This window comes from Typha angustifolia, chromosome 8, assembly GCF_048772165.1.
Source record: "Typha angustifolia cultivar Huaian chromosome 8, ASM4877216v1, whole genome shotgun sequence".
NCBI classification, from domain to species: domain Eukaryota; kingdom Viridiplantae; phylum Streptophyta; class Magnoliopsida; order Poales; family Typhaceae; genus Typha; species Typha angustifolia.
The window spans coordinates 7,614,405-7,686,493 of NC_133246.1; the positions used below are offsets into that span (position 1 = coordinate 7,614,405).

Consider the following 72,089-nt stretch of genomic DNA (forward strand, 5'->3'; position numbering starts at 1 on the left):
GATCTAGGGGTGTCAAAATAAACGAGCAGCTCGGGCTCAACTTGGCTGAAGCTCAAGTTCAGCTCGATTTGGTTTGAGTTGAGCCAAACCTGAGCTTTCACTTTGGATTCAATTTAAATTATAAGATGAGCCTAAGACTGGCTCAAATTTTGAATCAAGCTTTCACAAATGTGCTTTCCTGTCTGATTCTTCATAGCAAGTCTTCATGGGCTAGATTTCTACAACATCTACCAGACTACACAATGCTACACACCTTTGGTTGTGCCTGCTATCCTTGTCTCCACCCTTATGCAACTCATAAGCTATAGTTTCGATCATCTTTATGCATCTTTCTGCGACTCAAAACCATAACACACAGGTTATGTTTGCATGGATTGGAAAACTAGGTGTATGTTTCTCTCGTGCCATGTTATCTTCGATGAATCTTACTTCCCTTTCTCCATAGTTACAATCATCTCACCAACTACATCACAACTAGGCACACCACATGTTTCATTACTACCTCTACCTCCCTCACTATCCATTTCACCATTAACCTCATGCATTCAAACAGTATCCAATTCCATTACTACTTTACCTCTACCTTCACTTGAATCTTCTTCCACTTTAGCTAAACCAACCACTATTATCACCTCTTCATGCCAAGAGTATAGCTTGTCACTACTACAACAAACTTTTCTATCATCCTCTCCACCTAAATAACATGAGACAGTCATGTTAGTAAACCTATAAGTATTCGACTTGTGCTATCTCTTGTTGTCTATCGAAACTGGCAAATTCGCCAACTCAATATGCAAAATGCTTTTTTACATGGCTATCTAAAGAAGGAAGTTTACATGCTCTAACCTCAAGGTTTCTAGTATCCTCACTTCCCCTACAATTTGTCGACTCCATTGTGCTCCCTATAGTGTAAAAAAACCCTTAGAACCTGTTTTGAATGCCTTTGTGGTCTTCTACTTTATGTTGGCTTCACTGCCCCCAAGTTTGACTCATCTCTATTCATCCAGCAACATCACAAATCTATTATCTATATTCTAATACATGTCAATGACATCATTGCCACTGGGAGCAACCTAGAGTCCATTCACAGACTTCTCCTCTACTTAGGTCACCATATTTCACTCAGAACTTGGGAGAATGCCATCTTTTTCTTGGTGTCGAAGAATACTTCACTAACTCTAGTCTTCATCTTTCACAAACGAAGTACATAATGGAGCTACTATAGTGATTTGGACTTGAAGGCACTAAATTGATCTCAACTCTTACTCCAACATCAAAAAAACTAGTCCATAACAATGGTGATCTGCTTTCCAACCCAACAACCTATAGGAGTCTAGTTGGCGCTCTTCAATATGTTACACGTACTCGCCTAGAAATTTTCTCCATCGTCAATCAATCTTATCAGTTTATGCATGCCCCATACACATCGTATTGGGTAGTTGCAAAGCATATCTTGCTATATCAAAGGAACTCTACACCATGGTTTACACATTTATTGTGACCCTTCTCTTCATTTACAAGCTTATTTCAATGTGGATTGAGCCAATCTCTAAATGATCGGCGCTTTACCACTAGCTTTTGTGTCTTTCTTGGCCACAATCTCATTGCTTGAACAAAAAAGAAACAATCAACTATCTCGATCAAGCACAAAATTGGAATATTGTGCACTCGCTGTAATTACATCCTAACTATATCCTTACTCTAATATTTTCTCCACAAATTGTGCATCTTCATTTCTACTACTCCAACCTTGCAATATTGGCGCAACATATCTTCTTGCTAATCCCATCTTTCATGCTCGAATGAAGCATATAGAAGTTGAGTATCAGTTTGTTCGTGAAAGAGTTGCACAAAAATGCCTTAGAGATCAAATATATTCCCGTTGCTGATTAGCTCGTTAACATCTTTACTGAGAACTTCTCACACATACGCTTTGACTTTTTAAGATCCAAACTCAACCTCTACCTTCATTGGATGTTGAGTTTGCTGGATGGTATGACATGAAGCCAGCACCATCATGCCAGCCACGTCAACTTGATTGAGATTCATATCACCTAATACAAAGCACCTACTGTTACTATAAACAATCTTTACTGTTACTATAAACATTTTATATTATCATGGTAAATAACCATAACAAATATTCCTGATATCGTGTGTTGTATAACATGAATAGACGATATTGAGGACCTAACTTGTAACTTCTCTATGCTTTTCATAGATTAAAACCACAATTATAAATACTAAAGCATAGCAAAGGTTACAATTGCCTTTGCTAATCCTTATTTGAATTCTCTTAGGAATTGTGCTTCTTCTTGATCGTCTCCAAAAATAGCCTGTATTATGTTTTTGGTGTTTATGCTTTTGTGATCTATTACTTAGTGAAAGACATCTGTGTTGTACTTATTACTTAGCGCTAATCCATAATGCTAGATCTTGTGTCTATTTTATTATCAGATTCATAATGCTAAAAATTTTTATGGAAGGTGGTGAAGTATTTTGTGAGCTTCAAAAGAGATGTTTGGCATATTTTGCTTAATATGTGATAAAATATACTGATTGATAGCATTACATAGATAAAATATGTTTAATTCCTTATGCCATCAATTTTTTTTTGTATCTAGTTAAGATATGGTTCCTATTCATATCTATTTTAAATCTAACCCGTATCTTATATGTATTGTTTAAGATCCGGTTCCGTTTTAGATCCAATCCGTATCCAATTTGTATTCTTATCTATTTAAGATCTAATCTGTATGTAAAACTATTTGTATCTATTTAGCAAGGATATGATTTTAAATTTTGCTATATGTCTAATATTTTTATCTAAATCTATATTTGAATAAAAAATATGAATCCGAATATAAATTATACAATATGTAATCCTATACATGGCACAGTGATAGAGGCAGAGTGATAGAGAGATAAAAACTAATATTTAATGCCTGTAATCTTAGATAGGAGAGTATAGCAGAGAGAAAATATATTTTACTTTAACTTTTGAAGAATAAGATAGGGTTATTTTGCAAGAAAAAGTCACTTGGTTTTCATTTTGATAAGTCACTTGTTTTTTGTTTTCATTAGAGATAAAGCTTTATTTTTCTTTACTTCTTTCATGTTATTTAGTGCTTATTAAATACTAATGAGATAATATAAGAGAGAAATGATTTGTACCCTAATTTTCTTTTCATCTTCATTTTCTTTTCCTTTTTTTTGCTGTTGCCGGTTCTTCTTCTTTGTTGTCATGTCTTCTCTTTTTGCTATATTTCTTCTATATCTTAATTTTCAATTTTTTTATACAAGTCTCTTTTATCACTTTTTAATTAATATAGTAAAAGAGTAATTAGAGATACTTTAAATAAATAAAAACTCATTAATCAATATTTTAAAAAGAGAACGTAATCTATATTACAAATAAATTACAGTATCTACTAAAAATCTATGAATTATTGTTAGAATTTTATACATGAACTATGAATTTCATATTTAAACTATGAATTCTTCGTTCTGCTGCAAATTGATTTCGAATCTAAAGAAACTCATAATACAAAAGTTTAAGATCATAATATTACAAATTTTATTTAATTAATTTCACAATTTTTATACATCTTTTAAAATTTTTTTGAAACTGTGCAAAACTAAAATTTCATAGTTTAAGTACGAAACTTGTACTTAAACTATGAATTTTATACTTAAATTATAAAATTCTAATTCTACGTAATTTTAATAAATTATTCAAAAAATATTTATCTGACTTCAAAATAATATAAAACTAATTGGATAAAAATTGGTGACATCATTTTTAATATTTAAAATTTCAAACGTAATCATTGAATCTCCTCTTTGGGTATGCCTTCCAAGCCGCCAACTACACTCACATATGATGTGTCACTAAGAAGACTGATTTCCTCGAGTTTAGATTAAGAATCTATTAGAAAGGTTTTTATTGGACCAAAAAGACATAAGAAGAAGAAGAAAAGTATACAGGTCACATAGTTTTCGTATTGTAAAAATTATTTTGAAGATAATTATTTAATGTTTAAATATTATGAAATTAATTGGATAAAATTGATGATATCATGATTAAAAACTTTTGTATTCGAAGTTTCTTTAGATTAGGAATCCATCTACGATGGAATAAATAATTCTTAGTTTAAGTATAAAATTCTAACTATAATTCATAATTTTCTAAGTAGATATCTACAACATAGATTAAGTTGTGAAGAACTCTGGATATAAAAGTTATAAATTATATTATAGATGTTATCCAATTAATTTTATAATATTTGGACGTTAGATGATTATCTTTTAAATATTTTTATAAAATTGCACTAAATTAAAATTTTATAGTTTAAGTACGAAAAACTACGTGTTTCATACTCTTTTTTCTTCTTCTTTATTGCTACTTCTTTTTATTCTCCTTATATCTTTTAATCATTTTTTTTCTTTTTTTTATATATAAGTCTCTCTAATTATTTTTCTAATACAATAAAAGAGTAATCTGAGATAGTGATAAGATAATTAGGATAAATTAAATAAATAAATATAATATTTCGAAAAGAGAACTTAACTTTGCTAGATGATTATCTCTTTGTCTAGCATTAGATGATTATTTTCAAAATATTTTTTCAAAATTAAGCAAAACTGAAATTTTATAGTTTAAGTCCGAAAACTGTGACCAATACTTTTCTTCTTCTTCTTCTTTGTGACCAATACTTTTCTTCTTCTTCTTCTTCTTTTTGTTCTAAAAAACCCTTCAGATAGATTCTTAATCCGAAGAAACTCTAAATATTAAAATTTTAAATCATGATGTTACCGATTTTATCCAATTAATTTTATATTATTTGGATGTCAAATAGATATCTTCTAAGTACTTTTCTAAAACTAAGCAAAATTATAATTCTGTAATTTAAGTATAAACTTCATAATTTAAGTACAAATCTCATGCTTAAACTACAAAATTTCAATTTTGCATAATTTTGGAAAAATATTAAAAAGATAATCTTCTATCATCGAAAAATTAAATCAATTGAATAAAATCGTGATATCATGATCTAAAATTTTTATATTCAGAGTCTCTTTAGATTTTAAATCTATTTATAGCGAAACAAAGGATTTATAATTTAAGTACGAAATTCATAATTTAAGTATGAAATTTTTACAGTAATTTAAAGTTTTTTAAGTAGATGTTGTAATTTGTTTACAATATAGATTAAATTCTCTTTTTAAAATAAAGATTAATATTTTTATTCATTTAAATTATTTCTAATTAGTCTCTTAAAGAATGATTAAAGATACTTATATGAAAAAAAAGATGAAGATTAAGTAATAGAAGACAAATAGTAGGAATAGAAGAAACAACACCAAGAGACAAGACGAAGAAGAAGAAGAACCAGCAATATCATTAGACGAAAAAAAAAGATAAAAAAAGAGAATAGAGTATGAATTATTTCTTTGGTATACTGTCTCATCAACATTTAATGAGCACCAAATGGTAGAAAGAAAAATTTAGAAGAAACAAAGAATAAAAGCCTTATCTGCAATGAAAACCAAAAACAGTCGTGCTCACCAAAACGATAAAAAAGTAACTTTTTAGTACGAAAGACCCAATAAGATATTATGCCTATATTTAAAAAATTAATAAAGGATAACTATGATAGATTGATATCTATTTTAGTGAGAAATATCCCTCCAAGATTTTATTTTTAAATATTTTATGTATATTTTCAGTCAATTTGAATTGAAACTATAATAGTTTCACATTAATCAAGACCATGAGCAAAATAATACGATTGAAAATTTATACGTTAGGATATTAAGCATAACCCTCGTAGTAGTAAATTGTAATTTAAATAATGAAAGTAAAATATTTCGTATAAAAATGAATGTAGTCCTTTCCTTCTCTCTCTATTTATATATTATATATATTATATACTGTCACGTGCTAGGGCTTCTATCAACAATAAGCGTCAACTCGAGTGCCAAGTCAGAACGACAAACTATAATAATTCTTGTATAAATTGGTCAACACATCCTAACTTCCATACCTAGTGACTTAATGAATTAAAAAATAAAAGAAAACTTATAAAAGTCTCAGTACGAATAATTGATAAGTTGGGAAACTCAATCTATTTGGTCTACGATAACATTCTTTATACTTCATAGTAGAAATCTTACCGACTCCAAAATTGGTCTTCCGACTAGTACGGCTCTCCTCTCAGACGTCACGGACAATAAAATTCAAGTAGCCATCCATCATCACAGCGGTGCATGGCATCATATCCTTAATCCTACCATCTAGAAACAAAAATCTTCAGATCACAACCATCCATCAGTAGAGACAGCACGCATTACGAGATACACGCGTAAATATCCGACGCTAGATGTGTGCCTTAATTGCTATGACAGCTGGACCAAAGCAAAACAAAAGCGAGCCAACAGTATGGACTTAAACAGGAGAGCATATACATGCGGAGCATTTGGTTTTAATTGGTTATAAAGATTATTATTTTTTTTTCATTTTAGATCCTATGTTATATGCTTATTTCAGTTTGCACCATATGGTTTATAAATTTTTTGTCACATCATATACAATATCCCTTGGGATGTTAAATTAAAAGAAAATTTCAATAAGGAATATAAAGGTGGTTCAGGTGTCTTTATAATATGTGCAGTATGGAACTAGAAATAAGCAAACAGATAAAGTGTAAATGACAATAAACACATAATAATGGATAGAATCTTTCATTAGACACACGGACTCTATAAAACCCATCTTGCAGGAAATTACTACAATCAATATTAAATGGTTTGAAATATAGAACAACAGCTTTAACAGATTTGGTGGGTACCTATGACCTGAGCTGTACAGAATCTCTACTTTTTTTTTTTATCTTGCTCGTCCCCTCCCTCCTTCCACCGTCGCTTGGTGCATTAAAAATTACGGATGTAAACCCCACACGGATAAGTGCACCTTTAAAATTCGTGCATCTAACATTCAAGGAACAGGAACAGGCACAGGCACAGGCACAGGCACAGGCACAGGCAGGGACCCCTAACTACCCAAAAAAAACAGCGCAGCGGCGTTGACCGCTCCAAACTCCTCCACAGCCGCCATCCTTCCGTGGAACGAAATCCTCAACCAAAGAATTGACCCAATTTGCTTTGTATTTGATCGAAGGAGGAATTTAATGTTTTCGAGGACTACAACGGCATGAATTAGAAGATACAAGCAAAGAGAAGAAGTGACAAATTTAACCACCTAATAGCTCTTCATGGAAAGAGAAAAGAGTGAGAAGACTCCACGCGAAGAGAAGGAGACGAGGAATTGAAGGTTTACTTACGGTTTCTTTCTTCTGAAGCAAAACAATGGGTTTCTGGCTTCAGCGTTCACAAAACCGGAATGGTGAGGTTACCGTCACTCCGGAACCCTGTAAGATTCCAGCGTGATCTCGGAGAGCCAGGAGCCAGGAAACAACGCCTGATGGAAGAAAGACGCGGATTTTTTTATTTACAAATGAGGAATCAGGAGGAGAAATTTGAAGAAGAAGAGGGGAGAAGAAATCCTACGTCGAGCTGCTTCTGGACAACGCGAGGGCGTTTCCGAGGGCGTCTTCGGGCGCGGGATCCAGTCACCGCGTAGATGTCCTCCTCGATCTCGTCCACCGAGAGCGAGATCGAAAACCTCGGCCGGCATTTCCGCTCCGCATCCTCCGACCTCAACCTCACCGTCCTCCTCTCCACCGCTACCGCCGCCCTCGCCGGCGAGCGGCTCGGCCCCTGCTCCGCCGCCGTCCCCCTCCTCGCCCGAAGATTCCACGGCCGAGAAGCCGCCGCCGCCGCCGCCGAGGACGACGGCTCTTGCTCCCTCTCCGGCTCCAGATCCGGATCCGGTTCTTGATCCGGGTCCTGCCGAACCGCGAGGTTGATCCGGTCCGCCGCCTCCCGGAGGTGGACGAGGAGCTTCTTCCTCACCTCCTCGAGCTCGATCCCCTCCGACGGAACCCTAACCCTCGTTACCGCCGCCGATCTCCTCCCACCTCCGCCCCCGATCGCCTCGCCGTTGCGGTTGACGTTAGCGCAGCGGAGGAGCCGCTGGTTCCCCCACGTCTTCAAGATCGGGAAAGAGAAGTTGTGCAAGAGATTCTGCCCTCCTCCTGCGCTCCCAGAAGCCTCCTCTCTCGCCCTCGCCGCCTCGGGCGGCGCCATCGCTGCAGGCTCCGCCGGCCTCTCCGCCGAGATCACCATGGATCCGGCACCACGGAGATCCAACGAGGTCCCCAGACCCGCTTACAGGAGGGAACGAAGGAGAAGGAAGGGGGTGGAGACACCGGCGGTGAGAAGAGAGGGAGTAATGGATATTTAGGGGAAAAAAGGGTTTGCAACGTTCAGTTGTGGGAAGGAAGGGAGGCGGGTGGGAGATAACTTATAGCATATATCTTATAAACCAGGAATAAAATAATAATAATAGTTTTGATGTAATATTTTAATGTGGGGTAGTCGCGCGTAGCGTGGGAGGTGGGAATGGCACACGCAAGGGAATCCGTATACGGGGGCGCTTGGCGACTATTGGGCTTTTATCTCTCGCTTTCCCTCTCCTCCGTTTGAATGTTACTGTTACGCACGCTCGCAGTCACGTGTGACCATCCGGTTGTACAGGGAAGGGAACGAATGCTCTGCCACAACGAGTGTGTGGGTATGGTGGAATGATATGCTAACTGCCGACCGCTTCAACGTCGTCTGGGTGGTTGTGGACCAACACGTGGTCCGTATTTGAACCGCTGAAATTCCAACCCGGCTCGGCTGGGCCAGTATTTTGGCGATGGATGCTCGCAAATTCTAAACATTTCTTTAAGATACCGTACGGATACCCGCGGATTAAATTATATTACTATATATATATATATATATATACATATATATATATTTTTAAAAGCTATGTGAAGAATACTGTAGAATTCAAATCTAGAGCATAATTAGTAAATATAGAAGCATCCTTTATACTATTGTTATATCATTATTTTTATAATATTTTAAACTAGATGGATGTTTGGATATATATGTTCTTCAACTTATATCTATATCCATGGATGAAGACTTAGTCGTTGTATTATTATTCACTTCTCTTTTTTCAAATATGAATTAAGATACCAAGATATACGTAGCAAATTGAATAGAACAATGTTTGTTTTGTCCTATAAATTCAAATACTTTTGATACAGCAGTTTTTCTTCGTTTGGTAATGTTAAAATCATCTAATTTCACTATTTTCTAACTAAATTATTCTTATTTTATGCTGGTTTACCTTCTTCAAAAAAATAAATAGTACTTTTTCTCAAAGAAAACAGTACAATTTAAACTCAAAGAATTATATATTCTATTTTTACTGGCATTCTATCTAAACGAACTTTCTATTATTTTCTCCGCAAATCATATATGAGCTATAAGCCTACTGATCAAAACTTTTTATAAATAACTCAATTTGGTACCTAAGTATTTACTTAAAGTTATTATTGAACATATATATGGTTTTTATAACAATAGATTATAATTGTGATATATGAATTTCTATTTAAATAGAATTTTTATTATTTTGAATTTGTTGAAAAACTTATTCAGTCGTCTATAATGTTCTCTTATGAGTATATTCAAATTCGACTATTTTGAAGACTTAAAACTTATTGTAATATAACAGGTTACAACAAAAATGTAATCCATTAATAACAGATGTAATCATTTACTAAATAATAAAATAAACTTTTATTTACTGATTTGCTCTGCTCGTAACATTCACATATGAACTCCAAATGTCTTTTTCAAGTAAATTTTTATAAGTATTATTTCATATATATATTGAAAAACTTATTCAATCCCCTTTTATTTCATATGAGTTTTGATAAATTCAACCATTCAATGGGTTAAAATTTTATTGGATTCCGATAGCTTAAAAAAAGGGATTTATACAGATCACACCCTATATTTTGCCTATTTTATGATTCGCACCCCGTCTTTGGGGATTTTATAACGCGACCCCTCATTTTTCCTGTAATATTCATTTAACACCCTAACGTTACTTTAGCTAACTGACATTAACCATCTTATATGGTTTATGTAACTCTAGTTTAAAAATTACTAAAATATCCTTAAGAAATCATCTTTAAACCCTAAAATCCCCAAATGGGGTTGAATTGTCTTTAAACCCTAAAACCCCAAAATGGCATTCAACCAAAAATGATTATATAAACTAACCCCAAAATCCCAACTTAGGAGGAGTGATGTAGGCTTGGAGAAGCTCTTGTCGTTTGGGCAACTTCGGAAGGCAACCTCCTTCAACCTTCAACTGCTTGGTGTTTTGGTGATGTAGACTTTGGGAAGCTCTAATTCCAAGCTGCAACCTTCCGACTACAAGCTCCTTCAACTCCGATGGCTTGGTGTTTGGGGAGCTACTGCTTGGGGTTTGGAAGCTTTGAGGTCAGCTTGGCATTTAGGGATGTTCTTCATAGTTTGGGGAGCTATGAGATAATAAATTATAGAGGTTTAAGTTATGAATAAAATTAGAGATGAGTATAAGGGTAATTTAGGAATATTATAAATTATATAATAGATTATAACAGAATATTCTCTTTCTGGTATCGTTCTGTTTGATTATAGTTAGGTTAAGTTAACTCAAGGTGTTAAATGAACATTACTATAAAAAGGAAGGGTCGCGTTATAAAATCCCCAAAGACGGGGTGCGAATCACAAAATAGGTAAAATGTAAGGTGTGATTTATAAAAATCCCCAAAAAAAATTACATAATCCATTGAGAAATAGCAAAATCTAATGATGGTTGACCTAATTTATTAATATTTAATAAAATCTACTACTCTTTAGTGCCTTACTCATAACGTTCTCATAAATATGATCTGCACTTAGTATTATTTTGGATGTGTTACAAGAATCTTATCTAAAAATTCATGTTTGGCATTGATCTTCAAATTCAACTTAATACGTAGCTAAATAATGTGATCCATTAATGACTAATGATTTCTACTAATAAATAATGTACATGCCACTTGTGAGTGTATTTTGTCATATCTATCTCATAAGAACTCCATTTAATATTATTTTAGATATGTTAAGGAAAAATTTCAAGCCTTACAATTTAATTTCTCATAAGTATCTCATAATTCGATAGAATAGGCTGCTAAAAGATGTAACTCATTGATAGTTCACGTAAATCTCTAATAAGTAGCAAAATCTACTATTTTTTAGTGTTTGGTGACAACTTTCTCATATTAACTTTATTATTATCATTTTGGTAGAATTAACTTGATTTGCTATCAACTTTCAGTGAATTGTTAGCCCTATAAATGGTCAAATTTAAAAATACTCATGAGATAAAATTGTAAGGGATTAAATAAGTTTTTTAATATATATGAAATTATACTGATAAGAGTTTATATGAGAAAGACATGAAAAAACTAGTAAAAAGTAATTCTATTATTTCATAACATATTGTTTCAATTATCAATAGATTACATTATTTTTTTAAGCTGTCAATTTTTCAGTGAATTTTTAGGTCTTAAAATAATTGAATTTAAAAATACTAATGATAGATGAGGTTGTAAGGGAACCAAATAAACTTTCCAATGCATATAAAATAATACCGATAAAAGTTCATAAGAGAAAAATAGGAGCAAAACAGTGAACGAAAATTTATTAGGTTATTTAGTAATAGATTATGTAGTTATCGATGGATTACATTATTGCTTAATGGATTATGGTTTTCAAGTTATCATCTTCTTACAAATCTTTAGTCTTCTAAATTATTAAATTTGAAGATACTCATGAGAGATGAAGTTGTAAAGCACTGAATAAGTTTCCAATTCATAAAATATAATACCAATCAGAGTTCATATAAAATAAAACACAAATGTTGATGTGTTTGATGTTGATGAATCTTTCAATTACTTTCGATGCTATTGAATTATCCTCGGTTATAGGTCAAGCAATTAGAAAAGTATCTCCTCACTTAAATATAAATACATATTCCATAAAAATTTTAAGAACTACTTCAAGATGAGAGTAAAAAGTCCTAGAGTTCATCCAACCTTTGGCTCTAAGCTCCTTAAATAGAGGTTAGGAACATTCTTTGTTCATGCTAGGGCAAGCCACCAAAGGATTAATCTTCAAATATGTTTTTGATTCAGAACTTCTCTTCGTTATCATTATAAGAAATTTAGGCTATACCGGTATTCAAAAAATGCTACTAAAAGTGGTTAAAATGCCACTACAGATCAACATTGACATTTTACAGAATGTCGCTTAAAATCATGTTGGTTGTTATGATCTGCCAACGTAGGTTGAGTTAGTCAAAGTCAAGTATAGTTAATTTAATTTTTTTTAATTAATACGAATAGTCTATATGTAGATTTGATCTGCTAAGACTCTACTTTTATGAATAAGAGTTATTATGGTTCATTTGGAAAGGATTGGATGTTGAGAAAATTACTAAGTCATTTATTATTTTCTTTCAAACCCTAGCCACCAACACCCTCCATGAGCCACCCACACCTACGGTCGACTATCATCCCCTTCTGGCCGACCACCACCCTTTGATAACCGTCACAACATCAGATATTTCTATTTTCATCCCGCTCTAGCCTTCCTTCACTATTTTGATTATATTTTTTAACCTCGGCCTCATAATCACATGAAATAAAACCAAAAGATCTCCAACTCATGAGGCTACCACCCATCAAAGTTAACCCATGGGAGATCACGGTCATAGGGAACCAAATTATTCTAGATCTGATTCATAACGATGATATCAGAGTTGGCATTCCTTAAATAATAGTGAACACGCAATCCAAAGCTAACCCATGGGAGATCACGGTCATAGGGAACCAAGATCTTGTCTCCATCCCTGTGGAGCTTTCTTCGGCACCACCACCACCACAGCCACCATTAATGAGCCGTTGGCATAGGCAAAGTTGATATTTAAAGAATTTTTGGTCAATTTAAAATAGACCGTCAAAGACTCGATCCAGACCTTAGTAGGGGCCCTACTAGCCGCCTACCACCATCCTGCATTGCTACTGCTGCTAACGCTGTCGACCATGGCAAAACTAGCCCAGCCAAGGCTAGAAGGTTCTAACAATGAAGGAGATGGAGGAGAGCCCCAAACCATAGTAACCACCCGTCCTCCAACCATGGTGGAGCTCCCTCCAACCTTGCAGGTCGAGATTGCCACTATAGCGATGCTAGAAACACTTGCAGTAGTGGTTTCAGAGTCATCTTCACCATGCATATGGAAACTAGGCCCTAAAAACCTAGTTTTCCATCGGCGGTGATACAGATGCTCCTGACCTAAATTGTCACATCCATTCCCTTCCATGAACTATCCACACCCAAACCATGGTCATCGTTCGCGCCAACATCGGTTGAAAGATCATCATCAATGGCTATTATTGTTGCAGCATACTCGCGGCTAGTGGTCATGGGTCTAACACCTCCAAAACCACTGGTGGCTATAACTGGCTTTCCTCAAGCTGACTACTAGCCAATTATGGCACTGTAGCTACCCACAATCATCGAGTGGCCGAACTTGGCAGCTACCACCATGGTGAGCTACCTCTTCATTAGTGTAGATTCGTCAAGACTTCTCACCATCGCAACTCAACTATAGTAGGGTCCTAGGCCCCATCCGCGGTTGTTGTGAGACGATGGACCCGCCAAGGACACACCCTAGCCCCTGTTGCATTAGATCAAGCTCAAGCTCAATTTTGGCCCTCCACCGTTGCTCTACCACTATGAGGACTATTGTACGATGACTATCGTTGGCTAGCTACCCTGCCAAGCCACCACTAAGACTACAATGGCTTGTGGTGGTGCCCCTAGGCCGAAGTTCAATTTCAACCCTAGGGTTAGTGTTAGGTCATTTGCATGGAGAAGATGAATTGTGTAAATTCTAAGGCAGGTCGAATTTTTGCCAACCAGTTCGACCACCTCATGCGAATCAATTTTGGACCATGAGCGTGACCTTGGGCTTGAGTATGAGCTTGAAGATAACTAGTGGAATAACCTGATGGGCTCATATTAGCCAATTGAGTCAAACTCGCATGAAGCTGGAGCATGACATGAGCCAGACCCGTGGCCAGCATCTGCTTAGTGGTGGAGGTGGCGATGGCAACCTTAGGGATGGCATCAACAATAGAGAAAGAGAGTTTGAAAGAGAGAATGAGAGAGTTTGAGAGAGATAGAAAACAGGCGAGAGTTTGAGAAAGAGATATAGAAAGGGAGAGAGTGGTGATAGGGAGGGAGGGTGGCGGCGGCTACGATGATAGTGGGGCCCACTACAGTCGATTGGTTGTAGCACTGGAGGTAGGGGTGCATGGCACCTTCCAACTCTCCATTTACTTGCATGGGCACGAGACCGACCATAGTTATTCCCAATTTTTTTTAAAGGGTTAGGTTGTTACAAATAGAGAATGTTTATAGTAAAGTAGAGATTATTTATAATAACAGTAGATGCTCTCTACTAGGTGATATGATTTGGCTTTACATTTATAATACTAAGGATTAAATGCTTGACCTTAAATGATTTGATCCTAGACCACAAGCTAGAGCAAGTACCAATAAGAAAGATCTTAGTGGGTATTGACAAAAATGAACAAGGCAACTCTAGCATCAATTATACACCTTTGAGTAGTGAAGTCACCACTGAAGAAAATATTGGCAAATCACAAGCATATGAATTTTGTATAGCGGTTGAACCAGATCAAGATGAATATTTAGGAATGTCTTCTATAGCTATTGGTGATGGGGACTGCAAACTATAAAAGAAGCTAAATTAGGAAAATTGATAAACAAATCTAGTGAAATAGATAAACAATTTGGCTTTGTTGAATTTTGACCAGAGGAAGTCCATCGACTATGCCGAATGTTGAAGATGTTTCCAAGGGCAAGGAACTTCACAAAGTTGATGCGCTAATTTGAGGAGAAGGTGATCAACTTGCCATTTGGCAACCATACTAGCATGGCGTCGATCCACTTACTCTTGGTGAGCCTCCAAATCCTGTCATTGAGGATGTGGAGGTTCTTTTGCTCGGACCAACCTAATCGAAACACCAACTGATTCCCATCCGACAAACATGAGGGGAACACCGAAGAGGCCAAGCGGTTTCATGGCGACTAAGGCTAGGAGATTATAGGGATAGAGGGGGTGATGCTTATGTATTTGGGTTAACGGGTTGGATTATAGGGTTCTATACCTCTATAGTTTGAACTTATAGGTTTTATTATTTATAAATTTATGATAAATAGATATTCGATATCCGTATTTGAAAAAATCTACAGACCCGTATCCATATTTATATCCAATCGTTTTTGTAAATGCCCTACATGTCTCTGAATCATATCCGAGTCAGGTAGAGTTTTTATACCCAAATCTGATTTGAATCAAGTGGGGTAGTAGGTCGGGTTGGAGTTAATCCGTCTTATTTCTTCCCCTACATATATCTCCTAAATTATATGATCATAGCATGAAATATTGCAATCATCTCAAAATATATTGACAGTAACAATTTAATTTAAATAATTAGAAAAGCTAAGTGTAATAGAATAATTAAATAAAACAAAACGTAGAGATCATAGAATGCAATTTCTGTAGAAGTCGAGGATATAATGACTATCTTACACATGGAATGAACAATAAATCAGAGTGCCTCGTCAAATCAAAATAGTATAAAACTCTCTCTCTCGATGCATTAGAAAGAAACTCAAAAATGCATGGACCGACTTAGATCAATTCAAAGAAACACTAGTGCAGACTATAAAACCTATTTGTAAAAATGAACATTGATGATTAATCGAGTCTTAACTGCGTGAACCAAACCAAACATTGTTGAGTGTAGCCATGTTTTTTACCCACATAAACTTGAATAAGTATATAACATTAAAATGATTCTTTGAGCTCTTTCAATTTCATCATTAATTCATCATTTATAATATGTGGACCGGACTTAAATTCATGATCAAATCATGAAATTTCCAACAAAATATGAGTAGGAGAGAATAGTTTCTCAAACAACGTGATTAACAATCGGTTAGTTTTTCATGTTAGTCTAAATTACGAGGTGATAAAGTAATACAACTAAAAGTTTTACAGGTAGCTAAATTTTTAGCATAATTACATGGTATTAATTTGTAACGTACCCTTTCTCTGTTAGTTTCTTATTATAATTTGCTCAGTCTTTGCCTTGCAATGGTAGACAAGGATGCCACCGGTGGCTAAGGCAGAGGGGCCATGGAACGAGTGCACTCTCTAGGGGAAGTATTCTGGATGACTTGGGTACTTGACACACGGCTAAATCAATCTGGATGCATATTTGATGATTCTAGTTATGCTTAAAATCAAATATAGAGGATGGTATGATTAGAACATGCATGATTAGAGCCGTCACCTACATACTACTACTGCATTGATGCATATTCAAAAACACGCTTAGCAAGAGATCCTAATGCTCCTTACCACCTTCACTATTAGTAGACAAAAGTGAATACTAAGTTCATGTTAACTTAGTAAGTGTTTAAAAAAAAAAGATAGATTACATTATATATAATATTCAAGTATGAATATTAAGGACAATCTATGTTATTTATTGGGTTTAAATATATTTACTCTTTATATTTATATCTAAAATCACTTAAACTCATATACTTTAAAAAGTCTGAAATCATTTCTTGTACTTACGACTAAATAAAGATTGTTAATTTTTTTTCATCCAAATTAATGGAGTGCACCCAAAAGATTTCAAAAATTAAATTGTGGGCTGAATTTTATATGTTTCTAATTTTTTATGGATAAAAGTGTCATTTCCCTCTTCTATAAGCATTTCTTTTTACAGAATATTCTTATATTTGTTTTCTTATTTTCTAAATTATGCTAATTATATAATAAGTTTTATTAAACCTAAATAAATATAAATTTTAATAGTTATATTAATTCTAGAAACGAGACAAATGTGGGTTAATAAAAATCAGATAAAAACTTCATCTATTTTTGCCTAATAAACACGACCGGGGTATTTTGGTTTAAGACTTTTGAAATATATGAGGGTAAATTAATTTTGGATATAAATATACGAGGTAAAATATATTTAATCCTATTTATTATTTATAATGTAGCTGAAAATTATATATAATATCGCTTGTTGGTTTGCAGTTAATACTTAATAATCAATGTTGTTGGATCTAAGTTGTCAGTACAACGATGAGGTATGTCTTAACTCACATGCAGAAGATAAGCTGCGGAAGAGGAATTAGGGTGCGATTGAAGATATTTAACAGGGAGTAAAGTCCCTGTCAAATTATTCCTGTATTACGTGTAAGTTACAATTGGAGGTGGGACCTACATACCATCACCTCTTTTTTTTTCCAAATTACAAATTATACCCATATTATTATACCGAAAATTAAATAATCTCTCTAAATTTTAATTTATATCACCTTACCCTAAGTGGTAGAAGACTAATATAGAAACTTTAAATTTTTCATCCAAATTTAATGTGAAAGTTACTAAAAATTTTCTTAAATTTTATTATGAGCATCAAAATGTAACAATTATTTTTATTCTTCGACTAAATTTATTCACCATATCTTATTATTTAAACCTACAATAAAATGCATTTTGTCGTTGTTCTGCTAGGGTTTCCCTCTCGTTAAGAGACCTTCCTCTTCTTCATGCCGTTGAGGCTTTATCCTTAAACTCCATCCCAATCAACTATTGAACAACTACCCTCTCCTCCTCCTTAATAACCCTCCTGCACTAGGCTACGGGTATCCTCTTCCATTGAGCAACTTAATCTCGTACCCTCTCTACCTTCTTGTAACCCTCAGGCTTGGGTTCTTAGACTCCCTTCCCCTTAGCTACTGAAACTACCTTTCTTCTCTTCCTAAACTTACCTTTCTTGGCCATATATGGCCGTATTCAATGAGGAGTTGTTGGAGAAATTTCTCTGCTCTTCTCTCAAAAAATAGCTTGGAAGAAACAATAGCATTGCCAATAGACTCAGCTCTGGCATCCTGGTGTTTAGACCTATGCCTCACCAGGAAACTCACCACAAATAGGAACTTTAACGTTTCTAGCCTCAAATCAACCATGATGAAAGCGTGGTCCCTTGAGGGGAACCTAGACTTTGTTGAAGCCAGGAAGAACACTTTCTTACTAGCATTCGAGCTCCTAGTCGACAAATGGAAGGTTTGGTATAGGGTTTCCTGGTTGTTCAACCAAGACCTCTTCACCTTCAATCACTTTGAAGTTAACGTTCTGGCGAACTCATAGGCTTTCCTACATTCAGAATTCTAAGTGCAAGTGCATGGGCTCTCACTAGAGTATTACTCGGAGAAGGCGATGCTCGCCCTCCTAGCCAAGCTAGGTTAACTAGCCCTAGTGGATAGCTTCAACCCCTCAAAATGGTCCAGATACATCAGACTAGAGTCTTGTTGGCCATCTCAAAGCTACTCATGAGAACGATCTCGGTTAGCCTTCCTCCGGTGCAACCTAGGAAGTTAAAGTTCAATACGAGCGCCTCTCTCGCTACTACTCATACTGCGACAGGATCATGCATGACGTGTACGGATGCATGCATAGAGGGTTCATGGAAACAAAGATCAAGAGTGATTATTCTAAGCACTTGCAGCACAAACTCTTCAACCTACTCAAGCCTAAGTACTTGGCCCTCATCGCCTCCTCCCTAGTTCCCCAAGTTAGGGAGCGATAGCGGAAGGTAGGCTCCTAATAGACCAAGTGGCAACTCGCCGGAAGGTAGGAGTTATCCCTTTGATACATTTAGTTAGAATCTTTTTTATTGCATTAGTTGTTTATTTTTATTAAAATAAAATTTCTATAGGTCACGTTTGAACGCAGAAGATGTCGCATTCGAACGCCCTTGCAAACGCCTACATCATGTTCGCAAATACAGAGGACGTGAAAAGTGCGTTTGAACGCGGTCGGGCACGTTGGAACGCCTACATCGCATTCGCACATACAAAGAACATTTTTTGTGTGTTCGAATGCAATCATCAAGATTGCACTAGGTTTAGGATTAGTTATTATATTAGGGTTTGTTGGCTAGCCTCTATACAGGTGTGGATGATAGCCAAATTCATTATGCTATTGGATTATTAATTTCTTGCATCCTATCTTCTCTCTATTGTCTCTCCCTCCTCCCTCTTCACCATCCTTCCACTTCTATCGAATGCGGCACCGATGCATTTCGTTGATGAGGAGGATTGACACTTTGAGGATGAGATTGATCCCTTCGGATATGGTGATGGATGTGCTCGAGGATTTAGAGAAGGAGATCAACATGCACAAAGATTCAGACCTGAACCTAGGATCTTTTGCGAACCCGACAATGCTATTCGGGGGAGAGCCGCATGCTTGGACTTTCCAAAATTCTAAGGCGGTGATCCAATGGATTGGGTGTTTCAAGTTAAACAATATTTTGATTGTCAAGGGACAGTAGAGGATACAAAGATCCAGATGGCAAGCTTTCACCTCTAAGGAACGATATTGCATTGGTATAGATCGGTTATTCGTGACGGAGGATTTACCGGATGGGCTAACTTTTGTAGGAGAATTACACATAAATTTAGGACAGCAGCATATGAAGACTTTGCTAGCACATTAAACAAGATAGTCTAGAAGACGATCGTATTGGAGTACCAAGTAGAATTTGAAAGAGTTAGTAGTCAATGTAAGCCACCTTAGCTTGAACCGACATTGATTAGCACATTTATTTCAGGGCTGCGAGAGGAGATACAAGCGGATGTTCATGCTCTTTGTCCTACCACTCTTGAGGAGGCTTTTGAGAAGGCCGTGAGGATGGAGCAAAAACATAAGGCTCTCAAGATGGCAGTGAAAATAAGTTGGGGCAACCGAGATGGGCGATTTGCACCTAGTACGCCGGTTGGAAATTTTGTGGGTTCAAAGACAGCGACTACTAGTACTAGACCTCAACCACCTTTGAGACCTTCTTTCGATGTTAGAGGAGGTACAAGACCCCCCGTTTGAACTCTGACACCTACCTAGGTGGAGGAGCGAAGAGTGAAGGGTCTTTGCTTTCGATATGATAAACGTTTTACACCCGGTCATCGGTGTTCCACATTGATAGGGACTGTGATGCTCATCAACGGTCTCAAGGAGGATGATGAGATTGTTGATGATGGTGAGTGTCTAGTGGAGGTCCATGAGGAGGCCGTTGAGGAGGGTATAGAGGAAGATATCAAAGCTGAAATATCAATACATGCATATTCGGGTACTTCCGCGCCGAGGACGTTACGGGTAGACGGACTCGTTAGAAAGCATTGTGTGCACATCTTCATCAATTCTAAGAGTACACACAACTTTCTAAATGAGAGGTTAGTGAGGAGATTGGGCTTGGATGCTGAACCGACTATGGGATTTGACGTTGCTATTGGAGACGGCACGAAGCTTGAGGCGGAGAGCTTATGTCGCCAAGTCGGTATATGGGTGAAAGGATACGACATCATTGTGGACTTATATCCGTTGGCACTATGAGGAGCGGATATTGTCCTTAGCACTCAGTGGTTACAACAAAGCTTGGGACCCGTCACTTTTGATTTCCGAAGCATGTGGATAAAATTTAAGCAAGGAAATAAGGATGTGCGCCTTGACGGTGTTCGATCTCTGCCAATTCCTGCGATGCAGTCGATGGTGGGGCTGCCATGTGCGAGTGATTTGGCCTATCTTTTTCAGTTAGAACCAGTAGGAGACGAGCCTCAAATGAGTCCAAATACTACCATCGAGTTGTCTAATTTATTAGATAAATTTGCTAGACTGTTTGAGGAATCAAAGGAGTTGCCACCAAGGCAAACTATGGACCACCTCATAGAGATTGTGTCCGAGGCTGCATCGGTAAATATGAGGCCATATCGGTATCCACATGTGCAAAAGGAAGTTATCTCAAAGATGGTAGCTGAGATATTGGAGCGAGGCCTCATTCAACCAAGTCATAGCTTATACTCATCGCTCGTGCTATTGGTGTGAAAAAAGGATGGAACATGACATTTTTGTGTCGATTATCGAGCACTAAACGCTATTACTGTCAAGGACCAATATCCTATTTTGGTTATAGAGGAGTTGCTAGACGAGCTTATAGGGGTGACTATATTCAGCAAGCTTGACTTAAGAGTCGAGTATCATCAAATTGGAGTTTACTCGGTAGATGTGCACAAAACTATATTTCGTACTCTGGACGGGTATTACGAGTTTCAGGTGATGCCTTTTGGTCTCACCAATGCTCCAACTATATTTCAAGGCCTCATGAATGATATATTTTGGCCTCTATTGCGAAGGTATGTTTTGGTATTTTTTGGCGATATTTTGGTGTTTAGTAGGACTGAATTGGAGCATTGGCGGCATTTGAAGGATGTGCTGAATTTATTAAAGCAAAGTCAGCTAGAACTCAAGAAGTCCAAGTGCCTATGGGGAGTACCACAAATGGAGTATTTAGGCCACATCATCTCAGCGGAAGGTGTAGCGACGGATCCTCAAAAGGTGGCATGCATGACTACTTGGCCTATTCCTACTACCACCACCAGATTGTGAGGATTTTTGGGACTGACCGGATATTATCGTCGTTTCATCGTCGGGTATGGCAAGATTGCTGCTCCTCTCACTTCTTTGTTGAAGAAGGACTCTTTTAGATGGACGAATGAAGCCACTATAGTTTTTGAAAAATTAAAAACAACAATGACGACGGCGCCCGTTTTAACGCTACCAGATTTCACCAAAGAGTTTATTATGGAATGTGATGCGTCAGGAGTTGGCATAGGAGCTGTACAAATACAAGGAGGACATCCCATTGCCTTTCTCAGTAAGGCATTATCACAAAAATCTTAGTAATTATCGACTTATGAGAGAGAGAGATGTTGGCAATTTTGTATGCGGTGATAAAGTGAATGCCTTATTTGATCGGTAAACAATTCATTATCCGAACCAATCAAAGGAGCCTTCCATACTTTATAGGACAGTGCATACACACTCCGGCACAGCAGAGATAGGTCACAAAATTGTTAAGGTATGATTATGAAATACAATACAAGAAGGGAATAGAAAATAGATCGGTGGATGGACTATCGTGCCAACCCGATACCACCGAGCTTGCAGCCTATTTTTTTCCTACCTTTTCCTTCCTTCCTTGACGAGCTGCGGTATACATGTAAATTTGACCCAGATGTTTTGAGATTGTTGTAGGAAGTGTTAGATGATCCGAAACGCCATCTAGAGTTGGAGAACCGAGGCGGTTTGTTGCTGGACTGCGGATGCATTCCGGTGCCCATAAATGATGCATTGCGGTAGAAATTATTGGAGTGCTTCTACCAAACTTCAGAGGCTGGTCATGAGGGTGTCTTGAGGACTTATAGAACGATATCTCAGAGTTGCACGTGGCCAAGATTGAGGCGGAATGTGAGGAGTTTTATCCGTGCTTGCGAAGTCTGTCAAAAGGCTAAGACAATCACATTAAAATCGGCTAGATTATTACAACCTTTACCTATACTGGACCGTGTTTGGTAGAAGGTCTTCCACTGGTATGTGGTTATTCCGTTATCTTTGTGGTGGTTGATAGATTGAACAAATATGCACACTTTTCGTCATTGTCACATCCATTTTCAGCCAAGTTAGTGGCTGAAATTTTTGTGAGAGAAGTTACTCGGTTACATGGTATGCCACGCACGATTGTCTCGAATCGTGATCGTATATTTATAAGCGACTTTTGGATAGAGCTTTTTAGATTATAGGGGACTCGATTGAACTTTAGTTTGGCCTACCATCCACAGATGAATGACCAAACCGAGGTGGTCAATCGAGGTATTGAGCAGTACTTAAGGTGCTTTGTTAGAGAGATGTTAAGACAATGGTTGGAGTTCTTACCGTGGGTGGAGTGGTCTTATAACACCGCCTACCACAATAGCATTGACATGACTCCATTTGAGGCGGTGTATGGACGCACGACTCCGACATTATGTACTTATGATTCAGTGGCATCTGTACATCGGACAGAGGTGGATTTAGCTTTGATGGATAGAGCTGCCACATTGAGGAGGTTGTTATCTTAAACTTGCTCAAAACTGTATGAAGCAAGTTTATGATTGCAGCCATAAGGAGTAGGAGTTCGACATTGGCAGTTGGGTGTTTGTGAGGGTACAACCGTATCGATATGTGACCTTGCGTCCGATGTGTAACCAAAAGTTAGCACATCGCTACTTTAGTCCATTTTAGGAGATGGAGTGTATCGGTCCAGTTGTATATCGTTTGGAGTTGCTGGAGGGGTCGAGAGTGCATCTTGTCTTCCATGTTCCATTATTTAGGGAGTGGATTAGAGATCATGAGGTCGTTGGATTAGTTCTATCGGAGCCATTGGAGGAGACAAAGATCGTAGAGCGAGTTCATGTATTTGCTAGGCGCCAACGACGACATAGTACCAGATTAGAGATGGAGATTCTAGTCGAGTGGCTTGGTAAGTCATCCGATGAGGCGACATGGGAGTTGGAGACTAACATTTTGGAGCGTTTCCCTGACTTTTCACCTTGAGGGTAAGGTAGGGGAAGCGTGATGAGCTGATACATTTAGTTAGGATCTTTTCTTATTGCATTAGTTATTTATTTTTATTAAAATAAAATTTCTATAGGTCACGTTCGAACGGAAAAGGCAGGAGGTGTCGCGTTCAAACGCCCTTGCGAACGCCTACATTAGGTTCGCAAATACAGAGGATGCGAAAAGTGTGTTTGAACGCGGTCGAGCGCATTCGAACGCCTGTATCACGTTCGCATATACAGAGAACGTCTTTTGTGCATTCGAACGCGATCGGACGCGTTCAAACACGATCAGCGGGATTGCACTAGGATTAGAGTTAGTTATTGTATTAGGGCCACTTGGTTAGCCTCTATAAAGATGTGGATGACAACCAAATTTATTATGCTATTGGATTATTGATTTCTTGCCTTTTATCTTCTCTCTATTCTCTCTCCCTCCTTCCTATTGACTATTCTTCCACTTCTACCATTGGCAACCACTTCTATCATTGGCAAGGTCTGTCCCTGGTTGTTCAACCAAGACCTCTTCACCTTCAATCACTTTGAAGCTAACATTCTAGTGAACTCATAGGCTTTCCTACATTTAGAATTCTGGGTGCAAGTGCATGGGCTCTCACTACAGTATTACTCGAAGAAGATGACACTCGCCCTCGTAGCCAAGCTAGGCTAACTAGCCCCAGTGGACAGCTTCAACCCCTCGAAATGGTCCAGATACATCAAACTAGAGTCTTGTTGGACATCTCAAAGCTACTCATGAGAACGATCTCGGTTAGCCTTCCTCCAGTGCAACCTAGGAAGTTAAAGTCCAATACGAGCACCTCTCTTGCTACTACTCATACTGCGGTAGGATCATGCATGACGTGTACGAATGCATGCATAAAGGGTTCATGGAAACAAAGATCAGGAGTGACTATTCTAAGCACTTGCAGCGCAAACTCTTCAACCTGCTCAAGCCTAAGTACTTGGCCCTCATCGCCTCCTCCCTAGTACCCCAAGTTAGGGAGCGATAGCGGAAGGTAGGCTCCTAATAGACCAAGTGGCAACTCGCCGGAAGGTAGGAGTTATCCCTTTGATACATTTAGTTAGGATCTTTTTTTATTACATTAGTTATTTATTTTTATTAAAATAAGTCACATTCGAATGCGAAACGTAGGAGATGTCGCGTTCGAACGCCCTTGCGAACGCCTGCATCAGGTTCGCAAATACAGAGGACACGAAAAGTGCATTCGAATGCAGGTCGAGTGCGTTCGAATATGGTTGGGCGCGTTCGAACATGGTTGGGCACGTTCGAACGCGGTTAGGCATGTTTGAACGTCGCGTTCGAATGCCTACATCGCATTCACACATACAGAGAATGTCTTTTGTGCGTTCAAATGCGATCGGGCACGTTCGAATGCAATCGGTGGGATTGCACTTGGATTAGTGTTAGTTATTATATTAGGGCTTGTTGGCTAGCCTCTATAAAGGTGTGGATGGCAGCCAAATTTATTATGCTATTGAATTATTAATTTCTTATCTCCTATCTTCTCTCTATTCTCTCTCCCTCCTCTCTTTTTACCATCCTTCCACCTCTACCGTTGGTAAGGTCTCTTCTAACTTCTAATCTCCCTCATATGTCGAGTCCTCCCTCTTCTTTGAGATCTCGACCACTTCTCCCCCTTCGTCTATATCCCTTAACCACATCCACCATCCATATTCATCTCTATTATCATCCATAATCCTAACATCCACTCCACCCGTCACCACCACCATCACTCGCGTTCTTTCATGTTATTGTCCCAGTTAAAGTTCAAATCTATGAAGGGCGTAAATGCAAAAATTGTAGATCAAAGAGTTACGAATCTAATACATTCACAATTGCGCGGACTGCTTCCTGTAATAAATTCAGATCTTAAAGGAATTATTCCGTAACCTATCTTTTGGTACCGTAACCCATCACTCTCTTCTGGCGAGGGTGGGCACCGTCAACAACCTGTTGGAGGGCACCCTGTACTTTGCATGCTCATCCTTCTCCTATGAAGTTGACGTCCAGGCTTGAAATGACAGATAGCCTTGGTAATGGATGTCATCCCTTTTGCAACCCCTACTTGCCTAGCCAGCCTATCGCCCTCTCACTGGCCCCTACCTCCACCCAACATCCTTCGGATACCTCGCCACCAAGCATGTCTCATCCTACAAACCTACTACCATTAAGTAACATTATCCTTTCTCCTACCTCGATCCCTAAGGCACTCAAACACATGGGGATTCTTCAAACTTCGCCCTCTCACTGGTGGCTCGCTCGAATCACTTCTTGAGTTTCTATAGATAAGAGTGGCATCGTCTCTATGATTCTTCCCCTCTATCAGGTTGTCTTGCTAATCTAGCAAAACAAATGAAAAGTTGGGACTACGTGAATGGGCACAACCTAAGGAAAGAGATCCAGGCCATTGAAGCTTAGTTGCACAACATTCAGTCCGATAGTGGTGCAAGAGTTGATTGGGACAAGGTAATTTTCTTAGGAGCCTCCACGATGAACTTCAACTAAAAGATGATATCTACTAGAAGCAGTAGTCGAGGATTAACTAGCTTTTGTAGGGCGACTACAATAGCAAATTCTTCCATGCAATAGCCTCCTCTCACAGAAGAAGGAACACCATCCATTGTCTCAAACTAGGCCAGGATGTGCAGACCTATGAGGACAAACATATAAGAGCCAAACTTGTTAATCACTTTAGAACTATGTTTTGCTCATTTGAGCCTCCGCTAATCATGGTTCTACACCAAGACATTCTTCAAGCTGTCCCAAAAGTGTCGGTAGAGATTTTGGAAGAACTCTGGATTACACTGGATGAAGTAGAGACCCACCAAGTGATAAAAAGTCTCAAGTAGGGCAAAGCACCAAGCCTTGATAGCCTAACTGCAAAGTTCTTCCACCTCTTCAAGGATAACATCAAAGATGGGATGTATCTCTCTATCCAAAGATTCTTCAGTGATAAAATGATGGATAAGGCGGTGAACAGAAATTCGATCATGCTAGTGTCAAAGTGTGATGCCCCTAGCATAATTAATGACTTTATATCATTAAGCCTCTATAACATCCAATACAAGATCATCGCTAAGTTTTTGGCATTGCGTATGAAGCCACTCTTATCCAATGTTATATGTGAGTTGCAAAGTGCCTTTATGCCAAGGTGAAATATTGTCGACAACCAGATCATCTCCAAGGAAATCATTTACTTCCTCAATGTTTCAAAAATAGCCTCCAACTCCATGGCTTCCACAAAGCCTTCGTCCAACTGACTAAAGAATGCATCACTACATTTACATTAGTAGTGGAAGTGAATGGATGTGCTAATGGATTCTTTAAACTTTTCTTAGGCAGGGATGCCCTCTATCACCTTATGTCTTCATCCTTGGAGCTAACATTCTCTCCTAGTTATTTAAAAATGTAACCATTAGGGAAAACATGCAAGGCATCAGGCTAGCTCACTAGAGCCCAACTTTCACCCACCTAATATTTGCGGATGATCTCCTCATCTTTAGAGCAGCATTAGCAAAAGAAGCTAATAATATCATCAGTGTCCTTATGATTTTTAGTAGGATCTCGGGTTAGGAGATCAACCTAAGCAAATATGACATACACTTTAGCAAACTTGTAAACCTGGATAACATCTTGGCAGTCAAAACCATCCTCCACTCCAAGAACCTCGACAAAGGGGACCTACTCCTTAGCAACCCTCTCCTCATATTTGGGAGAAGCAAGCAGGAGCTCCAATTCCTCATTCAAAAACTACAAAAAATGCTCTATCTAGGAAGAAAAGCTTCCCTCACAAGACGATCGGCTGGTTTGAATCAAAGCTACCTTAAGCTCAATCCTAGTCTACTTCATGGAGACGTCTCTCCTCCTAGCCCGAGTGATCAACAAACGTGGCTTCGATCACAAGCAACTTCTGGTGGGGAGCCAAGGATGGGGTGGAGCAAATGCATCTATATAGTTGGAAGCGCAAATGCATCTATGCAGTTGGAAGCCTTTGCAAACCACTTCTCCAAGGCAGCCTTGGACTTAAGCATTAAGTTTGTAAATGAAGCACTCATTCTTAAGATTATGTGGAGTTTGGTATGCAGCCCTAGTTCCAATTGGGCTATAGTGCTAAAGACAAAATATTTCCCTCATGGACCCTTTTGGCAATCCAAAACTAAAGCAAGAGCCACTAGGGCATGGGGAGCTATTCTAAAATTAAAAGATTCCTTGTTCGGTAATTGCAAGATAGTTATCAGCAATGGAGCATCTACATATATTAGGAATCAAGAATGATCCTTGGTTGCCAACTATCCTAAGGGAGTTGATTAGCCTTCCACCTAGGATCTCTTGAGTGAAAGATTTACGTCAAAACAACTACTGGAACGTATCCTTAGTTAGATCCATATTCTCTCCTACTGCAACTCATATCTCAAACATGTTCTTAAGCTCAGACTCCCATTACCGTCCTAACACACTTGTTTGGATGCCAATAAGAATTGACACCTTCACCTTCACCTTCAAATCGGCATAAATGTTTGCCTCGAGTAGCCTCTGGGAGTACAGCTCCTCGAGCTCAAGCTCGGTCAAAATTTGGAAGGCGATATAGAAGAATCCCTTCACTGCTCCTCAGATCAAGATCTTTCTTTGGAAGTGTTTTGTTGGAGCTCTCCCCATCAAATCCACTATCAAGTGAAGGCTAACCGGTTTGGACGATACCTGTACCCTTTGTGCTTGCAAGCCGAAATGCTCAAATACCTATTTTTGGAGTGCAATTTTGCTCGGGCCATCTAGATTAGCAACCAATTTGGCTTTAGGATGAAGCACCTTCCAGGCAAATTCGATGCCTAGTTTCTCAAGCTTAGCTGTTGTCTCTCCAAGTCCGAGTTGGCGCTTTGCTTCTTAGTACTTTGGGAAGTATGGAAAGCCTGCTGCAAGCATGCTTTTAATGGAATCAAGAGTAGTGAGCCAAGACCACAATCAGTGTACAAGTAGAGGATTTACGGATTGAGGATCCCAGCTAGCAACTCACATTTGTCAAGTCATTCTGAGCTCTAGTCTAGACGACAATGCTATCGTCTGTTGGACAAACACTGCATGGGATGGCGAACTCAAAGGTGGGCCGGTCCTATATGTTTTCGATTACAATCATGGAGTTAGATTCAACAGACCATGCTCCTATCCAACTACGCCAATGCACTTTGTGGCGCACTCGGGGCCAATTTGGAAGCTATCAAACTACTACCCAACTTTTTCTTACTGCCACTTTATTGTCCTCCCAATTAATAAACATAGTATAATGCTCGACTAGCAAGCTCAACTGTTCCTTCACAAATTTAGGGAGCTAATCTCCCTCACTCCTTCCATTAGGCTAGGATATACTGATCGTTCCAACATGTATGCACACCTAGCTTGTCATCCCAATGGCTGCAAAAAAAAACTAGCAGTTTGGGTGGGCTTTTTTTTAGATCAAATTTGTAACAATGACTGGCCAATGAACTTTGTCTATGGACCTTCATTCCGAAAATATATATATATATATATATATAGTCTATCTTTTACCCTCTCATAGCTAAAGATTACAAATTTCAAATTTTAGTCATCATCTTCTCTATCATTATGTAATTCCGTTCAAACGTTTGATTATGAAATAAAAATATATATCTTCTTAAAATTATGGGTAGAAAATTCATAGTCGCACAAAATGATAGAAGTATTACAGTAGTTTGGGATCCATTAACAGCCATGCAGTTTTTTATACTAGTGGAAATAAAAATGGGACAATGGGTGCAATTTGATTTTAGCTATAAGCATATATAAGAGGGAAATTTGTAATTTACCTTTGTCCACTTGCAATATTTTCCTTTAATCTTTCAAATAGAAAATAGATGCAATCATTACAGGAGCTCAGAATAATTACTAGAGGCAACATAATACGAAGAAAATACATCTGCACTTCACAACAGTCACATAAACAGGTGCTAATGAGATAGTGCTCAATTAGTTAAGTGGCTTCCTATTGAATGAGTGTGCCTAGGTTCAAATCCCAATAGCACTAGGTTCCCACTTCTTTAAAAGAAAGAATCTTTTTTATATTTCCTCAATAATTCAATAATATAATTAGCTTGATCAACATTCTTAGAAAAATAAAACTGGTCTTCTATAATCATAACAATTTATACTTGTATTTTGAAATCAAACACTATAATAAAAGGATAATATCACTTAAACCTCATGAACTATTCACTTAAACCTCATGAACTATTACTAAGACGTTTTTATTATTCATTTATATTCTCTGAGCTAAAAAAAATATTTATATATATTGTTTTGAACTAAGATAAAAAAGTAATTATACGGATATTCAAACTGAAAAAAAAAAATTAGGCCAAAGATGTATACGATAAAAAAAAAAGTGTATATAAAAAATAGTAATAATTTAGTGTCTAAATAAAATTATCTCAAATAAAATAACACTTCACCCTTGTATTCCTCATCTTCTATAATCATAACACCTTACCCTATTATTTACAAACCGACACTAACATAAGAACCAACAGAGCGCCAATATTTATTTTATCATAGATCTCTAAGTAGTTGGACGAGATAAAATAGTGTTCAAGGGCAGGGCTTACCCTCGCTTTCAACCCGTTAGCTTTTGAAAATTTGATAATCTGAAATAGTTCATAGTACGGAACAAATTATATCCATATATAGTGACAACTTTCTATCACTAATTGATCGGCAGTGCAATGAAGAAGTGACAAGTGTTATGTGAACATTAAGACTTAATTATTAGCCGACATGGAAAAGGCCTATAATTGCGACAAATTATTACTTAATCAAGCAACAAATATGGGAGATAAATGAGAGGTTTATAATGATTAATTGACAAAAATCCACGAGAATTATAAAAGCAGGTAGACGTCAAAATATGAAAAAGAAAATCTTGGTCCACACTTTTCTCAAGAAATGACATAAATTTTGTTGAACATTTCTTTGATTTTTTCTTTTATTCTTTGCACAAAGAAAGGCCGCAGCTCAATTATCATTAAAGATTAATTCAGTAGATTAACAAAACATCTGTATCCAAGCAAGTGAAGTTTAAACCTCAAACAGAATATCTGTACCCCTACACAGCAAAATAAGAATATATATTAGAGGTCTGTTCCAACTAACATCCAAACAAAAATAATATCCAGCAACTAACCACAGTATCATAGATACATACCAGCTTACCAACAAAATATAATACAACACCAACTCATAAAAACACTACTATCAACGAAGTATCCACAGCCAGCAGAAACCGAAACTGTGAACAAAGGGTTCTCCACCTCCAAACCTTTCTATTCCTTTCAAGCCAAATGCTCCACACTGGAGCTCAAATCAATCACCGTTTCTTTTAACTCCTGTTTCGTATTCTTTTGTTTCTCTAACTACCAGTAATTCACATACTTAGGGTTAGTCATCACTCCCACAACTTTATTCATCTTCTTAATAATATGCTTCACATAGTAACATCTCCTAAAAATTATGATCAACCGTCTCATCTTTATTGCAAAAGGCACTAGTATACCTAATTTTTTTTCACCAAATTGTCTCTTGTCAAAATTTTGTTATAACACATTAACTACAGGAAAGTCTGTACCTTCAAAGGGTTCTTTAATTTCCAAATCTTTGGCATACTTTGAGAAATAATACGTCAGTATTTAGAAACCTATAGAAAGACTTCACCATATGGATTCCATTAGAAGAAAATCTCCACCCATTATTCAAATGAACACTATTGTTCACCACCATATTTATCATCTGTTTCTCTTTCAGTTTCAATAAATCTGACAGCCCGTGTATATACTTTAAGTTCTAATTCTGAACATCCCAAACATTAGCTACCACCACACTATCATCCCACACAACATCAAATAGGTTAGGATATCTGGTAGTCAGGCTATAGTCATCCACCCAAATATCTGTCCAAAAATCTCACTATTTTGTCATTTTGCATTGCCCAATTGACACCCACTTTGAACACATCTCTATTCTATACAATTCCCCTTGAGAAAGGATATATTCTAATAGAATTATGCAACTTAAAAGATTCAACTTTAATTTTCTTATAATATTTTATCATAATTATCTCAAACCAAAGTTTATTCTTAGAACTTAATAACTTCATATCAAAACTAATTCTCAAAATTTAATAACCTCTACCATCATTTTGCAAGTAAGGCCTTATTCATATCTCTTAGATTAATGATTCTCATACTCTAAATTCTTTTTTCATATAAAATTTGATCCAATTCAGCAGAGCATATATTTTTTTTTATCATCACAAGTGCCCCTCCAATGTAAAGACCTTCCTAGCTTGTTAATTCATTTTTCTACCCAAGCAGGTGAGCTAAGAAAGGACAAATATTACAAAGGAACTATCTGTCTTTATTTGTGATTCTTCTTTTCCTAAAAATAAAAAATCGATCGCATGTGATTCTTCTTTTCCTTTCTTTGTTTTCTTTCCTTCTTTCCCTTCTTTCCTTCTCTCTTTCTCCGTAGTCATTTCCCCATTTAGCTCCTTGCGATTGTAACACCCCAATACCGTCATTGTAACACTCCAATACCACAACGTGGCTCTCACAAGACTTACCCCTCATGTGAGGGTCCTATATAGGAGTTTAGAAGCTCAACAATATACCATCAAAACAAGGAATCTAAATAATTTAAGCGGAACATGAGGTCCCAGGCCATAGCAAATCCATCCATAATACAAAAGAAAGGTAAACTTTCCCAACAAGAGTATATGATCAAAGTAGCTATAAAATAGGGATATAGATTCCTGATTATAAGTTTAGAATACAACATGAAACCAAGAAGGTGTCATCGCCCTACTAGCTAGCAGCTGCCAGGCCTCTCGTTAGGGGGTTAAGTCAATCTGCATTCAATTTCAGCACGAAATGAGCCTAACTCTCAGCAAGTGATACTATCCCTAATTATTCATCAGCAATAATTATCACATCTGGCTTAAAACAAGATACAAGAAAGTGCATCATAACATGGAGTATATATGTCAATAACTAGCAAGCATGGTCCAATAGAATTATGGTTAATTTATCTATTCTTTATGTATGGTATGCCTCCTAACATAGGCCCTTAAGAGAAAGTAGACCCTAGCGGTACAATTGCCTACCCATAACCCGGCGAACAGCATCATCGGTCGTCTGCCCTACAGACTAAGGACCCCAATCGTAAGCCCACACCTAAGTCGGTATCGCACATTCGTATGATCCCTTCGAGCCCGTGGCTCCACATCATCACACCACAGTGTAGAAATCTCATAAGTCGTCACCTATGGGCGCCTTTACCCTGCGTCATCGAGTATCGTTAGGTCTATGTCATTCTACCCTTATTTTCCAGTTTAAGCACCGGGATAGATTCTCATTGATCGACAATAAACTGCTCATCGCTAACTAATTGTCTGGAATCCGTAGACTAAGACCTCAGGCATAGGCCCTCCTATATATACTATAAAATATTTCCCGCCCCTAAGCCTGGGTGAGGAGGTGTAAGGTATGTGTGCAGATGTCATAACAAGATAATTAAGTTTAGCATAATAGAATAGTAAACATGGTTACCTAAGCATGCAGTACATTACATTAAATAAATAACAAATATTGTCAAGCAACATACTATGTAGACAGATTTTGTTAGAATGTAAAGATTAGCATGTCATATATGCTTATGCTATCACATCAAATAATGAATCAAGAGTGGATAGACCACTTACCTAGATTCGCTAAAAAGTCCTTATCGAAAAGCAGTCCCCACCTAATCACGACCAGCCCCAGGCTGAGCACTGGTCATAGGGTGCTCTGTGACAGGATCACTAAGTTAGCACCAAAATCTTAAAAAGATATACTAGGAACAGAAAATGGGAACAAGTAGTATTAAATGGTATGGATTAAGATAAAAGGGAAAGAAAATCCGATTCAACCCCTACCCTACCCCCAAAACATGAGGCGAAGCCCAAGAAAGAAAATGGGCTCAAAATAGCCTATCGGACAGGCCTAGCCCGCGCTTGGGCTCGGGCTGGCCAGGCCCAGCACTCGAGCTGGCTAGGCCCACCCCAAGGCGACTCAATGTGCTTGGGCCGACCAAGCCACCCTAAGGGAGGAAGGGAGGGGGGCGCGGCCGGGCTGGCCCAACCCAGCCCAAGGCAGGCACAACACGTCCGGCCTAGCTCAGGGTGGGTTCAATGCGCACGGGTTGGTCACTCCCAGCCCGAGGCGGCTGCTCTCGGGCTGGCCTAGTCTAGCCCTAGGCGAGTTCAATGCACCTAAGCTGGTCAAGCTAGCCCGAGGTGGACATGACCGAGCTGGTCGCGCCCAACCCAAGGCAGATGCGCCTAGGCTAGACTAGCCCAACCCAAGGGGGTTTCAACGCGCCTAGGTTGGTCAAGCCTGCCCGAGGTAGGCACTATCGAACTGGTTGTGCCTAGCTCGAGGCACGCTCTGCCATGTGCGGGCTCATCAATTGATTGGTCGGCCAGCAACCTCGAGTCGCCACCATGCCGGTGTTGAGAGCTTCACCTCATGAAGCTCTCATGGTTGGGGCCTTTTGTAGGCTCTTCTCATCTTTGGGAGAGGCCACACCAAGTGACATGTTCTCATTAGTTTTCGAGAGTGAATCCGGCACTACCCGTGCCATCTTCTCCCCTTATTCGGTCGGAAAATTCCTTTTTCGTGAGACAAATCTCCTAGTGCCATCCTTTGGTGCCTTCATAGCTGGGTTCATCAGGTGACTGTCTCCCTAGTTGTCGACCATGGTGTGGGGGCTTGATCACCATTGGCTGCCTTAGCCTACCTTGTGCCACCTCATGTAGACTATGTGCGTTGTGTGGGTGGATTTGTTGCGGTGTGTCTCAATGAACCACCCCCTCCCCCCATCATGGAGCCCTTCTTGCTGAGATGGCTCCTTGCTCGGCCTCCGGTCTAGTTGCACTTTAGTTGTCGTCCCTACTGTGGGTGTCTTTTGTCTAGTGAGAGGAAGGAGGTGGCGAGTTGAGGTGTGTGGAGTTGGGCTGCTTAGCCCAGCTCGGGCTTGGTTGGGCCCTAGGTAGCCCAAATCGAGTGGTTGGCTTGGGTTGCAGACGGCCTAATTTGAGTGGTGTAGTGGTTGGGCTATGGGTAGCCAACCTAAGTGTGGGCTTTGGGCCATAGGTAACCCAACCCAAGTGGTGGGCTGTGAACAGCCTAGCCCAAATTTGTGAGGGTAGCCTAGCCCAAGCGGCTTTATTTGATAATTTGAGTTTCGTGTCCAAGCTTAGCTAGTCAAGTTGGTGGTCTTTAGGTGGTTGCAGCCTAGCCCATTTCTTTGGGCCTTAGGCTAACCCAAGTAAATTAATTGCTTTCCATATAATGTATTTTTTAAATCATTTATCTAATTATCTATATCAACTGGAAATTTAATTAATTATTTTAGAGGGTCGCTTGGTAGTCACAATAATTGTTGTAAATTAATTTTAATAGATTTAGACCGTAGCTTGTGAGTGTCGTTACTAATTGCTCTTAATAGGGATTTAGTTTTAAGCATTTAGCATGGTTGATTTTAATATTGGTTAAATTAAGTTTTAGCAAAGGAGTCGGTGGTTTGAGTATATCTATATTAATTTCTCTTATGAGAGAATTAATGCAGATCAATGCAGAAAAATGGTATTAAGCAAGTTGCATTATTTAACGATGATAATTAATTAAACGTTGTCGTATGGTTTACTGCAATAGGATAATAACAATTTGAGCATAATTTGAGCTAAAACATTTTAGTAACATTTAATAACGCGTCAAGCGATAGTATAGTTTTACCAACTGTACCTATTTGTTAAAAGCAAAGAGTTCTTAGTTAGACCTACCTAACATGCGCTTGAGGTCTCAGTTTGTTGATCATAGATAATCAAGCAGCTATTTTGTTAGGTAATCGACGATTTACTATCGATCGACGAGGGTCATACCCTTTTAGGGTATTTAAGATAGAGAGAGAGAACGGTAGGATGACGTAAACCTAGCGATACTCGATGACATAGGGTGAGGGCGTCTATGAATGACGGCTCGTAATTTTCTACACGGTGGTGTGATGATGTAGAGCCAATGGCATAAAGGGTAGTATTGGGTGTGATACTAACTCATGTGATCGGCTTACGATTGAGGTCTTTAGTCTGCAGTAGTGGACAATCAGTTAGATTGTTCGTTGGGTGATAGGCTAATGATTCTATCGCTAGGGTCTACCCTTCCTTAGGGGTATTTGTGTGGTCGACTATGAGTATTGATGTGCCTACGGGCTTAGCTCTGCATGAGCCTAAGTTACAGACTTGATAGTCTAAGGTGATGCATATCATGTGGTGTAGTGTTGACATGGCCTATAGGCAGAGCTCGGTGTGAGCTCGAGTTTGAGGACTTGATAGTCTAGATTGATGCATATTAGGTTATTGATTACTACTGCCTGTGCATATTAGATGAACATGCTGAGTATGTGGTACTGATGTACATATTCGTATTTATTTATGGTTGCATTATTGTTTAAACTACTTGTAGACTATAGTACTTGTTGAGTTTTATGCTCACCACCATTTGGTGGAAATATTTTCAGATTTATAGATGGCCCCAAGCCCGTGAAGGATTTAGCGAATACTTGTTTATAGTTTCTTTTTATTTATTTTATTAAATAAAAGGGTAGGCTGGGGAGATTGTGGATTTGGGTTAGATGTGGCCCAAGTCAAGTGTTGCTGTAACACTCGCCACCAAATACTCGTGCCCATCATGTGCGTAGAACCCACGTGATTTTCACGTGACCTGCTGGTCAAAGTTCTAACACAATATACAAAAGAAAACCCGACATTTCAACAAATAAAACAACGAAAGAAGCCCTTAACACTAAAAGCCACTACAAGCCCTAAGATGCATATTCATAAATGAGTTCCAATACCCACGCAAGGGCGACAAGCTATCTAACTTAATTTACAAAGTAAATAAATAAGAAATGTTTTTGCAAGCTTCTCCACGAACTTTGACTCATCTACTAATATGAAAATATTTTCACCAAAATATGGTGAGCATAAAGCTTAGCAAGTGTCTATTTCCAAAGTCTAAAAGTAATGTAAATAAAGATGCAATGACGAGGAAAAATGAACATGTACATTATAATCACAATCAATGCAATAGTATCACATACTCATCATGTTTAGCTAATATGCACATGTATTAGCAATCTATAATATGACATGAGTCAATCCGGACTATCATGTTCTTAAACTTAAGGTCATATTGAGCTCCACCCAAAAGCCATATTAATATTATACAATTGGATATACATCATTTCAGACTATCAAGTCTTTCACTTAGGCTCATGCAGAGCTATACTTGTAAGCCACTTCAACACTCACATTTGACACACAAACACCCAAGATAGGGTATACCGTAGTAGTAGAATAGTCTGCTCATCACTCAGCGAACAGCATAACTGATTGTCTACTATCACAAACTAAGAACTTTAGTTGTAAGCCTATCACATGTCAGTATAACACATTGATACCACCAATTGAGCCTACGGCACCACCTCATTGCACCAAAATCATGAGTCATCGTCGCTCACAAACACCCTTACCCTGCATCATCATATACCGCTAGGTCTACATTATCTTAGTCTTCTCTTTATAACTTAAATATCCTAAAGGGTATGACTCTCATTGATAGATTGTAAATCACCCCCATCACCTAGTGAAATGACTTGTTGGTTGTCTATAATCAAGAAACTAAGACCTCAAGTGTGAGCCCTAATATATAAGTATAATAATATATCCCTTGCCCCTAATCTTAGCTGGGGAAGTGTCGAGTACTATTGAAACGTAGAAGTCACTCTATTTATAGTTGTGCACGTGTGCAAGTGGCATAATATTATACAGTATAAATAAACATAATGGAACACATTATTATCATCCATTATATGCTATTATAAATAATTCTGCCCAAGGATATGCATAGGAATCATGATATATGTAACTATGCTAAACAACAAGTAACGTTAACGTGTATTACTTGCATTACTAATAATAATAAATGTATACACACATGCATGATATGAATGCGATGATGCTACAAGGTAAGACATTGCAATCTCTACACGACTCCTAGATTATAGGAGTTTTACTTGCTTAACATCCTTGCCGCCTCCTTACTCAAGTAAGAAAGTGGAGGAGGGCGGCCTAGAAACTTACTGATGAGGCTGTGGCACCATTCTGCTCTACTTTTCTTAATCTTTTTTGGGTTTATGGTCACCTTGGATGAGGAGAAATTATGTATCCTTTAAATGACGCTCTCATATGCGGCATTAAAGGCCTGAGGTGAGGAGGAGTTATAAGTGGCCTTAAATAGCTAGGCCCATGAGCTCGGCGATGGCCTCTTGCATTTAGCTTGATCCATGAGTGTGTCATTTTATTTCATGAGTTATCCTCACCTTAGAGATAGTTCCTCTATCTTTCTACAATGAAGGCTCTGTTTCGATGATAGAAATTTTAACTTCAGAGGCAACAGTAGTGGTGGAGTCTACCTTAATAGGTGGGTCGGGGGGATCCGGCGGTTTGAGCATTAGAGGAGGCATGGGAAGGACTAGAGCTGGAGAGTTTTCCAAAAGCATAGTGAATTTTTTTTTTCTGGTCATCTTTTTTTGAAAAAAAATAAATAAAAGAGATCCCCTCCCCTACAACCACTTTCTTTTTTTAATACTTCTGCCACTCGTCAGGCTAGAATTTTAAATAGTTGATTTTCAGTTCTTTTATATAATAATTAAAGAAATACTCAAATAAAATTAAACTCCTTCATTACTAGTTTGACGATATAACCATGAGATAATGAGATAACATGAACAAATAAAAATGCAACCACCAAGATAAAAAAAGACAGTCGTGTCTTAAAATTATACTTAAAGATTATGTAAAAAATTATGCTTTCAAGTTTGTCCAGATACACATCTAAATCTAATAAAAAATGGCTCACATTACCTATCTAAATTATATACGAGGAGTATGCAAAATGTACACTTTAAATTTTGCAGGCTAAACGAGTAAAAGAAGCTCAAATTTGTTATTTGCAAATTAAGTGATTGCATCATGAGGACATTGGTCTTGATTGATCGAGTCTATTTATTTTTTAATTGATTAATTATTATCTCTTATATAAGCCCTTAAGGCAAGTTTAGTTGTGTCATGTAAGCTCTTAAAGTAAATATAATTAAGTCATATAAGTCAATAAGATAAGTCCAATTAAGTCATGTAAACCTCTAAGATAAGTATAACTAAGTAATGTAAGCCTCTAAGATAAGTTCAATTAAGTCATATAAGCTTATAAGATAAATCTTAGTTTGAGTTGTATAAGCTTTTATGACTAATTCTAATATGACTCATTTTACTCGTCCTCTATATATATGAGGGCTTGAGCTCTTTGTCTAATCATCCAAGCATCTAATGAAGAATTAAAAATTATGTTTAGCCTTAGACTATCTTAGGAGTAAGAGTAAGATATTTTAGGAGTAAAAGTAATTAATCATAGCCGTTTATGTTCCTAATTATAAATCTAACTTAGAATCCTAATTTTACCTTCAAAACCTAGCCATCATGAATTCCACGAACCACCCTATATTTCGACCTCCCAGCACCACTCTTGGCCGTCAGTTGCCGTCCAACGACCGTTGCAATGTCGGATAATTATTAATCTGTCATATTTTGATATTTCTCAACTATTTTAATTTTATTTTTTTCACTCTGACTTCAAAATTATGTGAAACTAAAATCATTAGATCTATAATTTTTCAGGCTTCATCCAATAAACATATCATAATTTTTTTCGATTCCAAATCTGATTAATAATATTAACGAGCTCAAAACTATCAATTCCATAACTAGAAGATCTTTTCATGCAATTGCTGGCTACCGATTAGCTAGTAGAGTTCATACTTACACATAGTACATTATTAGACCAAAGAATTCTCTAAATAGAAAATAAATGAGCTGTACGAGCTCGACTCAAATATAGCACAAAATCATCATATATATATATATATATATATATATATATATATAATTCTATAGTTCATCTCCCTCTCTCTCTCATAAGCTCGGCTACTTTACCGTTTGAAGTAAAATAAAACTAATAAAAGGCTTGAATTGAGCTACCCTTGAACTACGCCCCGCTAGTATAAGGCTTGAATAGAATCATTTAAGGCTCAAATTGAGCTCGGTATTAGTACTTAAAAGTTAATAAATTTTCATCAAAAAAACTCAAATAAAGCTATGTGTGTAAGAAAGAGAGAGAGAGAGAGAGAACAGTATCACTTTCAAAATATAATTAAGCTAAACTAGAAAGTTAACCAAAATAAAGGCATCACCGTTTGTCCATCATGGAGTCAATCAATCCATCGTAGGCATCACCTAAAGCCTACCGTTAATTATTAATTATGCAGGCCTCAAATTGTCACCAGATCCAACCAAATATTGCATGGACTCAATTTAGCGCACGAGCATTAATAACTTCTCAACGGGCACTACACAATAATTAATGATGCGGAAAATCTTACCTTTGATAGCTTCCCCAGCATCAATATTCAAACTGATCGACTGCCTCCGATTAATAAAGATTACTGTAGGAGATGACAGCCCACTGTGGAGCATCAGGAATATGGTGGAAAAAAAAAATGAAGTCAGATTAAATATTAAGAATTTGACAAAAGCTGAAGACATTTCATACTTATATATATATAAACATGGCAGTTGACTTGGATTGCTAATAAAGAGGTGGGCTCCACCCCTGACAAAAAAGAAAAAATGTAATTAATTAGCTGTCTTAAATATCTCATTTAATAATAATATTTATAATGGATAATTTTATTTAGATTCAATCAACTATAAATATTTTTAATATACACTCCTTGAGCTTTTTTTATTGACCACATATACTCCCTAAATAAAACAAAAGTAATTATATGAATCAATAAATTAAAAGTTTTTTAATTCAAAGGATGTATATAGTGAAAAAAAAAAGTTTAGAGAGTTAATGAAAAACTATGATAGTCTAGGAAGACTGAATATAATTATCCAGAATAATAAGATAATAGTTTATTAAAAGTACTCTACGTTTTGCCTTTATTATTAATCACACTATCATATTTTTTTTTTTATCATTTGGCCCTACATTTTATCTTTATAAAAATAGTGTTGACTTTGGTTTTCTTTAACAGTCAATAACCAGATAGACGAGCTAAATTAATTGGTTGGGGGTGGTATGAGTTTATCTATATTAATTGCTTCAATCAAAGAATTACTACATATTAGTGTAAGAGAATGATATGGATGATCCAATTTCTTACTTCAGACTAGTCTCATCGATAAGTTTGCGACTTTTAATCCCAACTTTTTCTTTCCTTGAAGAGCTGAGGGGAGCAGGTATGGATGATCCAAATGTTAAGGGTCTTATGCAAGACTTAGCAGCAGCTCCGACGAGCCACCTAGAGTTGGAGAACCGAGACGGCATCCTACTTAATCAAGGGCGCATCAGGGTGCCCGTCGTTAGATCGTTGCGAACTCGAGTGTTGGAACACTTCCACAACACCCGGAGGCTAAACATAAAGGCATATTGAGGCCCTACAAAAGATTCTCCAAGAGCTATTCCTAGCTCGGACTAGGGAAGGACGTTAGAGAGCATGTGTAGGCGTGCAAGACTTGCCAATGAGTGAAGGTGGAGATGATGAAATCGACAGGACTTCTTAGCCTTTACCGGTGTCGGACAGAGTTTGGGAAGATATATCAATGGATTTTATCGAAGATCTACCACTAGTACGTGGTTTTTCAATGATATTTGTTGTGGTGGATAGATTGAGCAAATATGGTTACTTTGCAGTGTCGGCACACCCGTTTTCTGTGAAGACTGCCATTGAATGCTTTGTCCAAAACATTGCCAAACTCCATGGCATGCCCCGCATCGTTGTTTCAAATAGTAATTGGGTGTTCATTAGCAATTTTTGGACGGAGTATTTCATATTGTAGGGCACCCGCTTGGATATGAGCTTGGCTTATCATCTACAATCGAATGGACAGACAGAAGTGGTGAATCGGGCAATTGAGCAATATCTCTACTGTTTTGTGGGTGACCATCTGAGGTATTGGTTGGAGTACTTACCTTAGGCGGAGCGGCCATACAATACAGTGAAGCATAGCAACACTAGGATGTTACCATTTGAGGCAGTTTATGGCCATACTGCACTAGTATTGCGCATCTATGGTAGATCAACGACTTCGGATTGTATGGAGGTAGACATGGCACTTCTTGATCAGGATGAGACACTTAGGCGGCTGAGGACACACATGAGGACTGATCAAAACCACCAAAAGCATATGTATGATAGAGGACACTACGATGTGGAGTACGACATAGGCGATATCGGGACACCCCTTGTATCATTTAGCAAGTTGACTTGAGGGCCGAGTATCATCAAATTAGAGTTTACCCGATAGATGTGCACAAAACGGTATTTCGGACTCTAGATGAGCACTACGAGTTCCGAGTGATGCCTTTTAGTCTCACCAATGCTCTAACTACTTTTCAATACCTCGTGAATGATATTTTGTTACCTCTACTATGAAGGTACGTCTTAGTATTCTTTGACGATATTTTGGTGTATAATAGGACTGAAATGGAGCATTGGCGACATTTGAAGAATATGTTGAATTTGTTAAAGCAAAATCAGTTGAAAATTAAGAAGTCCAAGTGCCTATGGGGAGTACCTTAAGTAAAGTTTTTAGGCCACATCATCTTAGCGGAAGGTGTACCGGCGGACTCTCTAAAGATAGCATGCACGATCGCTTAGTCAATTACCACCACAGGATTATGAAGATTCTTAGCACTGATCGGATATTATCGCTGTTTTATTGCCGGGTATGGCAAGATGACTACTCCTCTTACTTCTTTGCTGAAAACGAACTCTTTTAGATGGACAGATAAAGCCATTATAGCTTTTGAAAAACTAAAAATAGTAATGACGACGGCTCCCATTCTAGCTCTATTAGACTTTACCAAAGAGTTCATTGTAGAATGTGATGCGTTAGGAGTTGGCATAGGAGCTATACTAATACAAGGAGGACGTCCCATAGCCTTTCTTAGCAAGGGTTTATCACAAAAATCTCAACAACTATCAACCTATGAGAGAGAGATGTTGGCAATTCTGCATACGGTAACAAAGTGAAAGCCTTATTTCATTGATAAGCAATTCATTATCCGAACCAATCAAAGGAGCCTTCCATATTTTATAGGATAGCGTATTCATACTCCGGCACAGCAGAGATGAGTCACAAAATTGCTGAGGTATGATTATAAAATTTAATACAAGAAAAGAACAGAAAATAGAGCGACGGATGTACTATCATGCTAACCCGATACCGCCAAGCTTGCAACCTATTCTTCTCCTATTTTTCCTTTTCTTGACAAGCTGAAGTATGCATATACATCTGACCTAGATATTTTGAGATTGTTACACGAGATGTTGGATGATCTAGAGCGTCAAATAGAGTTGGAGAATTAAGACGGTTTGCTGCTGGATCGCGGATGCATTCGGATGCTTATAAATGATGGATTACGACAAAAATTGTTAGAGCTCATATTCAAGCTCAGCACAGCTTTGCTCTATAGTTTTAGCCATTTGTATTTACGTGTTAACTTTTTAACAATCATTTATTTGAAATATTTGATGAATATTCTATCCTGTTCTGAAAGAATCACCAGATCTTCATGGTAAATATGATATTTTTAAAAAATTCGTGGCAATTATGTAAAACACCCAAAATAAAAACAAGAAGATTGACCTGATTCTTGTATCTTTGGATTATATACCATGAAGAAAATATGACCAGATGCAAGCCTTAGAAAAATGCAGGGATTGATCTTCTGGAAGCTAGAATGGTAATCGATCAAAACGATGCCAACTCGAAAGAAACGCAAAAATCATAATATTCGCCTTCAATTGGGTATATTAAGAAAAGGCAGTTAGCAGAAAAATGTTTTAATGGATCAAGTTGAACTACCCTGCCCTAGGGGCCTGCACTTAGTGTGGACCGTGTAGTGCAACAAACCAATGCCAAGTCATTGCTTTATTTGAGAAGATTCTACCTTCGTCCTCTTTTGTCCGTAGATGCTGCTTTCAGAAGGCCAAGTTTCTCCTCTCATGACATTTTACCTGTTAAACTTTCACTTGTTCCTAATGCCATATTGAGGCAAAACCTCAAGAAGTTTTACTACTTTGAGGGATAATTTCATGAACTTACAGTTCCTCGTCCATTTTCTGGAACATCACACTAGAGAACTGCTGATTTCCCCCCTATCGCTGGGTTAATATCACGGTTAGTACCTGCCCAAAATGCTTGGCATTCCTTTGTATCCGTATTCTCTTATCCACATCCACTTCTAAACTAGATGAAGATTTACATTGTAGTACCCAACTGTAATCGTATTTGGATATTTATCCTCTTAATGCAACCCACTTCTAATATAATTTTTGCCCCTAAGTTCCAACCTCCTTTGCGGCTCCAACTCAAGACCAACATGCATTCACAGTAGTAAGTTAGCACAAGCACTAATGACTTCACGAGCTACAAAGACCAACGCCCTTCTCTGCATGCATTGACTGGCACAAGGCTTCCGACGGATCAACATGAATCATCTTTCAGAAATAGAGCAATACCTGAACATAGGCAATCAAGTTTCAAAAAAAGAATTGATATGTATGGAGCTGGGGAATTCATTTTGAGTGAAGCTTAAATGGTACATCACCTTCAGTTAAATGCGTGCACTTAGAAAATCAAGAAATGTAGGGCTGTCATCATTCAACTACTGAAAAGTGTTAACTATCTTATACCATTTCCCAGGAGCAATTCGTGGTGCTAGAGGATGAAAGTATAAACATAAGTGTCAGCAGTCAATTAAATGCGGTCAACATCAGAGCTGTGGTCAGACATATCTCTATGTTGCTTGTTACTCGTTACCTTGTGCTGCAACCTCAAAAATATTAACCTGGAATGGAAAAGACGGATGTGCCATTAAAACATTGTCAAGTAATCTATTAAGACATGAATTATTACTTCTAGGATAACAGATTTCTTAAAGAGAAGATAGGCAAAAGGTTCAAACGTTTACAAGTAGGTATTCACATGAAGCTCCATAGTATACAAGGTTCAAACTTTTGGTTAAACCTCAAGAAAGGCCCGACTTATCATATCCAATGTTCTGAATATCTGTATCAAGAATTGGTAGCCCGAAAAAAATGATATTTTTCAGCTATATCAGTCTACCATGTCAGCCATTTTAGTATCAGACCTTTCTTCATCACATAAAATTCTTAAAAAGTATTTTATTACAAGAAAAATCCTAAAAATTTAAGAAACAATAATAAGAAGATATAAAAAATATAAATTACTCACTGAAAACTAATAAAATACTACTTTCTCAATCACCTTCCCACTCAACTCTCACAAATATAATAAATAAAAAACCTCTGTTGCTGCAGCAGATATGGAGGGGCACAAAGAGAGAGATATGTTAAGAAGAGGTAGAGGAAGAGAAAGAGAGGAGAAATGGATCAAAGAAAGAGAGGAGAGAGAAGAAATGGAAAATAACCACACAAGCAAATCAAAAAGAACGAAAGAGTACTTACCCGAGGTCATCAAAGTGCAGTGTCATCAGATCTGTCGGAGGAGCACACTGGACGTCTACTTCGACAGATTTGTGTAAGGACTTTGTAGGGCTGGAGTATAGAGAGAGAGAAGATATGTGGGAAGTTTTTGGACACGGGGATCCATTGATGTCCTCAAATCAGTTTTAGGTTGGATCCATTTGGATCCAATCCATTTCACTAACTCATATTGAGTGGCTTCAGCCGATCCAACCGTAACAGGTCTGATACGGATCAGGATCAGCCAATCCAGTTGATAGCCCACCAAAACCAATCAACAAACTAGTTTCGGGGTGGGATCGGGTTAATCTCGACATTTCAACCGATCAGAATTAGGATCAGCTGATACTAGAAACATTGATCATATCTATAAAGCCATTTGGTTTTTGTGTCGACCTATCTTGGACTTACTGACTGCCATGACAATCAACAAGCTGCGTGCCAGTCAGCAGATACATGAGATAGTGGTGTTCCATTGGCATCCATATTTCTCTAACCATCTATAGAGACAATCCGCCAAGCATTCAACATGCAAGGAATGATTGTAAGAGACATTCTGTTGTCGGATCTCTAAACTTAAGAATTTTCACGTAACAAAAATTTCCCAATTGGTTGTTGTAAATCAAGAAGGGCATTTTGGTCCTTTATTTTAAAGTAATGTTTGTTGGGCAGATGCATATAGGTCAGAACTACAAGGGGGTTAAACAGCACAAATGAAATTTCAGAGAGATACCTAAAATTTTTATCTAACCACTTAGGGCAAACTGTATTTTTCCCAACTTATATCGATAATAAGTTCCCTAAGGTTAAAGCTAGATCATGATTATCAAATCAGGTATATTTTGTTCATGAAAGACTACCAAAACACCAGGAAGCATCTGTTTATTACAATGAAAATAGTGACTCTTCATGTTTACAGTAAGTTACTTGGTGATCATAAAACAAAAATGCACAAGATATGTATGTCAAATGTGCCATTTCATACTGACTAACAGCCTAGACCCATAAACCAAGACTCTCAAAATAAGAGAATAGAAAATAAAATAAAATAAAAAGAAAAAGTAGAAAGAAAATGACATGACCAGCAAGACAATTATGACAATGTTTTCCTCACAAGTCTAAAGAAAGGTAAGAGCAAAATATGACAACAATAGGAGAAATAGCAAAACAAATAGCTAACAAAGTAAACAAAGATGAGAATTAAGGAAAAGAAATCAAGATTGCTAGAAAGGAACAAAGAATGACATAAATGCAAATTTACTATATACAATTAGTGCAGATTTGAGTTTTAAGTGAATTTCTGAGTGCCAAAGGGCATGAAAGAAGAAAAAGCACCACATTAATAGGCATACGAGCTCGTATATTGTTTCTCTGGATTTACTACAAGATTTCTACGAAGTGGACAATAATAAGTGTAGGTTCTATGGATTGACTACAAGGTTTCTATGAATTGGACAATAATAAGTGTAACGAAAGAGAGAAGTGATATTCTCTTTCACATTATGAATATATATATATATATATATATATATATATATACAGCATATATGTGATATGATATACCTAAGGTATAACAGAAGATTATGTTTACATCTGTATGGTGCTCATAAAATACAAGATTGCTTGCAATCTGTATAGCACTCATGTTATCATCATAAAGAGCAGTAGGTGTTAGAGTTGGCACACCTATATCACCCAATGTACGACAAAGATGAATGATCTGCTTAGCAGTAGTGGACATTGTTCTATACTCTGCTTTAGTACTAGAAAAAGAAACATCTTACTTCTTGCTTCACTAGGACATAAGAGTCACTAAGGAACAGACAAAACCCACTGATGGAACGATGAGTCATAAAATCTCTAGCCCAATTAGCATCAAAATAGACATGAAGCACAAGAGAAGAATCTACAAACATTAAAAGAGAGCGAGTAATAGTCCTCTACACATCCAAGAATGCAAAAGAAACCTGCATAATGAAAAGATCAAGGGGCTGCTATAAACTGACTAGCTATTATAATATTCTATCCTCAAAAGGAAATTGTATGGTATTGATGTGCAGAATCAAGTCTAATAGTATACCTTACATCAATTATCTATAGTATTTTAGTGTAATAGGATATAAAGGCAGAAAAATGTCTGCATGAGTGGGCATATGAGTTCATATATGATTATTATGGATTTATGCTCGTCTAGTTCGTGCATAAAGTTTTTTAAGGATAATTGTATGCACACCTCTTAAATATAAATTAGGAACATCTATAACTTTACTTACATTTTGTTGTTTGATTGTAAAATGTAATGATTACCTTGAATAAATTTATGTTTGATTATTAATTATGAATATGTTAATTGTACTAAGATTTTTTACTTAGAAAATGTGCATAACTTTATTGCACCATTTATCTATGTATAATTTATCACATGACTTACCTTATACAATTTAACCAAAATATGCATAAGTATTTGGTTGCAAGATAAACTTAAGGGGGTCATAATTCATAAATAAGTATCTTTTGTGCACGAATCAAATGTCACCTTATTATATATTTTCTATGGATTAAGCTATAGTAAGGATAAGCATATAGTAGCTGAACATGATGATTTTGGCTTTTTATTTAGCAATAATAAAATAGGGAGATTAATAAATGGTAGTATGTGCGAGGACGATAATGGCAAGCTTGTTTAGATGGAATGCTAGCAAGAGAAAGTAGAAGAAAAATAATAGTATTTTGTTTTTATTTCAAAAGGTACTGTCTATTTTGACGAAAGATATTTCTTTCTTTTAGGAAAGAACAAATTAGCATTAAATGCAAAAGATATCTTTCTTTCCACACCAAAAGAAAGGACACTTTTGATCCAAAAAATAGTCAATTGGGTTATGCTGCAACAGGAAACGAATATTGGGTCCAACAGCAAAAAGCGCAATCATATTGATCTTTTGTGCAAATTGCTCAAGAAAATAAATGAAAATTTAAAAAGATAAAAAGCATTAGATGGCAAAAAGTCTGTTACAAACCGGCTTAATCCAATTCATAGCGGTTCTGCACGGGATTTGGGATCTACGGGTGGAGGCACGAATTCCTAGGTATAGGATGGAGGTGATGATGGAGTGGAAGCCGTGTAGTTGATGGAGATGGTTCGGCAATAGATGATGGTGGTGGTGATTTGTGGATGCGAATATGATAGATGATTAAAGGCTATGATTGGCCTACAACTGTCACAAAAACTATACAGAAGGTAGAGACGATTAAAATAAAGAGACGAAAGGGGAGAAGTAGGCGTGCCCTACAGGACTAGGGGAATCTACGGCAGAGGGAAATTAAAAGCTAGACGGGACCGTGCCAACAGAAGAGGTGGCGTTGGTTGGTGAAGAGGGAGGGAGATGTAGAGGTCGACGGCCTAGTTGAGAGAGATGCCAGGGCAGAAGCCAATTAATCTTTCATTCCAAGCATGCCTAAGACACAAACCAAAAGGCTCTATTTATAGAGATTAAATCAAAACATCTAAAACAAATTTAACTAAACTAGTCTTCCTTATCTTCTCGGATTAACCCTTCGTTTTTTCACAGTTAGATTCTGAATCTGGAGAAGTCATGAATACCAACATTGCAGATCTGGAGATTGGTGATCTTATCCAATTTGTTTGATACTATTCGGATATCTGTATAATATTCTGTAAATATTTTTTCAAAACTGCACAGAGCTAGATTTAGCTAATTAAATAAAATTCTAAATACTAGAACTTTTGACTAAACCACATAAGAATAATAAATAAGATAACTAAACTTTATCTATCAAGCCCAATGTCTTTTGAGGTGATCCGATCTAGTCCAAATCACATCATTCCATGACGCTTCCGTTTACCTTGTCCTCAAAGTGAGAAGTAGTCCCTGTCTATGAAAAGACGTCTCTTTAGTAACCTCGAAATTGCCTTCATGATGTTTTGGTGTGGTCTTTCTTATGGTCAGCATCTGGTCCGAGGAAGACATGCTTTGATACCAATTGTTACGAACCAGCTTGATCCGATTTGTAGCAGTTCTGCACGAGATTTGGGATCTGCAAGTGGAGGTACGGATTCCCAGGTATAGGATGGAGGTGATGATAGATTGGATCACATCAAAGCCATGGAGATATGAGAAATGACGGAAAACAAAATGAAAAGTACAGTAGAACTTACGAAAATGGAGAGAGAATAAGAGTCAAACTCATAAACAAGGAAAGCAGGAGAATGCAACAGTGAGCTAATGAAGAGGGAAAAGGCAATTTATCAACAATTTAGTTTGTCTACAACAAATGACACTTGTTTGTGATTCCATTTCACGGTCTTCGCCTATTATTTCAAGTCATGTGACAAATATGCAGTGCATTAACAATTTAACTTAATAGTAATGAAAAGGATTTCTAAGAAAAAAATGTACCCAAATAGAAAGTTAGTCTTCAAAATCTGGTTTAACAAGTTTGTACGTAGCTATGACATCTATATGCAAAGAAAATATGAAAAACTCATATCTAGCACATATAGAAAAGCAAGATAAAAGACAACAAAAAAGGGAACCGATAAAGTGGACAGAAATGAGGAAGACAAAAAATAGAATAATTAAGAGAAGAAAAGGGTCATATACGAAGGAATAAAACTTGGAAAACTCCCCTAAATGACAATCATTCCATTGATAGTCCCCGTCTCCAAATGAAAAAGAGAAAAAAGAGATTTATTGCTGATTATCTGCCCAATAACACACACATTCCTTAGCAGTGTGTCGTGTTGTTGATTCTTACAAAAGTTAGAAGATAAATGAAGAAAAAGAAAAGAAAATTATCGTAGATTAGCATATTATATATTTGAGGCTTCTTGCAATACATACTGTGTTAACACGTGGCAATCCCTCAAATAACTCATCATCAAGCTACTTGGATATACTAGAAAAACAAAGGAATGGAAAAAACCACAAGAAGATGTGGGAAAAAAAAAAGCAAGCGTGCATTCCATTTATCCTGACCTAACCATCAAAAGTTGTATGAAGTGTTGTACCGCAGAATTAGATATGAAAGTTGAAACTCTGGAATCTTTATATTAAAATTCCAGTGCACTGCAAAACTACACAACAAAAACCCAAGAGACACATCTAAAATTAGCTCAGCTGTATCAGAAAATAAAACTATGCAAGTTATACAATGAGTAGGCATAAGTCACATGCTTCATTTCTTCTTTTCAGTGATGTGGGGCCCCTTTGAAACCGAGCGACAAGAGAGAGAAATCTCAAGGGGATGCATGTAAAGCAGCATATACAATGTCTATAAATCCACAAAGCTCCCTTAGGCCAATAACTCTCTCTCCCTCTTCCTCCTCTTACTCTCCCTTCTTTCTCCATAGATCCCTTTCTTTATACTTTATAGCTAGAACCAAGTTTTGTCGGATCAATCGGGATCGGCAAAATAAAATTATTTAATTAAATATTAACTTACTTCTCTATCATAAAGGATTTGCTTATAAATATCAGGCTCTAATCTACTAATTACTTTCCTAGTTCTCAGTAAAATTTCAGTATCATTACTGACATTTGTAGAGATTGAAATTTTGGATTAATAAAATATTCTGTAGAAATTTGTAATTTAAAATTTGTAAGCATTCAAACTTTAAAATATTTAAATAAAAGTAAATTAATAAACTAATACTTATTGGCAGCGTCTATATCTCTATGTAATTGTTTGCTCCATCTGAAGTCAATCAACTTCGACCACATTTTATAACTTTTGCCTACATTTACTTTTATCAACTCTTTTGTTATGGCTATAGCATTGTATAAGAAACTTATTTAAGACTTATCATCCCTGTTTACAAGTCATTATACCTTGACAAGATGCTGAAATATTGTGGTGGCAATTGTAATATTATGCTAAAATGTATTTCCAATAGCTATGTTGTCTAAAGTTTCATTTAAACTTCGATCATTAGATTTTATATTCTTAATTTTTATAAACCACTCTGAGAATGTAAATAATCTTATATTTATGTTGTATTATGTATTTTAGAAAATGAGTGACAAATCTAGTGAAGCCGGGTTTGATAATCTCTTTACCACCGGTCATCTGTCTAAGCAAATTGAAAACCTAACCATGATTATATATGAAATTTGTTAACCTTTGACCTTCATGTTAACTATGTTAATTTTAGAATATTTGGTAATATCTTCCTACATGAGATCAAAATAATATGTAGTACATAACTTTCAATATAAATGTTATCTTTTATCATAAATAATTGTCTAGCAGCCTGATAATTTGCTTTATTATTAGTAATCACTTGAACTATCTTTTTTTATAAATTTCTTCTACTATCTCATTCATCAAGTAAAAAATATAATTTGTACTTTTAAAATGAGCAGTAGCATCCACAAATTTCAAAAATATTATCCCCATGCCTAAGTACACTAGGAAATAAATTATATTTCTTTTGTTTTATATAGTCCACCCATCACACATAAAGTTACAATCAATTGAAGCTTGTCTACCTTTGAGTCAAAAATATTTAATAATAATATTTTTAATCTAGGAGGCCGAACACCAGACCCTATTGATTGTATAGCATCCACCATTGTGTGATAATAAAGATTATCAGCTTTATCGAAAGAAATATGATTATTGAAAAAAAATTTAGAGATAGCCTTACTAATATGTTTCTTTGTATTTTTTATTCCTTTAAGAACTGTTTTGATAATAGTCTATATACAACCCATTTTTTTAAGATATATATATGGTCTAATATATTCAGACTTCATTATAAAGCCCGTAACACTAGGAGTCCTAGTAATACTACCCTTATATTCTCTTTCTCGCTACATATGAACTAGAACTTTGAAGGCTATCACCAATACTTCTTCTCATCTCATCTTTTTGTATATTTCTATTTTCTTTCATTATGCTCTTATCTATTTCTCTTCATTATCTTTCTCACTCTGCTCACTGCTATTATTATTAATGTTTTCATAGTCATACATCAATTCTTGACAAATCATCGACTCTTTTCTTTATGTAGTTTGTTTATCCTTTTTTTTTGCTTATTAAATAGGCTAATACTTCTCTTTTGATTTCTAAATTATCTTGAGTGCAAGCTGTAATATTTCTTTGTTTTCTAGCCAAATGTTCTTCCAGACGACTAACGTCGCCACTTTTTTTTTCCACACTAGTTGTTTTAGCTAAGATGGATGCAATATTGGTGGCCAATGTTGGTATCTTGTGATTTTTTTAAAGACATTTTAATTTTAATGTAAATACCTAAACAGAGATCAAATTAAAAATATAGTTTAACAAATATTTAATCTCAAATTTAGCAAATTAAATAATTCAACAAATTTTTAATCTCAATTTTAGTAAATATAAATAATTCAGCAAATATTTAATCACAATTTCAATAAATTAAATAATTCAGCAAATATGTAATCTCAAATTTAACAAATTAAACAATTCAGCAAAAAACAATTTAGATTTTGGAAAGTTATTATTACGTGAAAAGAAAATCAGTAAGCGAAAAAGAAGAGAGAAGAAAAGGAAAAGATTAGAGAGAAGAAAACCAAAAGGAAAAAAAAAATTATGCTGATTTTCACCTGAAAGAAGAGATTAGAGAGTAATAGTGAAAGAAAACCAAAAGATATGAATGAAAAAGTGAAAAATTATAGTGCAGTGAAGGAGAAGAAAGAGAAGAAAAAAAGAGAGCAAAAGAAATTTAAAAACAGAGAGAAATAAAATAATAAAATTATATACTAGAGTTCGTCGGAGTCGTCGGAGCTAGATCTCTTCATTAGAAATAATAGTTATGGTAAGGAGAGAGAGAAAGAGTGAGAGAAATAAAGAGAGTTCTGTCCCTGGATTGGATCAGAGGCAAATCCATAATGGATTTCACCCTGGTTTATCCAAAACCTTCTCCTTGGTCCACACAAAAATACATAATCGATTAACAACGAAGGGATAAGAGAATTTAGTTTTATGTCATTATAATATGAAATTGAGAGAGAGAAATTTTTTTTTAAAAAAAGTAAACAAAAAATAATCAGATGATTGATTTAAATCAATTTTTTAACGAAGAAAGCCCCCTAACTTCATAGATCAGAGAAGTGAAGGATAGAATATTAGATGATAAAATTAACACATAGTTAAATGAGGTTTTAAGGGAAACCACGACTAGACCAAAGGATAGAACGAGTCGTTCTGCAGCAAGAGATAGTATAACTAGTTAGCTACCAATGTTAGTAATATAACTCTGATGATCCTAATGATACACTTGATGATGAGATTGTCGTTCCATATTTATGGAGGGAAGTCAACAAGGCATAGAGATTGAAGATAAAGAAACTGAGGATGTACATACATATCAACGACGTTATTAGAATGTTGCTTTCTATCACTATGGTTCATCAAGTATTTATTATTTGGAGTCATTACAAGATCCATATGATGGTTATTATCCTCTTTAATATCCTTAGTATTCTCAAACATAAGATCCACATTGATTATTATCCTTCTCAAAAGTAATAAGATCTATTTTATATGAATGATATATGCAATCACTCTATGGAGCACCAAATTCTAGACATCATTATTTACAAACTAATAATGATTATAATGACGACGACTATAGGGATTTACGAGAATCAGCTCGATATTTATCAAAATTGACTATTGAGTAAGTTAGTATTTTTTTATAATTTTTTTGGATTCATATGTAAATAATTATTATTTTCTTATTCTTTTTCATATTTTTCTAAATTTTAAGAATTTTTTCTGTATTTTTAAATAATATTTAAAATTTTATTAGACAACCGATATGGTCAATTTCGCAGAATCGTACCATTTTATCAAAACGCCAATCCCGATCCCACGAACCACTAGAACAAAAAATTATTTCTTAATCTTTAAGATTCCATATCAGCTATATATAGTTGAATTTACTATATAGATTTGCTATACGAATCCTTTCTCCTCCATCCCACTCTATTTAATAGAAACATTTATGCCAAATCAAGTTGTCCTAGCTTAAGACTTCCTTCCGTGTAAGTTTTGGTCTTACCCTCCCCTCTAGACATTTGCCATTAGAATTAAGTCTTTCGATAGAGTTTTTCCGTAAGTAGGGATATGCAGTAAAGTTTTGCAATAAAACGAAACAAAGAATTCATAAAAAAGATGCGTCTGTTCATATCGTTCCAAAACTGCTAAAACAAAATAAAGACAAAAAATAAAGATAATTTTTTTCTGGATTTCTTACAGGCTGAGAGTTCGACATCATTCGGTTCGATGCGTCCTCACGACTGAAGAGTAATAATGCGTCTCCAGCTCCTTGAGACTCGCCGCAGCCTGCTCCCCGATCCTCTCCAGCAACCTGTCGCTACTCTCAGCCTGCCGCTCAAACACCTCGATCCTTCTATCCACGTTCTCGTTCAGCGACCCGAACCCAGAGAAGATGGCCGTCTGCTTCAGCTCCGACACCAGCTTCAGGAGCGAGTCCGTCGCTTGTACCTACTCCAGACACGCATTAGCACAAACACCAAACGGACGTGAACCATAGAAAAATGATTCGGCAGCAATTTCCCGAATGAATTCTTGATCTGAATCTACCATTCTTGACGCGCGCATCTCCATCTGGAACGCTTCTTGCGAGTTCCGAACGGGTGGATCGTTGACCTGAGAAAGAGATTAATGGGATTTGAAGGGGTTAATTGGGGATGAAATGAGAAGAAAAAAAGAGGAAATTTCAGGAAGGTTTGGAGAAGGGAGCAAACCCTAGCGACGTTGATGAGGAGGGAGAAATTGTCGACTATGTTGGAGATGTCGGTGTCGACTCTCTGAAGTAGGGATCTCTGCTTCTGCGCGGCTGCTGCAGCAGCAGCCGCAGTCGGGCCGCTTCCCGCACCGCTTGCTCCCACTTTGCTCATCCTTTAATTGTGTGAAGACTCGAGAAGTTGGGAGAGGAGTGAAGGTAGCGCGGGGATTTTCCAAGAGGCTTGGATGGTGGGGATGACTATCAGATGGGAGAATGCCGGCATTATAATATAATTACACCTAGCCCCCAATTTTTATTACGAGAGTTTTGCCTTAAAAACCCTAACATCTGTTTTCTGCATTTTCTCTCTATTTTAAATTTCCATTGCAAAGATTTTGTATTTTACTGTTTCCGAACCAATTTGTTTTTGCCTCTTTCTTATTTGCAGCGGCATATGTGAGAGACTAGAATAATTATATTGTACCAATTTTTGAGGTATTTCTCACTAAATATTATATAGAAAAGAAGTCGAAGTTACTAAAGAAAACATCCTCTCGATAGCATACTCTCATTTTGACGTGACAACTTTAATGAGCGGATTATTTGATATTATGTTTTATTTCAAAAGACAAAAGGTTTATTGAGATGTCGCTCCAAGAGAGTTTGATTCAGCCTTTAGGAAAAACGAAGATTTTTAAGTAGTAGCTCTTCCTGAGATACGAGAGAAATCAAATCTATTAGATAAAATAGATCGCAATTGTTATTATTTCAAAGATATGCAATTGATCACATTCTTTATTCATCACTAGTCGAATTAGGTTATCATCGGGATTTTCTTTTCAACGGTAGTAGTTTCAAGCAATGGCATTCGAACAGTCACAACTTAGCATTCAAATGCCACAAGCCCATCAAGAATAAATGCTCTCGAATTTTGACACTCGAAAGCCAAAGCCTTATTGAAGAATAATTACCCTTGGGTTTTGGTGTTCAAATGGCGGCAACCCAGTGTTCTAATGCCAAAACATGCTGACTACTCTCGGGTTTTGGTTCAATTGACGACATCCGGTGTTCGAATGCTAAAACTAACTGATTGCTCTCGTATTTTGGCATTTGAATAGTTGTCGCTCGTCATTCGAACTCTTGAACATGTGAGTGTAATTTGTCCAATGACGTTCGAACGCCTAATGCTGAGATCGTTGTGTTAGGGTTAATTTGAATTATTTGACTGCTCTTGGGTTTTGGTTCAATTGATGACATCCGGTGTTCGAATGCAAAAACTAACAATTGCTCTCGTATGTTGGCATTTGAATAGTTGTCGTTCGTCATTTGAACTCTCGAACCTGTGAGTGTAATTTGTCCAACGGCATTCAAACGTCTAATACCGAGATCATTGTGTTAGGGTTAATTTGAATTATTTTAAATCTTAGTTAGCCTCTAAAAGTGTGAAAGGCAGCTATTTGGAGATTATGTAATATTATTACCATTTTCCTATCTTATTCCTCCTCTAGGCTCTTTCTCTACCTTTTCTCTCTCATTGTCCTTCTCTATTGATCTTTCGATATAGGTCATTGTCTTCTCCAAGGATGTCGTTCTCCCTCCCTCCTCATCTACCGCACCTTCCTAAACTCGTAGGGACAGTCCTTCCTTCCTTATCTTCCCTTCTGATTTTCCCAATTCCATCATTACTACCCTCATCACCTGATAGGTTACAGAACGATTTCTTCAAGATCTAAATTTATTGCAGGAAGCAATCCGCGCAACCTGAGGAAAATATTCACCAAATATTCTTCCATACTCAGAAAATTATGACACCATATGGGATAGATCCATAACTCCCTGATCTATGTTTTTAATATTTATGCTCTTCACATATTCGAACTGCAACTAGAACGAAAATACGATATAGTGCAGATGATGGTGATGGTGACGGGTGGAGTGGATTATAGGGTTATGGATGATAATAGAGATGAGAGTGGATAGAGTGTATAGTTGATGTAGTAAAGACGAAAAGGAATAAGTGGTCGAGATCCTAATTTGTGACCCATCTCGGCTGTGCCGGAGTGTGAATACACTGTCCCATAAAGTATGGAAGACTTTTTTGATCGATTCGAATAATGAATCGCCTATCGATCAAATAAGGCCTCCATTTTGTCACCGTATGCAGAATTACCAACATCTCTCTCTCGTAAATCGATAATTGCTAATAAAGCCTTGCTAAAAAAGGCTATGGGACATCCTCCTTGCATTAGTACAGCTCATATGCCCACTCCCGATGCATCACATTTCATGACGAATTCTATGGTGAAGTCCGGTAGAACTAGAATGGGCGCCATTGTCATTGCTGTTTTTAGTTTTTCAAAAGCTGTAATGGCTTCATTCATCCATTTAAAAGAGTCCTTCCTCAGTAAAGAAGTGAGAGGAGCAGCGATCTTGCCATACTTGGCGATGAAGCGGCGATAATACCTGGTCAGCCCCAAGAATTCTCGTAATCCTGCGGTGGAAGTAGGGATCGGCTAAGCGGTCATGCATGCTACCTTTTAAGGATCCGCTGCCACTTTTTTCACTGAGATGATGTAGCCTAAATACTCCACTTGTGGTACTCCCATAGGCACTTGGACTTCTTACTTTTTAGTTGGTTTTGCTTCAACAAATTTAGCACATCCTCTAAATGCCGCTAATTCTCCATTTCAGTCCTGCTATACACCAAAATATCGTCAAAAAATACCAAAACATACATTCACAGTAAAGGCCAAAAAATATCATTCATGAGGCCTTGAAAAGTAGTTAGAGCATTGGTGAGACTAAAGGGCATCACCTGAAACTCGTAGTGCTCGTCTTGAGTCCTAAATGCAGTTGTGTGCACATCCGTCGGGTGAACTCTAATTTGATGATACCTAGCTCTCAAGTCAAGTTTGCTGAATATGGTCGTCCTTGCTAGCTCGTCTAGCAGCTCCTCTATGATCGGAATGAAATACCGATCCTTGATGGTAATAGTGTTTAGTGCTCGGTAGTCAACACAAAAACGCCATGTCTCATCATTCTTTCTCACCAATAGCATGGGCAATAAGTAAGAGCTATGACTTGGTTGTATGTCTTGCTCCAACATCTTGGTTACCATCTTGGAGATAACTTTCTTTTGTACATGTGGATACTGATATAGCCTCACGTTCACTAGTATAGCCCCAAGCACAATTTCTATGCGATAATCTGTCGTTCACCTTGGTGGCAACTCCTTTGGCTTCTCAAACAATCTAGCAAATTTATCTAATAAATTAGACAATTTAATTATGGTACTTAGACTCATCATGGGCTCATCTCCTGTTGGTCCTAACTGAATAAGATAGGCCAAATCACTCGCACAAGGCAGCCCCCCATCAATTGCATCGCTGGAATCGGCGGAGATCGAACGCCATCAAGCCACACATCATTGTTTCATTGCTTAAATTTCACCCACATGCTCCAGAAATCAAAAGTGACGGGTCCCAAGCTCTACAACTATTAAGTGCCAGGTCCACAATGATGTCGTGTCTTTGCACCCGTATATCGACTCGATGACATAAGCTCTCCACCCAAAGTTTCGTGCCATTTCCTATAGCAATGTCAAACCCCGCGGTCAGTTCAACATCTAAGCCCAACTTCCTTACTAACCTTTCATCTATAAAGTTGTGTGTACTCTCGGATTCGATGAGGATGTGTACATAATACTTTTTAAAGAGTCCGTCTACCTATAATATCCTCGACGCGGAAGTACTCGAATATGCTTGCATCAGTATTTTAGCTTGGATATCTTCCTCCGCGCCTTCCTCTACAACCTCCTCATGGACCTCCGTTGAACACTCTCCATCACCAACAATCTTATCATCCTCCTCGAGACCGTCGATGAACATCACACTCCCGATCGGTTTGGAACACCAATGACCAAGGGTGAAACGTTCATTGTATCGAAAATAAAGACCTTTCGCTCTTCGCTCCTCCACTTGGGCAGATGTGAGAGTTTGAACGGGGGGTCTTATGTCTCCTCTAACATCGAAAGAGGGTCTTAAGGGTGGTCGTGCTCTAGTACTAGCAGTTGCCGTCTTTGAACCCGTAGAATTTATAATCGACGTTCTAGGCACAAACTGCCTATCTCGGTTGCCCCAACTTGCTTTTATGCTTTTACTCCATCTTCACGACCTTCTCAAAGGCCTCCTCAAGAGTGGTAAGACAGAGAGCACATCCGCTTGGATCTCCTCCCAAAGCCCTAAAATGAATGTACTCATCAATATCGGTTTAGGCCAAGGTGGCTCGCAACGACTACTAACTTTTCCAAATTCTGCTTGGTACTCCAATACGGTTATCCTCTAAACCATCTTACTTAATGTGGCAACAAAATCTTCATATGCTGCTGTCTTAAATCTGCATGCAATCATCTTACAAAAGTCAGCCCATCCAGTAAATCCTCCACCACGAATAGCCAATCGATATCAATGCAATATCGTTCCTTGGAGGTAAAAGCTTGCCATCTGGACTTTTGCATCCTCTACTGTCCCTTGACAATCAAAGTATTGTTCCACTTGAAACACCCAATCCGTCAGATCACCACCTTTGAATTTTAGAAAGTCCAAACGTATGGTTCTCCCATGAATAACATTGTCAGGTTCACAAAAGATCCTTTCGTTCCGATCTGAACATTTATGCTTATTGATCTCCTTCTCTAAATTCTCGAGCATGCCCGTCACCATCTCCAAAGGGATCAACATCATCATCTAAGTGTCAATCCTCTTCATCGACAAAGTACACCGGTGTCGCACACCTCTCGGGTTCCACCACTATCAGTCTTGGGTTGTGTATCAGAGGTGATGGATGATGTGTAAGAATAGGTAAAAGAGGATCATTGACATTAACATGTCATACTTGGACTTGTGAGATATCAATTCGGTGTGGTCCCACCGCTGGTCTTTCTTGAGGCACCGATCTTTGTCGAGGCACCGATATGCATTACACTCCCGATTGGTTTAGAACACCGTTAACCGGGGGTGAAACGCTCATCACATCAAAAGCGAAGGCGCTTCGCTCTTCACTCCTCTATCTAGGCAGGTGTGAGAGTTCGAACTGGGGATCTAGTGCCTCCTCTAATATCGGAAGAATGTATTAAAGGTGGTCGTGGTCTAGTAGTTGCAGCCACTATTTTTGAAACCGCAGAATTTCCAACCGGCGTTCTAGGTGCAAACCGCCCATCTTGGTTGCCCTAATTGGTTTTCGCTGCCATTTTTAGAGCTATATGCTTTTGTTCCATCCTCACGGCCTTCTCAAAGGCCTCCTCAAGAGTAGTAGGACATAGAGCACGAATATTCGCTTGTATCTTCTCTCGCAACTCTAAAATAAATGTACTCATCAATGTACGTTTGAACCACGGTGGCTCACAACGACTACTAACTCTTTCAAACTCAACTTGGTACTCCAATACGGTAGACCTTTTAACCATCTTGCTCAATGTGGCAGCAAAATCTTCATATACTGCTATCCCAAATCTACGTATAATCCTCCTACAAAAATTAGCCCATCCGATAAATCCACCATCACGTATAACCGATTTATACCAATGCAATGCCGTTCTTTAGAGGTGGAAGCTTGCCATCTGGACTTTTACATCTTCCACTGTACCTTGAACATCAAAATATTGTTCAACTTGAAACACCCAATCTGTTAGATCACTGCCTTGGAATTTTGGAAAGTTCAAGCATGCGATTCTTCCCCAAATAGTGTTGTCGGGTTCGTGAAAGATCCTTGGTTCAGGTTTAAACCTTTGTGCATGTTGATCACCTTCTCTAAATCCTCGAGCATATCCATCACCAACTCCATAGTGATCAACCTCATCCTCATAGTGCCAATCCTCCTCATCGACGAAGTGCACCGGTGCCGCACGCCTCTCAAGTTCCACCACCGCAAGTCTTGGGTTTTGTAATGGAGGTGGGGGATCATTAACACTCATATAACGCACCTGGACCTGTGGGGTATCGGTTCTATGAGGTCCTACCACTGGTCCTTCTTGAAACTCCGTTCATCATTGAGGAGATGACGAACCCAATCTATTCACGACATATTCTTTGAATTCATTGTGATCCTTTTGTATGTTGTTAACTCTATGCAACAATGTTTAGAACATGCTTCTTGGTTCATCCATATTCGAACCCATGGATGTTGGTTGACTCGGTCCTACCGTGGTCGCTCCAAAGGAATCGGCCTCACGATTAGGATCATCGTGCATTGAGTTCTGCTTTGTCGGTGTGCTCTCCATAGGTCTCCTTGTTGATGTCATCTTCCTTATTTCAACCATTAATAGAGGTCTAAGATTCGCCTGCTCTAATACTAATTTGATAAGCTCTGATACCACTTGTTAAGATCTGGAACCAAAGATAGGCTACGCTAAGATTCTTTCAAGATCTGAATTTATTACAGGAATCAGTCCGCGCAACTGTGAAAAAATATTCTCCAAATATTCTCCGATAGTCAGAAAATTATGAAACTAATTGGGTTGGATCCGTAACTTCCTGATCTACAATTTTGTATTAATCTACTATGGTTTGTGTTCCTGTGACAGAGTATAGCCATCAGACAAGCTTAACGGGGAGAAAAATTTATGTTAGAGCTTCAAATAGATGTACACTTCCTTAGCTCAAGTACGGAATATATCAGACTTGGGATTTTCACATTCTGCTGTGATGCTTTTTATTGTTTCAATGAAACAGGGCAACCTTGCCTTTTGTCAAAAAAAGAGAGTACAGAATATATCAGACTTGGGATTTTCACAGATAACTTAAGTTTTGAAATACAAATGAATAATGAATGAAATATTCCGTGCTTAAGATATAGAAGTTGAAATTAACGCGAGCATGACTAGAAGAAGTCCTTAAGAATTTAGGCTCTCTGATATGTAATTAGCTTGTGTTAGAATAACTGTACATTAGCTTGAAACTAATTGAGCTGAGATCTTGAGTTGATTGGCGATACGGCTTAGCTTGCTTGAGCTCAGCCTAGCTCTAGACCTAGGTGCTTCTAAACTATTATGTGTTTAGCTTCCATAATCTAGTAGAACATTTTCTGACATACCCCCCATTTTCTTCTGACCAACCTTGATTGTAGAAGATTTTTTTTTTTTTTTTTATTTTTTTGCATTGTGAGTAGTAGTTATGGACTAATGAAATGTGGACATTTTCATCACTGATGCACTTTTCTGGATTTAAGAAGTTGTCTCCAATAAGACCTCCATTGCAATTTGAAAATTGAAATGTAATTTGCTTTATGATCAAATTGAAGATGATTGGTGAGGGTTGGCTTGTCTGGGAGGATTTAGACTTTTTTTTCCTTCTTTAGGCCAAACACCATCCTAACCTCAAGATTAGTAAAGATTGAGATCTAATCCTAGCAAAACTAGATCCAATCCCCATCCTGGCTCTATTATGCTTTAAATTCCTCTCTTATATATAAATATGTATGTGTGTGTGTGTGTAAACCATTTCTAGTTCTCTTCCCATGATATTTTCTATAATGCTTTAGTAAATAATAGGCTTCTAATGTGGACATGCTTAACATGAACTCAAATATGTCTTCCAGCACTCTAGCTTCTTTCTTTGAATGTTGAATTTCCACAATCTATGGTTCTGTAATATAGGTTTTATGCCAAATGACTTGAAGATTTATTTTTATCCTATATGTTCTTAAATGAGTTCTTAATGTACAGTAATTTCCAAATTACTGTCATCTTCCTCCTCCTCAGAAATAGCAGCACTGTTAGGTCCTATATAACCTTCGGTACTTCTATATTTTCTACTGTATCAGTAATGTGACAAACTCTAGTCTTTCTATCATCATGAACTTTTTTTAGCTCAATAATGGATTGTCAAGTTATGTGTTTAGTTTCTTTATATCTTTAAAGATCTCCTCAGGTCTTTCATCATTGCAATACTTTTAAGCATGTTTTTTTTTAAAATATATTCTAGTTGTCTTCTGGACCTCATTATTCCAGTCTTTCAATTGTGACCTACTCCCTTTATTTCTTTGAGTATCTCTTTTGCTATTTTTTGGATGTGAGTTGTTAATCCATTACTCCATTCTATATACTATGCAATGTTAGTTACCTCTCCTATATTCCATTTGTATTTTCCCCGTGTTTAACTTCTAATTTTTCTTGTTTTAAAATTGCCAATTGTGCCACAGAAACTTAACAAAGGTATGCTTTTCTGTTTCATTTTCTTTTTATAGATCCCGTTGATTTATAATAATAATAATAATAATAATAATAATAATAATTATTATTATTATTATTATTATTATTATTATTATTATTATAGTAATAGTAATAGTAATAGTAGTAATAGTAATAATAATCTCTATATTGTGTAAGGAAGATGACTTTTGTTATTGATATGGAAACAAGCATGTCTCTAGATCTATTATATTGTCCATATGCAAAACCTCTGGGTGCCCTTTATGCATTTTTTCCCTGCATGGTCATGTAAATGTCCTTCATATAAATCTTTCTGTTGTGTTATATTCTTTTTGTTACATAATTTGTGGGAATGTAGCATTCTCCTGCTTGAAGTTCATATGCACTATTAGTGTAAAGTAATTTTTTTTTCTCATATTCTAGTAATTTCCTGGTACAGTAAACAAGTCCTAAGTTTCGTAATTTGCTGATCAATTTTAAAATCTAAAAGCCCTCTAACTATTTTTGATGATCCATTTGTCTTATCTGAGTTATATTCTTTTTTGTTGTGTTATATTATTTTTGTTACATAATTTGTGGGAATGTAGCGTTCTCCTGCTTGAAGTTAATATGCACTATTATAGTAAATCATTTTTTTCTTATATTCTAGTAATTTCCTGGTACAGTAAACAAGTCCTAAGTTTCGTAATTTGCTGGTCAATTTTAAAATCTGAAGGCCTTCTAACTATTTTTTATGATCCATTTGTGTTATCTGAGTCACAGTTGTTTAAGTGGAATGAACATTCAATTATTGGATCTATCCCATATCCTCTTGTTTTTTTTTTATCTTAACTTCTTAGAAAATGTATTTAATGTTTTTCTTACTTTTACCAGTATGTTGATAGTAGAAAAGATATCTCCGCAGCATCTCATCTCATTATTTATAGTTGACCTTTTATCCTCATAGTTTGATATTCACAAAAGTTGTATGGAAGTCTTGAAGCCATTCAGCACTTCATGCTATGTTAGAAGTTTTATACTTGTCTTCAGCTTATACAATATTTAAGAGAAGATGACCAAAAATTTGTGTTGCTGTGAAAATATAAAAAATATCATTTCACATGTTTTACCATTTACCATATGTTCGCAAAACGAATCCTGTGTAAGGTTGTAGTTTATCCTAATTCTTATATGGTTAGTTTCCTAGTCAAGTATTTCCTTTTCTTTTAGTCATAATGTTCCTATATTGTTTTTAACTTGAAACCATCTGAGATGAGATCTTGAAATTCCTCGGCTAACCTATCTAACTTGTATATATATATATATATGTTTCAGGGGGAGTTGAATGTGGCTACATTCCTCAAAAGACTTGGCTTAAGCAAGTAACTTATTTGTTTCAAGGCAGAAGAGGTCAATTAATCAGCAATTATATTTTATATCGTGATACCAGATTGCATTATCTATTGACTATTATATCATTGCAAGTTCACACCGGTCCTGATTTATGCAGGTTGACATGTTTGTATTGAAGCATATGAATGAAGATGATCTGAAGTCGATTGGACTACCTATGGTAATCATGCTAATTACAACCCTCCTTTCTTAGTTTATGTAATCTTTCTCATTGCATCATACCTCATCATCTGTTCCTCAGGGCCCAAGAAGGAAAATTATTCTTGCCCTTGCTTCAGCAAAAGCTCGTAAGTGAGATGGGAGTACTTGTGGTTGGTTGATTGTTGCATTTCTTTTTGCTCAAAGTGAGCATTTGCAAGGCAGAACTGCTATTTTCCCTGAGAGGTCTCTTTTAAGGATAGTTATTACTTTTTCAAGTGTAGCGAATCACTCACCTTTGAACTAGGAGTAAAAATGAATGAGGCGGTTCAGTTTCTGGATAAGGCGTCCCTCTTTGTTTGTATCATTAATTTTTATGATCTTCCCACCTATGTAAAAGTATCTTGTTAGCAATCTCTGTAAAATGAAAGGAGCGTTATAGATTTATTGGAGATTTATTTACGGGCACCCAAATAATTTCACGCATTCAAACCCTTCATTAAAGTCCATGCACGCAGAGTTCGAGGCCCCAAGCCATATATTGATTCAATTTGAATCACTCTGTGTTGTAACTTGTAAGTACTACTTAGACAATTATAAATTGATATTCTTCGCTAAGTTAGCACTGAGTAGTTCATGCCACAGGTATTCTTTTTAGTATGATCGGGGCGTGTGACCCTTTTGGAGGCCAAGGTACTTGCACCGCTCCATTTGCCCACTTTGACAAACAGCTTATTGAACTTTCGTAAAAAAATATATATATCATAATTGTCGCTATATTCTTTAAATATCATAGTTGGCGCTAAAATTATGGCTCTTTTAAAATATTATTTTGTTAGTTAGATCTATCTAATTATTTAACATTGTTAAAAAACTGTCAAATATTTTATTTAATATCGGAATACAAGGAAAGATAGCTTTCTCTATGCAAGATACAATCATTGTCAAATATCGAGAAATTTGTATATAACACATCTTTTAACAAAATTATGGTTTACATCCTATATACTATTTGTAAATCGAGAGCTATATAATTTAGCAAATATATGTAGAAAATATTATACTGTTAGATCTATTAGTTAAACTTAAGCAAGCCTCGGGTTAAGTTTACTGTATTAAAAATTAAAAAAATATTCTCAACCAAGTCATATTAGAGTCATTTTAGTTATTTTAAAAATAAGAATATTTTAATCATTTTAGAAATAAAATATCTCTATTTAACAGAATATTTTCACGGTGTTAGTTTAAATCTAACTTAGAATGTTTCTGCACATATTCGCTAAATCATAGGGCTTTAGTTACAAATAGTAAAAATATATTATGTAAATTGCAATTTCATTAAAAAAACAAGGTGTTATTGGTGTTATATGCAAATTTCATAAATATATTACATTCTAAACTTTAAGAAAAAATAGTGTTTTAGTTATTTCTATATATTTATTAACTTTAACGATAATTTGTTAGGAATATCTCGTTAAAATCTAACTATAATGATAATTCTAAAAGAGTTAAAATATTTTAATAGCAATTATTATATTTTAAAGAATGTAGTAACAGTTACCTATCAGGAATACTATATATATTAATAATTGTTATACTAATAATTACATCGGGAGTTCTTATGCACTCGGCTAATTACAGCAAAAAGCCCCTCAATTATCAAATTGGCAGAAGTTGGCCCCTAGTTATCCAATTGCAATTTCAGGCTTTTTTTTATTAATTTACTTTTAACAAATCTTAAAAAGACTGCCATGTCCTAAAACGGCAAAACTAATACCCCAAATTGTTTTATTACCTCATTTACTAATTTAGACCTAACAAATTAAGAAAAGACTGCCGTATCCTCCTCCTTAGCGTGATTTCTCAGGTAACTACTCCCCATCTTCTTCCTCCTTTCATCTTCTTCCTCTCATTCTTTTGCCATTTTCTTCCTCATTCTTCTTCTCTCATTCTTCTTCCATCTTCTATTTCCATTACTAACAATTCAAATACCTTTTCTTCTCTAAAATGTTATTTGGCAATCCTAAAACATAGTTTCTCCATTGAACTTCTCTTTCATCTTGTTCTTCGGTGATTGAAGTATTTTGAAAAACAATCTAGAGATCAGATGCAATGTAAGCACATAGATTCTAAAAGTCTTTATTGTATATTTATGAAAATATGCGTAGATTATAAAGATAGGCAATGTATATATATAATGCATACTATGTTGTGTCTACGTGAGACTATTAACTTACAGAAAAACACACTTATATTTAGTAATGAAAAGTTTGGGATTTTGAAACTAAATGCATCTATTTCATATAATAAATGCACATCTGATTATTATAAAATACATATAAATCATAAGAGATATCATATACTAGATGCACATCTGTTTATCATAAAATACATATAAATCATAAGAGATACGTAGAAAGACCAATTGTTAATATTTAGAAAATTAGAGAGTTGTTGTACAAATGACTATTTTATTTCCTACAATGACAGATGCACATATTCTTATAATTATATACATATAATTTATGAAACTTTGTCAGCATCCCTTAAGTAAGTAGTATGCATTTTGTCGTAAAAAAATATATATTGTAACAACCTAGCCCTAAAAAAAACCTTATTGGTTGCATGGCATGAGTGTGCCGTGGAAACAAGGCTGGCGTGCGTTGAGGGCACCACATGCCTCCAGCAGCTGGCCTGGCCAACCTAGCTGGGCCAGCTAGTGCGGCAGGCCCCCCCGCTGCCGCAGTCACTACAAACACCCCGCCGCCTTCTCTCTCTCTCTAAATCTCTCCCTCTCTCTCTAAATCTCTCCCTCTCTCTCTCTAAATCTTTCTCTCTCTCATTTATAGCTTAATTATCATTATTAGATTAATGTATTTAGTTTTATTAAAAATAATCAAATTATATAAGTTTCACTAATGTTCATATATATATATATAATGCATTTTTAGCACTTTATTGTTATATATATTATTTTCTATAAATAAAATGCTAAGCTATGATAATTATTTTTATATAAATAGATAATAGTTATTTTATGTATAACTAGTGACTAGTTAAGTAAAAGTAGTCATTGCCAAATAATTGAATTATACTTAGTTATTTTATGTACATGTATTTTTAATTATATTATTTTATATCTGATTCTTTTATGGTTTTATATCAAAAGAGATTAATTATTATATACCTAATATATAATTAGAATAAGGTTATCATAATTATATATATATATATGAATATATATATATATATATATATTATAAATTCAGTTATTTAATAAAATTTAATAAATTATTATATTTTACACGAATGAATTCTAATTGGACCCTTATAAGTATATTGGTGATATACAGAGATATATATAAATTATTATATTTTTTCAAATCACGAACCCTTATTTGAGACCCTAGGGACCTTGCTAGCGATGAGTTGATACTTGGTTGACGGATATAAGGGGTACATGGTTCATGTCTTTTGATCAGATGTAAGTAGTCTTATTTCCTATATGCCTTTCTCAAATTAGGATATATTATATAATTATGTATATGCATGTTTTAGCCTTCAATATGATTATATGACTTTATCTAGAAATGATTTTAGTTGAGTATATTTTATCATACATTTGATTAGACTAATCTAGGATATGAGTATATTGGTGATATATAGAGATGATCGGAGATGACTATATTGTTATGAGTTTATAATCGAGATGATCTTTAGCATGAGTATACATATGATACATGTTATATTGGAGATTTCATCACATCATATACTTCTTTAGACTCCTATTCCACCTAAATTCCTAATATGCATGACTTATTATAGTACTGGATAAAATGTATATGATCTATCATTTAGAAGGAAAGCATGAAATCTGATTAATAGGATAATTAATAGAAAGCGTGAGGATACCCGAGTGGGCGTAAAGGGTTAGAACGCGCTTGGTGGATGATTAATCGCTAAACATAGTCGTGATCATGTGGCCTTACGTTCGAGGTCGTTAGTCTGTATATGCAGTAGACATCAAACACATGCCGTTCACTAAGTATATGTGGCGAGTTATCCTCACATATTTTTATCAGCTAGAAGGGTGCCCGGTCTAGATGAATGTTGATACTCCTAACGGATGACAGAGTATGATTATGATTGAGATATTCTTTGTTGATGGCAGAATATGCTCTTAGCCTTCAGGCATGATGTTAAGACCGAGTATCAGGTGTAATGCATAGTGGTCTAGTACGATGATGTTATTCAGAGATGACATTGATGACTAAGATGTTAAGAAATACATATAATTTTATTATCATCTGATATACTTGGTTTTCGAGTAGTCATTATGCATCATATCTGATTGCATTTTATATTATAGCATGGTCATGGTCTGCATGCATTATATCTGTCATATTTGAGAGAGAGTTATGATGATGGTATGATATGGAGATTGTTTATGCATTATTGAGAATTATATACTTTGATGAGTTATGACATAATATCTATATTTTATTTATATATTATTGAAGATACATTCATATAATGCTCCTATATGATTCATATTATCCAGTATATGATTTACTTTTTGTTTGTCATCACTGATATGGGATAAGGTCTATTTACCGAGTCTTTTGCTCATGACTCTTTTTATTTCTTTCCTAACCCTCTTAGATATGTGGTACGTGATAGCGACTTAAGATATCCTGAGAAGATATTTTAGAATGGTGAAGTAAGCTATAGGCACAAAACAGTATAGATGATAATTTATATAAGAATTGAGTTGAATCATTGTTTGTTATATTTATACTTTATTGTATCAGACGATGATTTATATAATACATGTCAGATTATAGTGAACTCATGTATTAGTTATTTTAGTTGTAATATGATGGTTTATCGTGGCCTATGTGGGCCTTATCAGATTATGTAGCTATCTAGTATGATTGTTGTGGATATAGATATGTATCCGTTAACAGTTTTATTTAGATGATGTCATGATTTATAGTATGATAAATTATGTGAGCATAGGTGTATCTGTGGGTGACAAGCTCCATCTGTCTTGTCGCGTGCACTGCGCTTGGGCATGTACGTGCCAATGTCGAGCGGGGGTGTTACATATATCCAGTATAAAAATGAATGCATTTAAAAGCCTAATCTTGATTTTTAGAAAATTAGAGAGTTGTTATACAAATAACTTCTATTTCCTACAATGATAGATGCACATCTTCTTATAATTAAATACACATAATTTATGAAACTTTGTGCGCATCCCTTATGTAAATAGTGTGCATTTTGTCATAAAAATGTGTGTATCCAGTATAAAAAAATGAACGCTATTTAAAAGCCTAATCTTCATTTTTAAAAAATTAGAGAGTTGTTATGCAAATAACTTCTATATCCTACAATGATAGATGCACATCTTTTTATAGTTAAATACACATAATTTATGAAACTTTGTACACATCCCTTATGTAAGTAGTATGCATTTTGTCATAAAAAGTGTGTATCCAATATAAAAGATGAACATATTTAAAAGTCTAATCTTGATTTTTATATTTTGTCGTTGATACTAAGACATTCTTTTTAAGCAAGTAATGATGCATATTATTTTATTTCTGGTCTGATATTATGAAACAAAGTTTAGACGAAATAAGAGATGTTGAATTATCTCTTGCAAATGTGTATGTCCATGTAGATGAGGAAATTGATAATTATAGAGCAGTAGAAAACATTGTTTGTGAAGGTGGATCACCCTTTAGGAATAACAAAATTAAAAATCATGGAGCAGTAGAAGACATTGTTTCTGAAAATGGACCATCTACTTCAATACATAATGAATTGATCATAAGTTTTAAAGAAGGGGTACCTATAGCTGCTAAAAAATACATTTTTGAAAGAAATATTTGAAAATTTTGTTGATGAATTTATTATTAACTTCAATACTCCTGAAGGAGAGGGTGATACTTATATGTACGCTTCAGAATTACACATTGAACATTGCTTTCGTGGGATAACTTATTTAAAGCATGCTCTCAAAGTTCATACAGTCACTCATCGATTTGAATTTCAACCCATAAAGTGTAAGCACTTTAAAGTAAAGGTTCGATGTAGCTCTCTAGACTACCCATGGATGATAATGACAAGAAAACTAAATGAAGTTGCAGCTTTTGAGATAAAAAAATTTATTGATAAGCACACATGCAATAAACCGATAGTTAGTTAAGGTCATAGACATATGACAACTGATTCATTTTGAATGAATTTCGTGAGCAAGTCAATCCAAACATTCATACAAATAAAGTATGGCATGTGTATGTCACATTGGAAAGTTTACCGTTCATGGGTAAAGACAATTGAGGAAGTCCGCGAAAATTTTGACGAATCGTATAGTTTACTAATTCCATATATAAGGGAGTTAATATTGAGAGACCTAATGAATGCATTAAAATATGAGTTAGAGGGTCATTTTTATAGATTTTTTTGAGCTTTTAGAGCTTGTTTAAGGGCATTATACCATGCGTCCATTTTTTGCTATTGATGGCACATTTCTCACAGCCAAATATATAGGGTTATGATTATTTACAACTGTAATGGATTGTGATAATCGCATGCTTCATATTAGTTTTACTGTAATTGAGAGAGGACATGAAAACTCTTGGACTTAGCTTCTTACACACCTTTGTGATTACATTTCACTAATTCTAAAACTTACAATTATGTCTGATCAACAAAAGGGGTTGATCAATGTAGTACAAAAAAATCTTCTCAGATGCAGTACATGGTTTTTACATGGTCCATCTTTCAAAAAATCTTCCAAATGCTCCTAAAAATTTTGTATCTTAGATAATCATTTTTGGTACAACTCATATGGATATATTAAAGGAGTTTTACTCGGAGCATTATAAATATATTGAAAGAATTCCAAAGGAAAGGTAGGCAAATTATTGTTTTCCTAGACGTAGATATAACATTATTTTAACTAATGTTGCGAAGAGCTATAATGGATCTTTCAAAGAAGTAAAATATTTAACTTTATAATATATGGTCGAGAGAACTAAAAAGAAAGTAGCAGCATATTTTTGAAAGCATCATAATATTACAACAAAGATGAATACTATGCTGACAACATGGGCAGAGAAAATAATCATGAATGCAAGAGAAAGGGGAAGACAACATATAGTAGAGTCGTCCAATATGTTTGAATTTTAGGCCACAAATATTGAAAAGGCTCACATAGTCAATCTAAAAAAGAG

The 72,089-nt window shown here is 36.4% G+C and overlaps 2 protein-coding genes across 6 annotated transcripts; both read right to left on the reverse strand.

The window, feature by feature from the left end:
- Positions 1-6,731: 6,731 nt before the first annotated feature.
- LOC140765951 (uncharacterized) lies at positions 6,732-8,428 on the reverse strand. Of its 2 annotated transcripts, XR_012105251.1 has the most exons (3): positions 7,570-8,428; positions 7,344-7,480; positions 6,732-7,203 (listed from the first exon to the last, which is right to left on the reverse strand). XR_012105251.1 is itself a non-coding variant. In XM_073105297.1 (2 exons), exons 1-2 carry the CDS (start codon positions 8,245-8,247, stop codon positions 7,418-7,420), a joined length of 741 nt encoding a protein of 246 aa, XP_072961398.1. In that variant the 5' UTR covers positions 8,248-8,428; the 3' UTR covers positions 6,732-7,417. The 2 variants fall into 2 exon arrangements, 1 of the variants encoding a protein (XP_072961398.1); XM_073105297.1 differs by having other exon boundaries at positions 6,732-7,480.
- A 35,210-nt stretch (positions 8,429-43,638) lies between these two features.
- On the reverse strand, positions 43,639-55,389 carry LOC140765458 (mediator of RNA polymerase II transcription subunit 22a). 4 transcript variants are annotated; one of them, XM_073104568.1, is made up of 7 exons: positions 55,129-55,389; positions 54,965-55,030; positions 54,615-54,865; positions 49,223-49,414; positions 44,673-44,700; positions 44,461-44,570; positions 43,639-44,371 (listed from the first exon to the last, which is right to left on the reverse strand). In XM_073104568.1, the coding sequence occupies exons 1-3, from the start codon at positions 55,279-55,281 to the stop codon at positions 54,632-54,634; spliced, it is 453 nt and encodes a 150-aa protein (XP_072960669.1). In that variant the 5' UTR covers positions 55,282-55,389; the 3' UTR covers positions 43,639-44,371; positions 44,461-44,570; positions 44,673-44,700; positions 49,223-49,414; positions 54,615-54,631. The 4 variants fall into 4 exon arrangements, with proteins under 4 accessions (XP_072960669.1, XP_072960666.1, XP_072960667.1 ...); XM_073104565.1 differs by having other exon boundaries at positions 44,461-44,700; XM_073104566.1 differs by lacking the exon at positions 49,223-49,414 and having other exon boundaries at positions 55,129-55,388.
- Between the last annotated feature and the right edge of the window lie 16,700 nt (positions 55,390-72,089).

Bases quoted from the DNA above. Each gene is read 5' to 3' on its own strand.
- LOC140765951 (XM_073105297.1), bottom strand. From the start codon at position 8,247: ATGGTGATCTCGGCGGAGAGGCCGGCGGAGCCTGCAGCGATGGCGCCG. The intron at 7,481-7,569 runs GTAGGATTTCTT...TTCTTCCATCAG, and splicing joins TTGTCCAGAAGCAGCTCGAC to GCGTTGTTTCCTGGCTCCTG.
- LOC140765458 (XM_073104568.1), bottom strand. From the start codon at position 55,281: ATGAGCAAAGTGGGAGCAAGCGGTGCGGGAAGCGGCCCGACTGCGGCT. The intron at 55,031-55,128 runs GTTTGCTCCCTT...TCTCTTTCTCAG, and splicing joins TCCTCATCAACGTCGCTAGG to GTCAACGATCCACCCGTTCG. The intron at 54,866-54,964 runs GTAGATTCAGAT...TGTCTGGAGTAG, and splicing joins AGATGCGCGCGTCAAGAATG to GTACAAGCGACGGACTCGCT.